We start from the raw sequence: 72,089 nt of genomic DNA, 5'->3' as shown, positions 1-72,089 counted from the left end.
CCAGAAAGCTTCCTTCATTTAGTAAACAATGCTGTTTTGAACAGGGTTAATTACAACCTTACAACTCTACTCAATGAGTTGAGTTTCAATCTTTGCTGAAAAGAAAGGAAAAGAAAGTTGGTGAGGCACATATTGCTTCATCATCTAAAAAGTTCCATAAAGGTTCGACCTCAGAAACTAAGTCTGTATCTTCTACTTCTGGCACCAAAAAGTGGAAGAAGAAGAAGAGTGGTAAGAGGAAGGCGCCTGCTAACCCACAACCTGCTGTTCCATGGGATAGGCAACCAATGAGGGTTGACGAAGGAAAGTGTTTCCATTGCAACCAGGACGGGCACTGGAAGCAAAACTACCCATGTTATTTGGCTGAAAAGAATAAGGCCAAACAAGGTAAATACAATTTACTAGTTTTGGAAACTTGTTTAGTGGAGAATGATGATTCTGTCTGGATTATTGACTCTGAAGCCACTAACCATGTTTGTTCTTCATTTCAGGGAACTAATTCCTGGTAGCAACTTGGTACTGGTGAGATGACAATGCGAGTTGGAACCGGGCACGTCGTCTCAGCTCTAGTAGTGGGAGGCCTCTAGTTGACTTTATAGAATAGGTTTATCATTCTGAATGATATTTATGTAGTTCCCGAGTTAAAGAGGAACTTAATTTATGTAAAATCTTTACTCGAATGTAACTATACACTTAATTTTTCAGTAAATAAAGTGTATTTTGAAACATGGTGTTGATATATGTTCAGCTTAGCTGGAAAATAATTTGTATGTATTAAGGCCATTAGCAACAAATTCCCTCCAGAGATGTTTAAAATTGTCGTAACTCAAAACAAACGACTTAAAATTTCTCCTAAAGAAAATGCCCAACTTTGGCACCTACGTTTAGGGCACATTAATCTCAATAGGATTGAGAGATTGGTGAAGAATGAACTTCTAAGTAAATTAGAAGAAAATTCTTTACCTGTGGGAAAGTCATACCTTGAAGACAAAAATGACTAAAAGGCCTTTTACTGGAAAAAGTTATAGGGCCAAAAAGCCTCTAGAGTTAGTCCATACAGACCTTTGTGGTTCGATGAATGTGCGAGCCAGGGGAGGCTATGAATATTTCACTTTTACTAATGATTATTCGAGGTATGAGTACGTCTATTTAATGCAACATAAGTCTGAGTCTTTTGAAAAGTTCAAATAATTCAAGGTTGAAGTTGAAAACACATTAAGTAAAACGATTAAAACGCTTTGATCTGGTCGAGGTCGAGAGTTTTTAGATTCTGAGTTCCAGAACTATTTGATAGAACATGGAATAGTTTCCCAACTCTCAGTACCTGATACACCACATCAAAATGGTGTATTAGAGAGGAGAAATCAAACCCTATTGGACATGGTTTGGATGATGAGTTACACTTCCTTACCTGACTCGTTTTGGGGTTTTTGCAGTAGAGGCTACAGCTTATATCCTGAACTGTGTTCCCTCCAAGAGTGTTGCCAGAACACCTTTGGAGTTGTGGAATGGTCGTAAAGCTAGTTTACATCATTTCCGCATCTGGAGTTGCCCAACATATGTGCTTGAGGCTAATCCTAAGAAACTAGAACCACGTTTAAGGTTATGCTTATTTGTAGGCTACCTCAAAGGGACCCGAGGGGGTTATTTTTATGATCCTAAAGAAGTGTTTGTATCGAAAAATGTTACTTTTCTTGAGGAGGATCATATAAGGGAGCATAGACCTAGAAGCAAAATCGTGTTGAATAAGCTTTCCAAAGGAACTATTAAATCTTCAACAAGGGTTGTTGAAGAGCCTACTACCTTAATAAGAGTTGTTGACGTAGGTTCATCTAGTAAGTCAAATCCACCTAAAGTGTTGAGGGAGCCTCGACGTAGTGGGAGGGTTGTGAACTCACATATTCGCTATATGGGTTTAACTGAAATCCTATCTATGGTAGCTGATGGTGAGGTTTAGGATTCATTGTCTTATAAGAAGGTAATGGAGGATGTTGAGAGAGATGAAAGGGTCAAAGTCATGGATCTCGAAATGGAATCTATGTACTGCAATTCAGTTAGAGATCTTTTCAATCAACCTGATGGGGTTAAACCTATAGATTGTAAATGGATCTACAAGAGGAAACAGGGTGTTGATGGGAAGGTGCAAACTTTAAAGGCTAGACTGATGACAAAGGGTTATACCTAAGTAGATAAAGTCCACTATCAGAAGACTTTCTTACCTGTTTCCATGCTAAAGTCAATCCGCATCCTCCTATCCATTACCTTATATTATGACTATGAGATATAGAAAATGGATGTCAAGACTACTTTTCTGAATGGCAATCTTGAGGAGACCATTTATACGGTGCAAGCCGAGGGATTCATAGTCCATGGTCAAGAGCAAAAGGTTTGTAAGCTGAATCGGTCCATTTATGGACTGAAACAGACATCTCTATCTTAGAACATAAGGTTTGATATTGTGACCAAATCTTATGGCTTTGACTAAAACATTGATGAGCCTTGTTTCTATAAGAGAATCATCAACAGTTCAGTAGTTTTCCTAGTGTTATATATAGACGATATCCTACTCATTGGGAATGATGTAGGCTTACTGACTTCAGTTAAGACCTGGCTAGCGACCCAATTCGAAATGAAAGATTTGGGAGAGACTCAATTTGTTCTTGGGATTTAGATCTTTCGAGATCGAAAGAACAAAATGTTTACACTATCTCAGGCATCGTACATTGACAAGATGTTGATCAAGTACTCGATGTGGAACTCTAGGAGGGGCCTATTTCCTTTCAGGCACGGAGTTACATTGTCTAAGGAACAGTGTCCTAAGACACCTCAAGAGGTTGAGGAAATGGGACGGGTCCCTATGCATCTGTCGTTGGCAGTTTGATGTATGCGATGTTATGTACTAGACCTGACATCTGCTATGTCGTGGAGATAGTCAATAGATATCAGTCTTGTTGGGTTTTATGTCCTAAAACTCATAGTTTGTAAAATTAAACATATTCTTTTATCAATAAAGATATTGAATCTATTAATTGCATTCAGAAAATCTAAATTCTATAAACTAAGATCCACGGCTATTACATGAATACTTGAACTTTATGTAGAGACATAAAAATGGATCAAAATTCAAGCAAATAGCCAAAATAGTCTATAGTACATAATTAAGGTTGAGTACCTTATTCTGGTAACACTATTAGATGCAACCTACTCTGTAGCTGTTACAAGTTATTGTAAAGATACTACAAACGAATTGATCCAGATTCGTTCATGTATTGACATGAGGAGCAGGGGCATCCTATGCAATAAGTTTGCATAAGATCGGATCAAGAAATAAGTCACTCTTAATATATAATGCTATTTACTATTTAAGACTGACTATTTCACTTAGGTGACCTAGGTAACTCGATCTTAATCCTGAGCTAACTATGAACTCCTGTCTATTCGGGATTATTCTTAGATTTGCATGGGGTGAGGGTTGGCTCACCAGCGCTGGCTCAATAATCCTCCCATTTCAGGGATAAGACCAGGTAGATAGCTGGGGACATAGGGTGCAAGACGGAATTCACGCCTACCCGATTTAGGGATAGAAGAAAGGTTGTTCTCTTAAGTACTGAATCTAGGCATTGAACAAGGGGCCCCACCCTCTCACTGGCTCAAAAGGGATCCGATTTATTGATTAGATCATAAACCAATTGTTTATTAGAGAATCAGTAGGAACTTAAGGAACAAGATGTAATATCGGGGGTAAAACAGCATATTGATCCAACCGTTATTATAAACAACCTGTGAAGGGTCAACTTACTTGTTATGGTTAAATCATGTAAACACAAATATATCTATAGTGAGAAGAATGTAACAATCGAGCTATAGTAGTGTGACTTGATAGTTAACGAATACTGATTAATTTGGTCTAAAGAGTTTTAGCCAATTAATCTTAATCATCAGAGCTCATGATTTGTAGGTCCATAAGGTCCTTTTACTATCTCGTAAAACATGAACACCTTGAATTATTAAATTGAGTGAATTTGGAATGATATCAGTTTGAAGTGTTCAAATTGAATTTCAAATTGAAATATTCAAATTGAAATTAGGGTTTGAATTTGGATAGGTTCAAATTCAAATTAGGGTTTGTACAATTATATTTGATATAATTATTTAACGTTTATTTATTGAAATTAAACGAAATTGGAGAGTTTATAATATTTAAATATTAATTACATGAATAAGATTCATGTTTAATATTAGGTGTGTGATTAATTTAATATTTGATATTAATTAATTAATTAATTAATTATGTTTAATTAATTAAAAATCAAATTTATTTCTCAGTTTAAATTTCAATTTGAGAAATTGAATATTAAAATATTAGATTTGGTTAATTGTGAATTAATAAAATTGAATTTGATTAATTTTGGAAATTAAAAGATTATTTTAAATTGAAAGATGAACTAAGTGGATTTTTCCCATTTTTCCTCCAAGTAGGAGGTGTTCTTCCTATAAACACATCCCACATTGATATAGAAGTAGCTGCTGGCTATGAAGTGCATGCATGCTACAAAAGAATAAAAGCTCTCTTAATTGAAGAATCATTATGAAATTTTGCTGAAGAAAATGGTTTTATGAAGTTCATCTTCATCTCCCTCTAAAACCCAGAATTTCACTTCACAAATTCACTTAAATTTGAGTTCCACTACTCAAACTCAAGGCTGAGAATAGTAGAGAAGATCTTTTGGTGGTTCACTATCGATTTGGAGCTGATTTGAAGTGAAGAATAGCTTGGATAAGGGAGATTTCATCAAAGGTAAGTTCAACTTGAAACCCACTTATGTTTTTTTGCAAAAGCATGCTTTTAGAACTCAAATTAAAACAAATTAGAGTGTTTATTGATTTTGTTTGCTTTCGTTACGTGCTTGTATATTCCATCAAGTCTAATCCAGAATATGGTCACTGGACAACCGTCAAGAATATCCTCAAGTATCTTCGGAGAACGAGGGACTACATGCTTGTGTATGGTTCTAAGGATTTGATCTTTACAGAATACACGGACTCTGATTTTCAGACTGATAGGGATTCTGGAAAATCTACTTCAGGATCAGTGTTCACGCATAATGGAAGAGCTATAGTTTGGCAAACACCAAGCAAGGGTGCATCGCGGACTCCACTATGGAGGCCGGGTATGTAGTGGCTTGTGAAGCTGCTAAGGAGACCGTTTGACTTAGGAAATTCCTGACTGATTTGGAAGTTGTTCCAGACATGTCTAGGCCCATCACCCTTTATTGTGATATTAGTGGTGCTGTAGCGATTCTCGTGAGCCTCGAAGTCATAAGCATGAAAAGCACATTGAGCAGAAATACCATCTCATCCGAGAGATTGTGTATCAAGGGGACATTGCTGATTCGTTTATGAAGGCTCTAATAATTATAGTGTTTGAGGGTCACCTATAGAGTATGGGTTTATGGGACAGACCATGGCTGGACTAGGGCAAGTGGAAGATCTTGTACTGGCCATTTGTGCCCTAGTTTATTGTTTTGTGTACTTGTAATTTGATTATATTGTACACCCCACTAGCTTTACGACAAGTGGGAGATTGTTAGGTCGATGCCCTAAATCTCGTAGGGTCCTGTAGTTTGTAAATACTTGTATGAACAAACATTCTGTGATTTATAATATATGATATTTTATTCACATTGTCTATGAAATATTTGATATTTTAGTTACATTAACCACAAATCAATAAACTAAGATCCATAGTTATTGTTGTAACTTAAACATGTATGTGGAGACATACAAGTGGATCATGTTTTAAGTGATAACCTAAATGGTTTGTAGTATATGAATAAAGCTAGATATCTTATCCTTGTGACACTACGAGTATGACCCGCTTTGCAGGTGTTACAAATGTTAGAAAGTGCTACAGATGATCTGATCCTGGTCATTCACGTATTACACATGCAAGTAGAGATATTCTATACAAAGGAGTTTTTATAAGACTAGACTACGAAATGTTTAGTCTCGTTATCTAATGTCGTTCATAATTGAGACTTTCATTTCACTAGGATGATCATAGGTAACATGACCTTAATCCTGAGTGAGTTGTGAACTCTTGCCTATGAGGGCGATCTTTTGATTTGCTAGGTGAGAATGGCCAGATCGCCGACTCAACAAGCCTATGGTTTTGGGGATTCGTCTGATTGGGGAGCTGAGAACTCAACTACACAAGATGGAATTCACTCCTTCCCCAAAGTAGGGGTAAGTAGATAAATTGTTCCCTTAAGGGCTGATTCCGAGTCTTGAACAATGTGGCGCCACACCCTCTCTTGGTCCGAGAGGGGTTTAGTCATAGTGGGACTATGATCTATTGTTCATTAGAGGGATCAGTGGTACTTAAGGAGTTAAATGTAACTATGGGGGCAAAAATGGTAATTTGGCCCAACTGTACTTACGAGTGATTTGTGAAGGGTCATCGTACTATTGATTGGTTATATCCAATGGATATATAAATATATTTGTAGTGCGAAGAGTGCAGTTTTCGGTCTTTAGTGGAGTGCCCAACAGTTAACAGATAGTGGATAATGTGATTAAAGAGTTTAGTCAGTTATTCATGTACCGTTGGAGCTTCAAGCTACAGGTCCTAAGGTCCCCTTGGTAGCTCAATACATTTAAGTTGAGAATCAGTTTTTGGATTAATTTGAAATGTTCAAATTAATGAGAGGGAATTTGATTATATATGATATAATTAAATTAATTCAATTATATATGATATAATTGATGTAATGTATTTGATATATTATTGTTAGATTGGAGGAATTAATATTTGAATATGATTCAAATATAATTTTCATGAATTAGATTCATAGTTATTAAATTTAATATAAATATGATTTATATTAAATGTCATATAATAAAGAAAAAGAACTATGGTTTATATATTGTATATGATGCAATATTAAAACTATAGGTTATAAATATAATATGATAAGTTAGTTATCATATTTATTTATATGATAATTAATTTCTTTTTCTACATAACCACCCTTAGTGGGTAGTTATACGGTTTTATGGCAAATTGAAAATAAAGATTGACAATATTCGTAATCGAGTAAGAAAGTCTTACTATACGATCACTTGAGAGCCTATACGATTGAGTGCATTGTCAATGTGATAGACTTCATCTTCTACACGATCGTGTTTTCATTTACTCGATCGTCCTTCTTCTCCACTCTTAACCTTCCCTCAAACCAAAATAAGCCAGAGCCCACCACTCATGGATTCTCACACTGAGAATACCAAGATAATCTAGTGGTAGTATCTGATTGTTTCTTTCTGTTTGTTAGAGGGAGATCATGTTGTTCGATGCGTTCGTGAATGATTGAGAGGAATTGAGCATGTGAATAAGCTAAAAAACTTCAAAGGTTGAAGATAGGTTTTCAGCTGGAAAAACTAGAACCTCTTCTCCTTGTTCCATCAATTCAAACTTATTTTGAGTCCCACAACTCAATCCAAGGCACCTAGAGGATAGTAAGGAAGCCCTTGTAGTGGGTCACAAGTTGATTTGGAGAAGATTTGTAGCTGGAATCGTGATTCAAGTATATCTTCAAAGGTATTTCATGAAACTCTCTTGTTAGTTTATGAGCATGCTTAATTCAAAGCCAAAATTAATGAATTAGAATGCTTAATGATTCGTTTTTCTTCCGCTATTTCAAACTCTAACATCAACTTCTTTCCTTTCATTTCTGCATCTCGTTCTTTATCAATTTTCTGCCAATTTTCATGTAATTAATAGTCGTTGTACGAATTATCAAATACTTCGAAAAACCCACAAATCTTTCAAATCAATTTAATGAAAAGTGTTATGCAAGAAAAGTCCCATTAAGATAACAAAACTTTTAATAAATCGAGTATCATCCATTCTCATAACACGTTCTCTCTAAAAAAATCCATTACATTTAGCTATAAAAGTTTCCCAAAAATACGAATTTGTAATGTTCTAATCACTATTGAATCAACATATACAAGCAATTTCACACTCCAAGTAAGTATAAACATGCACTGTGTTGTTTCTCATTTACTTAAATCATATGAGCTGTGATAGGGACGCTTTGTTTGTGAGTTCTAGATAGCTCCCTTAAGAGCTGATCCCAGGGCCTGAACGATGTGGCGCCACACATCTTCTCATGGCCCGAGAGGTGTTCACACATAGTGGGATTATGTTGTATTGTTCATTAGAGGGATTGGTGGTACTTAAGGAGTAAGATGTAACTATAGAGACAAACGGTAATTTGACCCAGTTGTACTTACGAACATCTGTGAAGGGTTATCGTACTCATGATTGGTTATATCTGATGGACATAGAAATAGATCTGTGGTAAGAAGAGTTCAGCGTTGGTCTTTAGTAGAATGCTTGACAGTTAACGGATGGTGGATCTCATGGCTAAGAAGTTTAGCCAGCTATTCACGTACTGTTGGAGCTTCGAGCCACAGGTTCATAAGGTCCACTTGGTAGCTTGGATACAAGTGTGGAATGAGTTTTTGGGTCAGTTTGAAATGTTCAAATTGATAAGAAGGAGCTCGATTATATATGATATAATTGAACTGGTTAATTATATATGATATGATTGACTAGATGTATGAGATACATTAAATTGAAGGAAATTGGATATAAATATGATTTATATCAAGTAGAGGAGAAAACACTATGGTTGATATATGATATCAAACTATAGGTTTTGAATATAATATGATTATATTTATTATTTTATTAATTGGACAGTTATGAGATAATTGGTCGGCGTTTTCTCCGTATTCATGTGTTAGTGGGAAGTTCAATTCAGTTTTCGTAACTGAAGAATAGATTGGCATTCTATGGCTTAGTAATTGAGAGCATATACGATAAGCTCACATTTACTAAACGACTGCACATCCACACCCGCGCTTTTATAAACGACCGCTTACCATTCTCTAAACGATCGTTTAGTGCCCAAGCCTTTCTAAACGATCGTATAGACGATCACCTTGCTTTTCCTACACGATCGTGTAATTCGTCTAAACGATCAAGCACCCCGACTGTACGATAGTCGTTCTTTTTTCCACTTGCTTAATCTTTGCACACGATAGCCTTTCCTTCTCATCTCTACCTAATCCGAACAAAGCCCACACTTTGGATTCTCATTCCAAGAATACTGAGGGCTCCGAGTGGTGGTGTCGTCCCATTTTTCCTGCTGTTTGTGCGAAGCCGTTCGTGTAGACAACCGGGGTGTTGCTAGATGATTGTTTGCTGGTCTAGCGAGAGCAAGAGGAGTTTGTTCGCGAAGAGAGCGAGTCTTGTTGAGAAGAAAGTCTTCAATTGGTATGTTTACACGTTCTCTTGTCATTTATCCTTTACGCATGCCAGTAATTAGTGTTGTTAATGCATATTTGTATGTGTGAATGTATATGTAGAAATTATGTCACAATGAATTAGAAAGATCCACTTCTGCTCATAGGTACTCTTGTATAAGAGTTCCTCCAGTAGAAGCATTAATTCTTCTTAAATCGTACGAGTCGTGATAGTGATCATGTCAAATATATAAACGAGAAAAATGAAGATAGTTAACGAGAGGAAGAAACGAGAGTTTAATAGAATCTAAAATTTTAATTTTACTCATTTATGTATTAAAGAATGGATGAGAAGCAGCTGTTTGTTCGATATGGAGGGTCATAGGATGAGACGGAAGAATTCTATGATGGAGGATGTTTGAAGGCCATCCTAGTGCCAATGATATTGAAGTTAGTGAATTAAGAGATCGATTGTTTGATCTTATGGAAATTGATTCTTTATAGTTCAACTTGATAATAAGGGTGAAATATAAATTGAATTGTGAATGTCCTCCTGTATTTTCTATGAACGACCATGATGTTAAGTGTTGATAAAATCCATCAAGTGGCAGAATTCGATGACATTGAGGCGTAATGTGACCCAATACGTGTGGGTGATATTAATAATGAACAAGATACTTTTTCATCGGTGGTGTCAATGGGAGACGACAACATGAATACATGGGACTTGTATACTCATGGCCAGAAAAGGGACCGTAATGAGAATGTTGTGAATGAGAACGTTGTGAATGAGAATGTTGTGAATGAGGATGTTGTGAATGAGAATGTTGTGAATGAGAATGTTGTAAATGATACTCCGGCTACTGAAAGTGTGGGTTCTGTCCTTACTCCGACCCTGATTCTCCATAATGACTTTGGTCATTTTATAGGTAATGTGCATCGGATAACTGAGGCAGTAGAAGAGAGTTTCCCTCCTGAAGTTTGACCATCTGCGAATACTATGAGAACTGAAGAGTTGATCATGCAATTGCAGTCTTCATCTGGATTGGATATTGAGGAAGGCCAAATTTTCTTTTGCAAGAACGATTTCAAAATGAGGTTGTCAATGTTTGCCATAAAGAATAATTTTGAGTTTCAGGTTAGGAAATAAAACAAAAAAACTATATAGTGTACAATGTATCCACGAGATATATAAGTGGGGAGTATGTGCAGTTAGAATGGATGGTTGTGAAATTTTCAAGATCCACAAATATACAATTACCTGCACATGCTCGATTAAGTCCTTAATCATGACCATAGGCAAGCTAGTGCGTTTTTAATTGGCCAGTTAATCAAAGAAAAGTTCAGTGTTGGTCATGCTAAAACCTCGTGCCATATCATTAAGGATATATGGCCTAAATATGGTGTGAACATAAGTAATGACAAGGCATGACATGCAAGAGAAACTGCTTTCGCTCTTGCAAGGGGTACCCCCGAGGAATCTTACGCCTTGTTGCATGCTTATGGTGAAGGTTTAAAGGTTGAAAATTTGGGGACCATTTTTTAGATTGAACTTGAAGAATCTCAATACTTCAAATATATGTTCATGGCATTAGGTTCGTACTTAAGAGGATTTAAGAGTTTTCATCCAATGATCGTTGTTGATGACACTCATTTGAAGGGCAAATACAAAGGCACAATGTTGGTTGGTGTTGCAATGGATGGTAATAACCAGGTGTACGCTTTGGCATATGTTATGTTGATGACACTCATTTGAAGGGTAAGTACAAAGGCACAATGTTGGTTTGTGTTGCAATGGATGGTAATAACCAAATGTATGCTCTAGCATATGCTATCATCGACCATGAGACTGACAGATCATGAAAATGGTTTATGACGAGTTTGAAAGCTACAATTGGAGAATGCCCTAATCTTGTATTTGTTTCAGATCGACACCAAACTATCACCAATGCAGTTGATATTGTATTCCTAACAACATTTCATGAACTTTGTACATTCCACATAAAGAGGAATATCAATAAAAACTTTAAGGATGAGGCGGTGGGCAAATTGTTTGATAGTGCAGCAAGAGCGTATCGGAAATCTGCTTTCAAAATATTTTGGGACCAAATACTGAAGTTCAAGAATGGTAGCCTTTGAAGGTATTTGGAGGACGCGCATGTCGAGTGGTGGGCATGATGTTATCAATATGCAAATCGATATGATAACATTATGAACAATAGTGTTGACTATTTCAATTTGTTGATGAAAGAAGCGAGGAAATTGCCAATAACAATGTTACTAGAATACATAAGGTGTTTGATACAACAATGGTTTTATGATCGTTAGAAAATTTGGTTAGTTAGCACATCGACACATTCAAAATATACGGAGGAAATTATATCATCAGAGTCTGAGAAAGCCAGGCGATACTGAGTCAACTCAATCGATTGTTACAAGTTCTATGTGAAAGATGGTGGGTTAGATAGTATTGTCAGACTTAACACACTTGAGTGTAGTTGCAGACAGTTTCAGTGTTTGAAGATTTCGTGTTCGCATGCTATTGCTGTAGCTAGAGTGCTAAACATTAACTCAATCACCCTATGTAGCAGGTTTTATTCTGTGGAGTCGTTTGTCCTTGCATACGTAGAATTGGTATCTTCACTTGGCCAAGTGACTGAATGGAAGAAACCGCCGAAGTATACCAACGTTAAGATCCTTCCACCAAATAGGGTCATTTGAGTAGGACAAAAGTGAGTACAAAGGATCCCCGTCCACTAGAGAACATCAGCCCCCGAGAAAAGGCAAACAATATGGTGGTGTCGGCCATAATAGACAAACTTGTAATGAGCCACTCGTCAATATAGATGGCCACAATAGACAAACAGACTTGCAGTAAAAGTTTGTTAAGGTTGATAGGAAAAAAAGCTTGTATTGTAATCATACTGTCATATAACACTCAGAAGTTGTACTAATTTTTTACATTCCCAAGTTTTACTGTTTTTTACTTTCACAAGTTGATTGTTTTTTACATTCATAAGTTGTACTGTTTTTTACATCACAATTTGCACAAACAAGCTCACAACTTGAAAAATACAATCTAATAAATGAATGTATCAGCCCATAGCTCACAAACATACTGTAATCTAAAGTCCAACATCTTCTCTTGAACCAACACTCATTTCGTTGGAGATCTAGTAACCATATGCTCAAAAAATTTAGACAGAAGATACCACAATTTAATGTATTGCGACCTTGTATATCTTCTGTTTCTGCATGATAAACTTGCCATGGGTCATGATGTAAGTCTGGTTTCTTCTGATAGAGCTTGCAGAAGTAAGCCAATGACGACAATGTATGTGTCAAAGGTGTCAGCATTAGTGCAATATCATTCATCGAGATGTACGATGGCATGGATTCGTATAACAATATTCGTCCTCTATTCACGTCAATCATGACCAGGATCCAATGTTCACGTACGTTGATTGCACTATACACGTAGTCTACGTTAGCCTATCCTGGTTGGTGATTTGGCTCAAAACTACACAAGGTCAGTTACACTATCTTCTTTCTCCCATACAGTCGTGCCTTCTTCCTCGGTTCTATCGTATATGGCTTTGAACAAGCTTCCGGGTGTGAAAAAGTTCAAATGGCTTAGTTGGCAATGAATGAATTAATTGTTAATGAACTAAGTATACAAAATGAATGAATGAATTAATTAATTAATTGAAAAAGCATATACATACCAATATTTCCGATGGCAATGTCATGAACTTATGGATGCATATTGTAGGTTGAACAAACAACTTTCTCCTAAAAAAGCATGAATATGCTATCAAGCACCTATAAATGAAAGTCGAACACATTACTAACCAAAACATAGTACAAATAACGATATAAAACTTGTATAACAAAATTAGTCCGTACATGTAACGCCGTAGGCCCAGGATTCGGAATCTAGATTCGGCCCCTAATGGCCATTTTCCTTTCTTCCTCCCTTGCCTTGAATGCTTTAGAAGTGAAAGTTGTCCCCATAAAAACCAACGAGTCTTTTTAGCATGCTTTGTCCTCAATCACATGCATCCTAGGAAAATTCCCAGGAGGTCACCCAACATACGATTACTCCAAGCTAAGCACACTTAACTTTGGAGTTCTTATGATTGAGTCACCGAAAAAGAAGGTGAACCTTATTGGTATAGGTAATAACTTTCAATTCTTTTAAGCCTTTCTTAACCATACTTTCACGTCCTCAGGATCCTTCTCGTTCGGATGTGATACTGGTTCATTCATGTACCCCTCCTAAACTCGGGTCGTTACAGTACATCACACTCGATCCATTCATTATCCTTCGTTAACTCACGAAACGGTTCTTTTGTTTTCTGCCCATCCTAAACAAAGCCCCCGTGTCGGGTACGTGAAGCTCCATATCATCATTCGTCAGCTGTTGTAGGAAGGTATTGAACATTTCCTCTGAGACTGGATGGGTTGGATCGTATCTAACCCTATCAACCATATTACAAGGACAAGCACCTAGATTGTAATACTTCCTCTTCAACTTTGGTCATTTCACTTCAACCGGAGGGGTATAAGGCTTAACCTCTTTCCTCTTCCTACTCGTATGTCTTGGAACCTTAGTGACCTTCTTGAGTTGTTTTTCCAACTTGATCTTCAACTTCTTTTTTAGCTGGAAATTCTTGCTCCCATTGACCATTTGTATCTATATGCATTAGAATCCCAATTCATGGATCTTTCAATTCGAGAAATCAAAAAAAGAGGATCGAACCATTTCTTCTTACCCATTTTCAAAGTTGATAAATGTTGGTTACCAGATACCCACGGAGAGGCACATTACAGTTCTTATGCTTCTAGCCGAAATCTTCTTAAAAATGGGAGCATATGGATTGGTTCAGATCATTATGGAATTATTACCCCATTCCCATTCTATCTTGTCATTTCTTCTTTTTTGTCTCATATCATATATAAAATATAGTAAAAAGACTTGTATATGTATGAAATAATAAATATGAAATCCGCCGTAAAGAAAAATAAATATTTGGGGTGGGGCGGAAAGCGACATATTTGTTTTTCGCTATCTTTTTTCGCGAACCGCCTAAAGTTCCAACTAAAAAGGCGAAATGATTTCTCATTATCTCAATTGAAATAATGAGCCTGTTCAATTCCTACTAGATGCACACCAATGGGACCCTCCAATAAGTCTATTGGAATTGGCTCTGTATCGATGGAATCTCATCATCCATACATAACGAATTGGTGTGGTATATTCATATCATAACATATGAATAGTAAGAACTAGCATTCTTATTGAGACGCCTTACCACTTGGCTATACACCATACGGCCTTGTTTTGGACGGTAGAATGAAGAGAGGGGGAAGGGAGAAGCAGGGCTCGACTGATAGGGATAAGAGCCGTGCAAGAACACGGGGATATAGCAAGTAAGTAGCAATATTATCTCTTGTTGACCGACTACAACAAGCTCACGACTCTAATAGAAACAAACGGTAAGCTCTCCTCTGTTCTATTATTGAAAAAGACATATATGGTTGAATCGTAACCATAGAATACGACCCTAATCGAAATGCATACATTTGTCTCATACAGAGATCAAAGCATAGCTAAATATCATCATTGGTAGAGGATGGATCAGGCATCGATGGCTCGATGGCAGTGGCGGTAATGAGTGTGTTATCAATGGTAATCGACTCAACCAGGGTGAGCATCATGGTGGTTACAAGCACAATGGCAGTAGTGGTGAGGACGGTGGGGATAGTGTCGATAGGAGTGCTGTTGGAGAGGGTGGGATTGGTGATAAGGTCGATGGAGTGGTGGTCGAAAGAATGGGATTAGTGATAGTGTCGATAGGATTCCTCTCAATATGTTGTTTGTCCATACTATCATGGTCACGTGGCTCGTCCTCACCATAATGGTCACGTGACTTGTCCTCACTAACATGGTCACGTGATTCGTCTTCCCTATTTTTCTACACAATTACACCATATCATTAGTACATAACACACAAAACACACCTACTCATCCACAAATCAAGAAATATACATACCTGACATAATATTTGCAATATCTTAGTGATTTCCGGTAGTTGTACCTTCACCTCACTCAAATCAGACTTCACCTCCACCAAATCAGATTCACCTCCCTCAATGTAGTCTCCACTCATCGAGACTCACTCGTCTAAGATTTGCAAGTAGTCTCTACTCCGAATGCTCGTCCTGTTTGAGTTGACATTGGGCTCTGATACACGATGTTCTGACTCATGCATCTTGAATTCCTCTTTGTGACAAGACTCGTGCTCGAATTGGAAAGATATATGGTCCCCCTCACGTGGTTCATGTCTGCCAGATATATCTTCCTGGTTAATGTCTGTTGGTCCTTCTTTTGAGCTTTTTGACATTAACATCATTAAATCCTTCTCCTGAAGCACCAAATACACTGGGCGTTCATCAACTCTAGTGTCCCTAAATTTCCTCTCCGCATCAGACATCGTAAACGACCTGATCACCAACTACATGACAAACATATTGTAGACAATGTTAAATAACGTTAAATACTAAAAAATATGAGGTGGTGCTTGTTACTCACTGAAGGGGAGTTGAAGACATCTTTCTGCAATAGCTTGTTAGACAATGAATGAGAGCATGACCATCTTAGAAATCGAGGCACGACATTATCGTTAAGTCAAACTGTAGCTTTCCCAACAATAGTAGATATAATCTCATATGCCCAAACCTATAAGACCATTTTAGTTTGTAAGAAAGTAATGACAATTCATTACATATTTTATGATAAAGAAAATGTAAGAATTGATATCTGGAACGTGTGAGGAAATCTGGGTAGATTGTACTTCAATACGTAACTTTTATTTGTTTTCACCTTCTTCTTGTATGAGGTGACCTTGTCCTTTAACGCTTTCTTCAGACCATTGAAGGTTCGCTCCCATAAGATATGTTCCCAATTTAAGCTGTTGAAGTATTCTAGGTCCACCACATCATCTAGCAATGATTTATCAATGCTACTTTTTGTCTTATCTTTTCCTATCAATCCTAACTCATAATAATATATAAGACTAACTTTCACTGCGTCCAATTCATTTTCGAACTTTAGTGCCTTATAACATTCTTCAAACTTAGTGAGATGCAGTTTCATTGCCATTAAATTCTTGAAATACTTCAATCGTAGTAATTTTGTCACTTCAACACTACAAACCAATTTAATAGGTGACCGCCACAATCCCTCACCAATAGGAAATCCTCCTTAAAAAATTCAACAATCATCCCATCCAGGTCAAAGGTCATGGAATCAAGCCTACTACTTTCCACCTCCCTCAATAATATATGGTGGACTAGCAGGCTATTGAAGACTATGTCTATATCCACGAATTTTCCAAACACAGTCCTCATAAACATTTGAAGTTGCCTTTCTATAAGTTTCTCTTTGATTATCTTATTCGTGATCCCAATGTGAGATGAAAGGCTTGTAGCTTGTCCAGAAAAACTATCCTTTATAGCAATCTTCAGATTAGCCATTACAATTGCAGATAAAAGAAAAAAAGAATTAGAGAAAAAAAAAGGAAAAAATCACATTATCGAGCATTCTAGAAAAATCTCATTTCAAGATTTTGCTTCTTCCTCTCGTTCCTTTCATTTCTTCCTCTTATTCTTTTTCTGGTGCTTTCCTCTCGTTCTTTCTCTTATCATAGAAATTTGTACAGAAATCGAATCGCATGCAAGAAATGGAAAAAATAAACCACAAATTCTACCAGTGTTACCTTAACTTTTGAAGGTGTAGAAAGGAGCAAACGAGATAGTTCACCAGTGGAAGAAGACAGTCGAAAATTTCTTGGCATCGACGGTACATAAATCAAATCGCATGCAAGTTGTGGCGTTCGATTTCGATGGAACTGAGAGAGATAAAAATATTGTACTGAGGAGGAGGAAAGAAGTTTTAACAAGAGGAATGAGGAAGTCTGAAATTTAAATTTAAAACGTTCAATTTCAATTTGATGAAGAACGAGAGGAATGAGTCCGAAACGAGATGAACGAGCGAGAATATGCGATGTATGCGCGACTCAAGTGTTTTCGGGTCTAAACGAATATTTCACACATGATTGACGTTATCAGAAGGCCAAATTTCGAATATTTATGAAAGATGGGCCAAATTTCGAGTGGGCCTCAAAATCTGACCCATCTGTACGAAATTCCCTAGAATACTAGCTAACTTTAGTTAAACCATAGGGATTCAAACTAAATTCATGTATATGTGTATATTATTTAGGTGGGGTTTGACGTTGAGGTTATTTCAAAATAAATACTTTAATCTATTAAAAGTTCAAAATCAACACTATAAAGACTTTAATCTTTAAAAAAAAAATTAAATAGATTTCAAAATAAATTCTATAAATACTTTTTTAAGAAAAATAAAATTTATTAAAGGGAAATTATTTCAAAATAAATTCTATAAATACTTTTTTTTTAACTCTTTTGTTTTTGTTTTTGTTTTTGAAAATTAAGCCTATATCATCCACATTTCTTACTATGATTTGCATATTTCTTAAGTATAATTGTAACATCTCAAGTTCTAGTTAAATTCAATTTAATTTTCTTAAATTATTGGATTTTTATATCCTTTAATTTTGAATTTTTTTTAGGTCAAAAGTTAGATAATTGAGTTATTTTGATTGGTTCAATTTTAATTTTGGATTTTATTTTGGAGAAGATTTGAATTTTGGGATTTAGATTGGATGTTGGAATTTGATTTCAGTGATATTTGTTAGGATTTGGAAATTTGAAATGATTTAAGTTGTTGGGAGATAATTTCAATTTAAAATTTGGAAGATTAATGTTGAGTTGGGTTTAGAAAGAGTTATGAATTATATATGAGTGTATATGTTTCAAAATGGAATCCAAATAGATTTGGATATCAAGGAAAAGAGAGGGGATTCTTTTCATGTATATATTTGGGGGCTTTGGAATTAAATTAGGAATAGTTAAAGTAGTTTATTTATTATTTATTATTATTTTATATTGGAGTTTAGGGTTTGGAGAAGGAAATTAATGTATATATATAGGGTTAACACGGTAAGTGTGAAAGTAAAGAAAAGAAGAATTTTTTCCCTTCTCCTTCTTCAGATGTGCCCCTTTTTTTGTTTCTTTTCCTCTTCGAAAGCCAGGCACCCATCTTCCCTCATCGAAAACCACCCGACATCGTTTCCCTCTGAGCTTCATCCCTCGTCGTCGACCACCCAACTGCACTGGTCTCCATCCATGCCGGCTCCCAGCCGTTCGCCGCTCCAGATAGTCCGCGCGTCGGTCGTTCATCCCATCCGTTCGCTGCTTCGGTTCATTCACGCACAGACCAATAATCCCAACTGCTTCGTCATGTTAGACCCGACGTCCATGTCATCTAGTTGTCGCTAGTCTGTTCTCCATCAGCCCTTTTGCTCGCTGGATTGTTGGATTTGTTGAGTAAGATCTATTTTCTTCATGATTTAATGATTTTCCCTTGAGATCTTGGTTAATTTTGAGGGCCTATCAAGTTTTGGCATGGTATTTGTTGAGGTTGATGCCCTAAAGTCTCGTGTCTTGTAGTTTATAAACAAATTGTACGAACGCTTGTGTTGTATAATATATGATATTTACTTCACATCTTGTATTTTGCTCAGTTGCTTGTTTTATTTGCTTTACCACAAACCAATAAACATAAAATCCCTGGTTATCTGTATGTGGCTCAAGCATGTATGTGGTGACATATAAGTAGATCATGTCTTGAGTGATAACCAAAATGGTCTGTAGTATATGGATATAAGAGGGAAACCTTATCCTGGTAACGCTACGAATGCGGCCCGCTTTGTGGAATGGTCACAAGTGTTGTGAGTTGTCACAGATGATCTGATCCTGATCATTCGTGTTGGGGACATGCGAGCAGGTGCATCCTATACGAAGAGTTTGTATAAGACCTGACTACGAAGTGTTAACGTCTCGTTATATAACACCGTTCATGACAGAGACTTCACTTCACTAGGATGACCATAGATAACATGACCTCAATCCTGAGTGAGTTGAGAACTCCTGCCATTGAGAATGGTCCTTTGATTTGTATGTGTGCGAGTGATCAGGTCGCCGATTCAAACCTACCATTTTGGGGATTCGTCTGATTTGGGAGCTGGGAACTCAGCTACATAAGATGGAATTCACTCATTCCCCGAGGCAGGGGCAAGTAGATAGATAACTTCTTTAAGGGCTGATTCCAGGGCTTAAACGATGTAGCACCACACACTTTTTCTTGGCCCGAGAGGTGTTCACACATAGTTGGACTATGTTGTATTGTTCATTAGAGGAATCAGTGATACTTAAGGAGTGAGATGTAACTACAGGGGAAAAACAGTAATTTGGCCCAACTGTACTTACGAGCATCTGTGAAGGGTCATCGTACTCATGATTGGTTATATCCGATGGACACAGAAATATATCTATGGTAAGAAGAGTTCAACTGTTGGTCTTTAGTGGAATGCCTGACACTTAACGAATGATGGATCTCGTGACTAAAGAGTTTAGTCAGCTATTCACGGACCGTTAGAGCTTCGAGCCACAGGTCCATTAAGTCCCCTGGGTAGCTTGGATAAAGTTGGGAACCAGTGTTTGGGTTAATTTGAAATGTTCAAATTGACAAAAGGAAGTTTGATTATATATGATATAATTAGACTGGTTAATTATATATGATATAATTGGCTAAATGTATGAGATACCTTATTTTGGAGGAAATAAGATATAAATATGATTTATATCAAGTAAAGGAGAAAATACTATAGTAGATATGTGATATCAAACTATAAGTTAAAAATATAATATTATTATATTTATTAATATTTTATTGGTTAATTATATGATAATTAACCCAAAAATCACGTTTGGACGTGGGTTAGTGATGCGTTATTTTATGAGATGAAATAATGGAATGAAATGCGGTGATGGAAATGCGTTGAGCAACAAGTTTTCTCAGTAGAATCCAAGTATAAAGTCCACTAAGTTTCCTGGTAAGTTCAAGGTCGAACTCAGGTACTAGGGAAAACGGTATGCGGTGGTAATTTTTAAGAAGACGTTGCGGTAACAAAATAATTCAAATAGTTGTTTTGGGTTGTTGTTTGCGGTGAAAAATAAATGTATATGGCGAAGTTATGAAAAGAGTTGATAATACGGAAGATGCGATGAGTATGCGGTGAACGGGTTGAGAAGGGGTTCAGCTAACACTTCCTAGGATGCGTTCATGTTATGCGATCATGCAACACACATACAATAGCAAATCATCTCTCGACGCAGATGCTACGGATTCTAGTACTAGAATGCATGCGATATATGCAATCAGTCTATAGAACCTACACATAAGCCTCTATTCTTATTTATGCGATGATAAAATGACACACACACAAATAGGCGACCACATAATATCATAACCTATCTCTAAGGTGCATACGATGCAGGTTGGCAAACATAGCTTATCTCTAAGTCCCTATCTCTTGCTTATGCAGATCTAATCTTGTTGTCTCGAGTTTAGATTCTAACCTAGCTCTCTCAAGTCTTAGGTTCTTTCTTTAGACTCTCTCTCGAGTAGCTCTAAAGGGATGTTGGGCACAGCATAAAACAAGATAATCACATGCGATGAAGATCCTAGGTCATGTTAGCTTAGTTCTTCTCAACCCATTTGATAAATTTAGCTACTCATGCGTGCTTTTAAGAGAGTGAATAGATGTAGATAAAGAAGTTCCATTTTATATATAAAGTTGAAATACAAAATAATAATGCAAGATGAGAATAAAGAGCCTAGTAGCAATATCTTGCTTCCCAAGGCTTTTACACTGTCTTTTCTACTATGTTCAAAAGATAGTTTCGCTCTCACGAGAATCGTCCGCTCTCTGCTTTTCCACACCTCTGGGTTCTCTCTCGAGTTTCCCTAAGCGATCTTCCGGCGTCTCTTCCCTTCTCTCTTTCTGCCTTCTAAATAAAAAATAAAACTATGAACAAGGCTATTCTATCTAAGGAAAATTCTCTAACTGTCCGAACTCTTCTTTTGAAGGTTGCCTTCGGTATTTATAGAGCTTCGGGGTGAAAGGCGTCTTCTCTCTTATGATTACACTAATGGGATGGCTTTAATTTGCTATCTGATGCACTGAATATTTGTCACCGGAAAGCTGAGTGTACTTGCTATCATTAGCGGCTTGTCAACTTAATTCGGACTCGACCGTCATCAACTTTCTGTCCCATTGTGATTAATTATGCTTTTCACCCAAATGCACCCACCAAGTTGCGTTGGCTCTATGCAGCAATCCTTCTTGAGCAGATGTGTACGAGCACAAATCACTGCAAAGCCTTACAGTAATGCTGCGCTCGATCGTTGTTTTCTTGTGATCGTATTTTTCGCCTTGCATCAACGCATATTTTGCACAAAAATACACAAGTTAACTGTTTTCATGCGATGGATGCATGCGACCGCAATGTTATGAATTTAATGCTTTTTGGACGCAATCTTACATATTTTATTAACACGAACTTTCATTGTTTAATAACTTAGCACTATAGTAACGTGCATTTCTGCCCGTTATCAATTAGTGGGGCAACGTTGGTTATTGTAATCGATGAGTTAAAATGAAAATGGTTTTCATTTTGAATCATCGTCCAAAAGAAAGAGTGAGCGCGCATTGGTAGAATCCTAAGAGATCGCTTAAGCATTTCGAGAGCCTATATGATAGCTCCTCTCCGCCTAAATGATCACACACTATTTCCTACACGATCGCATAACTTCTCTAAACAATCGTATAGTGTGCCGATTTTGTTAAACAATCGTATACCTTTTTCTAAATGATCGTTCAGTAAAATCTACACGATCGTGTAGCTTCTTCTAAACGATAAGCATCGTGCTATGCGATAACGCCTTTTTCCCTCCCACTTGCTTATCGCCTACACGATCCATGTTTCCTTCTTTCTCTACCAAATTCACCAAAGACCACGCTTTGGGTTCTCACTCCGAGAATACTTAGGCTCTTTTCTGGTGGTGTCGTCCCGTTGCGGTCGTGAGTTTGCGATTATGCGTGCTGCTACGTTGACGATTGGGTGGAGGTTTCCGCTGCGGTGAGTTCTAAAGTTTTGAAGATTGTCTTCAACTGGTATGACACTCTCTCCCTTGTTAGCATGCCGATAATTACTTTTGTTTGCATAACTGTATGTTTTGAATGTATAATGTGTATATCGGTCACGGTGAGATCAAGTGATCCAAATGTGATCGTGGAACTCTTATTGTCATAATGTGTTATCTATGCTCATGGATTGACATTGGCCACGATGTTTCAGATGTTAGATTGGAATCTCAAGGTGTTTAAAGTTACGACCCAACAAAATTGAAGCGATTTGGTGCTTTCTTGGAGGTTGAAGTTGAGATTTTGAGGCGTTTTTAGCAGGCTATCTAGCACTTATAAGAGTGATTTTCATAGTATTTGGGTACGTTATTTGGAGATCGTTGGAATGATTTTTTATTTGTTTTGTAATTGGCCCCAAAAGTTGAAATTGAATGTTGTGTTTTGTTGGATCAATATGGCAATTAACCTAATTAAACTAATTAATACACTTTTTATAAATAATAAGAAAAATTCAATTTTTGCAACAAATAAGATGATAAAAATATGATAATTTAATTCTATCAAATTTTAGCAAATAAATAAGAACAAACTAAAACATACAATAACTTGCTTAAATTAATTGCAGAAAGAAAAAGGAAAGAGTTAGAAAAGAAGACACTGTAATTTTTATAGTGGTTCGGTCAAACTCGACCTATTCCACTCCCCAAGCGCCTATTGGGAATTTGAATAAAATCTTTTCGACTCTTTCCACGGATTAGAGCCCAATTGTTACACCACCGCTCCTTTTACGGGTTCAAGAGCAAACCCGATCATTTTCACAGTTTAGGATCAAACCGTTACAAATGTTGGAATTTTTGAAGAACACAATACAACTCTCACTAGAGTGGATTTACAAGTTTAAGCACTCAACAAGTTTATACTCACAATACAATAATACTCTCTTAAGAATAAGATTAAAAAAAAATTGGGAACTTAGCGAGAGCAACAATGGAACTTTTGAGTTTTGAAGGATTATGAAATGTAAAATTTGTTGGTTTAAAATTTGAAGATAGAGATGGAAAAAATTTTAGAAACCACAATTAATTTAGACCATTGGATTTTGGAAAAGAAAAATCAATAGTGGAGATTTTAAACTAAACTAGTCGTTAGATACAAACAAAATATAATATTAAATTTCTTTTCTTTTGATATTCATTTTCTTTTTAAAATTAATCCAAAAAAAAAAAAAAATACCATGTGTCAAAAACTAGCCGTCAGACACAAACATAAACTAATACTAAATTCATTTTCCTTTTAATTCATTTCATTTTTAAATTCATTCTCTTTAAAGTCAATTCAAAAATAAAAAATATACCATGTGTAAAAAACTAGCCGTTAGACACAAACATAAAATAATATTAAATTTATTTTCCTTCTAAATTTCTTTTAAATCTCAAGTTTTTTATTTTAAATCAATCCAAAAATCAAAAGTCCATCATATGTTAATCTCTTAATGATCCACTATTCAACCAATATGCTGCCACATGTCTACATGCAAATGGTCTGGTTATGCCACGTCATCCACCACAGTATTTTCTCTATAGACTTGTTTCGGTCATATCGTCTTCGTTTTAGCTCCGATTTGAGTGATTCAAGAGGTGTTGGAATCGTTGTTCCGAGCTCTACGCTATGGATATATTAAAACACTGAGATTTTTAGTAAAAAAAAATGAGTTTGTTATCATCAAAATATTGATTAATTAATTAATTAAAATTAATTAATTTGAGATTAAGGGTCAAAAAGCCAATAATCTCCCCTTTTTGATGATGACAAACCATTAAAAAAAATAGCTTGAAATACATGTAAACCATATGTAGCACATAATAAAATTCAACATATCACCATAAAGATCATTCTTGAAATTCACTCAAAAAAATAAATTCTCCCCCTAATTAATACAATCAAAATCATAACAAATTTATAGCATATTTTTCTTAAACTTCTCCCCCTTTAAAATAATAAAAAAGAAAAATTAAGAAAAATTTAGAACTACATAAATGTTTTCCTTAAAAACATGATTATAAATTTAGTACAACTCCCCCTAAGAATATTAACACATGCTTTCCATATCTCCCCCTATCAAAATGCCTTCTTAAAGATTTAACAAGTAAAATTATAAAAGCAAGAGGCATCACAACAAATAATACCGAGCTCAAGCCTATTTTTGCAAAAGTTTTCTTCATTCAAAGGTTTGGTAAAAATATCCACTAATTGATTATTAGAGCCTACAAATTCAAGAGTAATATTATCATTTTGCACATGCTCTCTAATAAAGTGATGTCTAATATCAATATGCTTAGTCCTAGAATGATGTATAGGATTTTTAGTCAAATTAATAGCACTAGTATTATCACAAAATATAGGCACATTATCAAACTTTAATCCAAAATCACAAAGAGTTTGTTTCATCCAAAGAATTTGAGCACAACAACTAGCAACTGTAATATATTCCACTTCGGTAGTGGATAAGGCAACCGAATTTTGCTTTTTACTAAACCAAGAAACTAAGAAACTACCAAGAAATTGACAAGTCCCACTAGTACTCTTACGGTCAAGTAAACTACCCGCAAAATCCGCATCGGAATATCCTACCAAATTAAATTCAACATTTCTAGGATACCATAAGCCTAAATCAATAGTATCAAGCAAATATTTAAAAATTCTTTTAATGGCATGTAAATGTGATTCCTTAGGACAAGATTGAATCTAGCACAAAGACATACACTAAATATAATATCGGGTCTACTAGCGGTTAAATAAAGTAAAAATCCAATCATACCTCTATAAGTTTTTATATCCATACACTTACCTTTTTCATCCTTGTCAAGCTTAGTGGATGTGCTCATAGGAGTTTTTGCAATTTTACCTTCATTGAATTTGAACCTTTTGAGCAAATCCCTTGTGCATTTTTCTTGACTTATGAAAATACCATCCTTGAGTTGTTTGATTTGGAGTCCAAGGAAGAAGCTAAGTTCTCCCATCATACTCATCTCAAATTCACTATGCATACAATTAGAAAATTCTTCATACAAAGATGGATTAATAGAACAAAAAATAATATTATCCACATATATTTGTACTAAAAGCATATCATTTTCTTTAGTCTTAATAAAAAGAGTAGTATCAATTTTACCCATTTTAAATCTATTCTCAAGCAAGAAATTACTAAGTCTATCATACCAAGCTCTTGGAGCTTGTTTTAAGCCATAAAAAGCCTTTTTCAACTTATAGACATGATTAAGAAAATCAAAACTTTCAAACCCCGGAGCTTGTTCTACATAAACTTCCTCCATGATATAACCATTTAAAAATGCACTTTTCACATCCATTTGATACAAAATGAAATTCTTATAAGAAGCAAAAGCAAGCAACACTCTAATAGTTTCTAATCTAGCAACGGGTGCAAAAGTTTCTTCATAATCTACTCCTTCCTCTTGACAATAACCTTGAGCTACAAGTTTAGCTTTATTTCTAATGATATTTCTATTTTCATCCATTTTATTTCTAAAGACCCATTTAGTTCCAATTATAGAAGCATGAGAAGGCCTAGGGACTAACTCCCAAACTTTATTCCTTTCAAATTGATTTAATTCTTCTTGCATAGCTAAAATCTAAAATTCATCATTTTCGACATCTTTAAAATTTTTTGGTTCAATTTGAGAAACAAAAGCAAGATTATTAAACATATTAAAAGAGGAACGAGTTTTTACACCTTGTTCGGGATCACCAAGAATTAATTCTTTGGGATGGGAAGGAGCATACCTCCACTCTTTAGGCATGGATGAAGAACCAATTTCGTTCTTTTCGATTAAGCTCACCTCTTGATTACTTGAAACAATTTCCTTGCCTTTGTCACTAACAAGTAAATCTCCAAAATTTCCTTCTAAAACATCACTATAAATAGGCTCATTAGAAATAACATTACAAGATTCATCAAATGCTACATGCATAGATTTCTCAATTACTAAAGTTCTTTTATTGAAAACTCTATAAGCTTTACTAGTAGAGGAATAGTCAAGGAAAATACCAACATCCGTCTTAGAATCAAAATTTCCAAGTTTTTCTTTGTTATTCAAAATAAAATATTTGCAACCAAAAACTTTGAAATACCCAATATTTGGAATTTTGTTATGCCAAAGTTCATAAGGAGTTTTATCCAAAGAAGATCTAATTAAAACTCTATTTAAAACATAACAAGCGGTGTTAACGGCTTCCGCCCAAAAGTATGTAGGTAAACCATACTCATGCAACATTGATCTAGCAAATTCTTGCAAAGTACGATTTTTCCTTTCAACTATACCATTTTGTTGAGGAGTTCTTGGAGCGGAGAAATTATGAGAAAAACCATTTTATTCACAAAAAGTTTCAAAAGCATTGCTATCAAATTCTCCTCCATGATCACTCCTAATTTTAGAAATCAAAAAACCTTTTTCATTTTGAACTCTTTTTGCAAAACTGGAAAAGCTTTTCGAAGCATCATTCTTATGTTTTAGCATCAAAACCCAAGTAAATCTTGAAAAATCATCAACTATCACAAAGGCATAATAGTTCCCTCCAAAACTAGCAATTCTAGAAGGGTCAAATAAGTCCATGTGTAATAGTTGAAGGGGTCTATTTGTAGAGATTACATTTTTAGATTTGAAAGAGGACTTAGTTTGCTTACCCATTTAACAAGCATCACAAACTTTGTCTTTTTCAAATTTAAATTTAGGAAGACCTCTAACCAAAGAATTCTTGGAAATATTTGAAATTAAGTGCATGCTAGCATGTCGTAGTCTTCTAGTCCATAACCAAGAATCATTATGCAAAGCCGATAAACATTTATCATTAATAAGACAATCATTCAAATCAATAGTATAAACATTTTCATCTCTATTTCCAACAAATATAACTTTTCTATCACTAGCATTTTCAATGATGCAATTCTTTTTATTAAATACAACTCTAAAGCCTTTATCATACAATTGACTAATATAAGTAAATTATGCTTCAAACCATCAACCAAAAGTACATTTTCAATTAAAATAGAAGATTCATTACCTATACTACCTTTACCAATTATTTTACCTTTCTTGTTGTCACCAAAGGTTACAAGACCTCCATCCTTTTTGGAGAGAGAGACAAACTTGGATGGGTCTCCCGTCATGTGCCTCGAGCAACCATTATCCAAGTACCACTTGTTTTTCTTAGAAGCTTTTAAACAAACCTACAAACAAAAATGTTCAAGTTTGATTCTTTGGTACCCACACTTGTTTGGGTCCTAGATGGTTAGCATTGACAAACTTGGGAATCCATTTCATTTTTGCATAGACATTTAAGACATTGGATTTAGACAAGTAATAAGAATAAATTGTATGTCCAAACTTGCCACATGAGAAACAAACAATATTATGCAAAGATTTATCTCTTACAACAAATTTATGCACTCTACTTTTCTTAGAGAAATTATTCCTTGGAGCATTATGAAACTTTTCCCTTTGAGAAAAATTTCTTCTTGGAGAAGTAGTATGAGCATATTTCAATTTAAAACACTTAGGTCTAATATGGCCTTCAACACCACAATAATGACATATAGGCACAAAGTTAGATTTAACATGCTTAGACACAACCTTAGGCATATTAAGCTTAGGCATATTATGAGATGCTTTAACAAAGATAGTTTTAGAACTTGAAGGAGTAGAACATTCATCAATATAGCCTAAACCTCTTTTATCACCAAAAGGCTTGCCTACTTCAATTATCTTGTCTAATCTTTGAGCACCTATTGTCAACTTTTTAATAGATTCTTTAGCCTTATCAAGTTCTTGCAAAGCACTAAATTCCTTTTCTTTAAGTAATTTAATCAAATTATCTTTTTCACAACTATCATGCTCAAGAAATTTAACTTTGTCAAGCAAGGCATTTTTCTCATCACAATCAAAAGCATGCTTGTCACAAGAGATATTCATTTTATCAATATGCATAGCATCATGCTCATTCTCTTTTAAGCAAGAAATTTCTTCAAGTAAAGACTTATTTTTACTAGATAAAACATTGTATTTCTTTTTAAGCACAACATACTTAGAACTAAGTTTTTCTAAATCATTTTGCATATTTTCAAAAACTTCGAACAATTCATTATAAGAAAGAGGTTCTAGAGTTACCTCATCATTTTGTTCATCCTCTTTGTCACTATGAGCCATGAAGCAAAAATTGGCCACTTCTTCATTACCACTCACACTTTCGCTTTCATCGCTATCATCCCAAGTAGCTTTCATTGCTTTCTTCTTGGATTTTTTGGATGATTTGAGAAAAGGACAATCGGTTCTAATATAACCCGGCTTCTTGCATTCATAGCATATTATCTCATCCTTTTTGCTCTTTTCACCTTTTGACTCTTTTTGGTTGGAGAGATGCTTCTTGAATTGCTTCTTTCTCTTGATGAAATTCTTATACTTACGTGAAAGATAGGCAACATCATCTTCATCAAGGTCATCTTCATCTTGGGAGTCAACTTCTAAAGAGATGGTCTTTAAAGCTATACTCTTTTCTTTCTTTTTCTTCTCATCCTCCATGTTTTTCTTGATCTTTATCTCATGCGTCAACAACGAGCCCATGAGTTCATCAATGGAGAGAGATTTGAGATCCTTTGCCTCTTGAATGACGGTGACTTTAGGCTCCCATTTTTTAGGCAAAGACCACAATAGCTTCTTTATCTTCTTAAGATTTGAGTACTTTTTCTCAAGTCCTTCTAAAGCATTGACAATATTAGTAAATCTAATAAACATATAGGAAATAGCTTCATTTTCATCAATTTTAAACATTTCATATTGATGAACTAACATGTCAATCTTTGTTTCTTTTACTTGACTAGTTCCTTCATGAGTAATTTCTAATTTATCCCATATCTCTTTAGCGATTTTGCAAATAGACACTATATTATACTCAACTTCATTCAAAGCACAAAATAAGCAATTAATAGCTTTGGCATTTAAAGAGCATGCTTTCTTTTCATTTATTGACCATTCTTCCTTAGGTTTTATAGTGCTAATGCCATCAACATCTTTTGTTGGAATTTTAAAACATTCTTTAACAATATCCTATTAAATCATAATCAATAGAAAGTAAGAAAGATCTCATTCTATTTTTCCAATAACTATAATTAGTACCATTAAAGAAAGGAGGCTTTGTAATAGATTGACTATCGGTAAAAGGGATAAAACCTAAAGTTGCCATAGGTAAAAAACAATTAAGTTTATCAAGAAATAAATATTTCAAGAAGAGCAACCCGCTCTGATACCAATTGTTGGATCAATATGGCAACCCTAGAGGGAGGGTGAATAGGGTTTAATTAAACTTTTTTTTTTCTAAATTAACCCAATTAAATTAATTAATACACTTTTTATAAATAATAAGAAAAATTCAATTTTTGCAACAAATAAGATGACAAAAGTGTGATAATTTAATTCTATCAAATTTTAGCAAATAAATAAGAAAAAACTAAAACATACAATAAATTGCTTAAATTAATTGCAAAAATAAAAAGGAAAAAGTTAGAGAAGAAGACACCGTAATTTTTATAGTGGTTCGGTCAAACTCGACCTACTCCACTCCCCAAGTGTCTATTGGGAATTTGAATAAAATCTTTCCGACTCTTTCCACGGATTAGAGCCCAACTGTTACACCACCGCTCCTTTTACGGGTTCAAGAGCAAATCCGATCCTTTCCACAGTTTAGGATCAAACCGTTACAAATGTTGGAATTTTTGAAGAACACAATACAACTCTCACTAGAGTGGATTTACAAGTTTAAGCACTCAACAAGTTTATCCTCACAATACAATAACACTCTCTCAAGAATAAGATGAAAAAAAATTGGGAACTTAGAGAGAGCAACAATGGAACTTTTGAGTTTTGGAGGATTATGAAACGTAAAATTTGTTGGTTTAAAATTTGGAGAGGAAGATGGTTTATATAAAGATGAAAAAAATGTTTAAAAACCACAATTATTTTGGACCATTGAATTTTGGAAAAGAAAAATCAATGGTGGAGATTTTAAACCAAACTAATCGTTAGATACAAACAAAATATAATATTAAATTCATTTTCTTTTGAAATTCATTTTCTTTTTAAAATTAATCCAGATTGTTGGATTTGTTGAATAAGATCTCTTTTCTTCAACATTTGATGATTTTCCCTTGAGATCTTGTTAGTTTTGAGGGCCTATCAAGTTTTGGCATGGGATTGATGTTGCCTGCAATATTTCAAATGTTAGATTGGAAGCCCAAGGTCTTTAAGGTCAAGCCCAACAAAATTGAAGCGTTTTGGTGCGTTCTTGGAGGTTAAAGTTGAGATTTTGAGGCGTTTTTAGCAAACTATCCAACACTTGTAAGGATGATTTTGGTAAGAATTAGGTAAGTTATTTGGAGATCGTTGGAATGAGTTTTTGTTTGTTTTGGAATTGGCCGCAAAAGTTGAAATTGGATGTTTTGTTTTGCATTAGAGACTTTGATCCAAGATTCCTAAGCCAAGAAGGGGATTATTTTATCTATTATTTGAGTTTAAGCCTTGAGGTAAGTGATACTATTATCGGTGCCTTCGTTTCAGGCACCAAATTTAGATTGATCAAGTTATTTAATGGATTATAGAAGCATGGTTTGGAATTCGTGATACTCTTTAGGTTGCATGAATTTTATGAAAAGTTTGAGCATGTTTGAATCTATTTGATATGTAAATTGTGTTGTAGGTTTACTCATGAAATTTATGTATTTGATGTATGATTTGATCAGCAGGTGCGATTTACCGTCTCGCTTCGACACATGTTTTATCTCAGGGGATCGACGGGTCTAGTTTCATGTTTTGACGATGCATCATCAGGCTACTAGACATGCGTGAATTGACAAGTTCACATTCATGTTTGTTTCCCATGTTTGACGGTGTGCCATCAGATTACTAGATATGCGAGTTAAGGCGAGATAGGTTATCACCTTAGTTTGCCATACCGAAATAGTTACAGTTTGCTTGACCCACTAGTTCAAGCATTCACTACATGTGAATGCATAGCCTGATCCCGGTAATGGGATCACTTACTTAGTATTTTATACTCATCTTTTATGTTTACATATTTTGAAGGTAAGGACAAGGATACTCGGGCGATTGACAAGAGAAATCTGTGATAGTGCTAATGGGACTAGGAAAGCTTCCGCATTTGAGTTCATGCATTTCTTTCTTCTTCTTTTTTTTTTTTAATTTATGTTTTACGGTTTTCTTGAACTTGAGTTTGACAGAATTTAGGAGTTAAATTTTTTTTTTCCAGTTAGTTTTTTTATTGGTAAAATCACGTTTTAGGGGTACAAATTAAACAATTGAAGTCTTGAGTTGAAATTTTGTTGAACTCTTATTTAATAAAAATGTCCATTTTTTTTTATTTCAATATAAGTATTTATGCATGCATGTAGTAACGATTCTATGAGGTGTCTTAGGAAGTAGATTCTTTACCGTAATGGTTGAATTCTTAGTTAAATTTTAAAAATAAAAACAACTTTTTGAAAGCTATTTTTTTTTATTATTAAAACTATTGGAGAAAAGTAGATAATAAAGGAAGAAATTTGGATGTACAAGTAATGTCCATAATCTTAATTTTTCAAAAATAAAATGGTTACTAAACATGACCTTAATCTTCAATTATTCTTTAAATGTTGAATTTAAAATGTATTTTGAAATTTCAAAAATTAAATAGACACCAAATTTAAATGTTTTTTTAGTACAACGATATAGGAATCCAACTACATATGTTTTGGTCACTGAATACAGTTAGCTATGCTAAGTTTTGACGCACACAATGTAATATTTGAATGGTTAAAAGTGTAATTTACTGTAATATAATATATTTTTTAACCAAAAAAGGGGGGGAAAAAAGAAAAAGAAAAAAAAAAAAAGAGTGAATAGTCAGAATCAAATATGCGCATAATAAACTTTGATTCTCACATCCGTATGCATTGGCGGTGGGTTAGGATCTAGTTCTCCCTATACTGAGCCCACATGGCCGTACATTCTACGATCAACTCGATATTTATCCTCTCGAAACGACATGTCGACAAATTACCTTCCTTCCTTTCTCAATTTCACTGAAACAACTGTAACTGCATCCCTCCGCTCAATACAATCGTCATCAAAACCAATTCCTCTCGTTCCTACATTCAACCGAATCGGAACGATAATTCTCCGTCTTATTTCAATCGTCTTCTCGTCTCCGCACCGATGGCGAACCCAGAATCCGCCTCTATCCAACCCTCTGAAGCGGAAAACAACGTGTATTCGGTGTGGGCTCTTCCTCCGGAAGATGTGACGGCCAGAATCAAGAACCTCATGAACAGCCTCAGATCCGAGTTCGGCGGGCCCCAATTCGAGCCACATATCACCGTTGTTGGGGCAATCCGTCTCACCCCTGACGATGCCCTCAACAAATTCCGCTCCGCTTGCCAGGGGCTTAAGGCTTATCAAGCCACCGTCGATCATGTATCTACCGGAACCTTCTTCTACCAGTGTGTTTTTCTCCTTATTCATTCTACCACTGAGGTGCTGCTTTCCCCTTCTGATCCTTTTGCTCTTCCTTTGATCTCTTAGGTTTTTCTTCTTTTTGTCTGTTGGATGCTTCTCTGACTCACGCTCTTTTTTCTTTTCAGGTGGTGGAGACTAGTTCACATTGTTGTGGACATTTTGGTTACAAAAACTCTACCCGTAAGTTCTTATTCTCTTGCCTATTTTTTATTTTCCTATACACATGTTATATTCACATTCAATGCAGTATGACAAGGATATAAATTTTGACTTGAAGTTGTTATGTAATTATAGACTAAGATTACAGGATAATTACATAATGATATGTGCTTCGACCAGTCTGAGAGTTTCTCTGGGTCAGCTTATGTAATTATAGACTAAGATTTTTATTAAAAAAAATGTAATTATAGACTAAGGTTACAGGATAAACATTCGGATTTTACATTTGGGTGTTAGAAAAGTCTTAGGATTTGGTAAATTAATGGGTCAAAGTCAGGCTTTAGGAAAGGAGAAACGGTAAATTTGTTGGTATTATCCATCTTGATGGTGATAGTGATACTGATGGCAATCATCTGCAAAATGATGCACATGAGCAGGCTAAGAAATTGAGCTAAATTTCTTCTATACAATCAAATGATAATACAAATGGATTAGTTATATGAAGGTGAATGCAAGCGTGTTGTCTATTCAAGTATTCAGTCGTTCAAGTATAGCATACTTTACCCTTCTTTGTTTTGTATAACTTCTTTTCCTAGAAATTAATACACAATCCTTTGTATGAAATTGACTGCTGTATTGCGACTCACATTGGAGATGTTTGAGTTTAAAAATAGTTCAAGTTCTCTGGAATGTTCTGCTGGAGTAGAATAGAACAAAGAAGTTTGCTTGTTTAAGTACAAGATAATGGGGATGCTTCTCGAATCTCAACTAATAACATGAATGTCATTTCTGTATCAGCTTACATGCCGCATATGAGCCTACTGTATGCCAACATATCAGATGAAAAGAAGAAGCAGGCAAAAGTAATAGCAGACAAGCTCGATGAAGCCGTGAACGGCCTGAAGTTCCCAATCACTCGACTTGCACTGTACAAAACAGACACCGAGGATGAAACTCTAAAGTCCTGGGAGAAAATTGCAGAACACGAACTTCCTTCAAGTTAGCTTCTGTTTTTATCCATGCCCCTTGAAGACTATGTTCTGTTATACACAGTTTACCTCATTTTTTTCAACAATGTCTGTACTCCTCTAGACTTCTTAACTGGGAAAAAAATAAATGTCAGTCAATGGGAAGCTTACCAAGCTTCGTGATTAGTTGATCCTCTTTTGTTATTTAGAAAAAAAAAAAAATTGTGTTTATTATATGAAACCAGAGAATTTCATGTATGGCATGGAATTTAGGGAGGAAAAGCCAAGCTACAACTACTTTACTTAACCCAAGAAAGATTACAGACATTACTGCAAGCTCTTCCATTTGGTGAAAAGATTGCAAATGTTGATATACGCTTTTACATCATCAGAAGCCTACAAAAATAGTCATGGAAGTAATCTTTACCTTTTTCAGTATCATTGTTAAATGAAGTTTTATCAAATTTATATTCCCTTCCACCAATTATCACTCTAATTTCTCTATTTCCTATTTTATTCTTGTAGAGAAGAGAATTGAATATCTTTTTTTTCCCTCTTTTTTTTGTTACATTTTGACCAAAACGTTATAGATTTAATATTTGGACTTGTTACATATGTTCTTTTTTACCATTACAAGCAATTTGGTTTTATGACAAACATTACATATCTAAAAATTAGATCTAAAACATAATTTTTTCCCATATAAGTAAGATTAATACTCAAGGGATTTCTCTGTTTGCCATCTCTTCGAGTTAAATTTTTCTTGATTCTAACTTTCTTGTGAGCAACTAACATGAGATGATTAACATCAAGGTCGTGCTATAATTGCTTGAAATTAAGCATCTTTCAAGTTTAGCACTCGCTGACAATTTTCTGTTTGACCTGTGGAATTCGATTTTTATATATATATATATAAATTATACAAGTGGACTTTATTGTATGGCTAAAATCGAGTAGATGAATTGGAAACATCAGCTTCGATGGCGTTTTGTAAGTCAATTGCCGAAATTTTACACCAATCGACATTTTCAAAGAACGAGTAGACATTCTTTTCTATACTCATCGTCGTCGTCATCATCATCATCCCAGGCCCACCTTCTCAATCCACTGTTCCTAAAAATCTTCTTCCCTTTTCTCATTAATTGTTTTCCTCCTTCTTTCCTTCTCTAAAAGAAATATATTACAGTGAAGCTTCTGTCTTCCAGATCCAACAAACCAACTGGGGTTTTAATACTTTTGAATATAGCAGGGTTTAATCTCCTTCTTCCCTTTCAAAACCAATCTACATTCCTCCGATATCGAGAGATACTTGTTATTTCATTCTTCTGATTTTTGAGGCAATGAAGAGTCCAGTGAGGTTTAAGTTGGGGAAACAGTCGTCCCTGGCGCCGGATGGGCATCTCGAAGATTTGGATGAGCTGGTCAAGCAGGACCAAACTGAGGAGGGGATAGATTCGAGAGTGAGGTTGATGTATTTGGCCAATGAAGGTGATTTGGAAGGGATTAATGAACTCTTGGATTCGGGGGTCGATGTCAACTTCCATGATATCGACAACCGGACGGCTTTGCACATTGCTGCTTGCCAGGGATTCGCCGACGTTGTCGCTTTGTTGCTCGAACGTGGCGCTGAAGTTGACTCCAAAGATCGCTGGGGGAGCACGGTAATGAATGATCACATTGCTCTCTCCTCATTTTCCATTACTCAAAAGATTTCCTCTTCTCTAAATTTAGCTATATATGTCAAAAAAAAAAAAAAAAAAAAAAAAAAAACCCGAAAAGTGAGTAGTTTCAATCTAGCCCATTTCCCATTACGATCCCAAGTTTGGCCCATAATGGACTCTATAATCCGTTGCTGGAAAGTTGGGGAATAAGCGAAGATGATATGAGATTATCTCTGTTACATGATTTTGTTGTATTCTTCCTTTTCTGATACAATGTAACGTGAAAATTTGAAAATGTTTGTGCAACACGTGTATAATGTTATAATTGTCTGGTGTTTCCCCTTAATAGCCTCTTAGGGATGCTGTACATTACAAAAACCACGATGTGATCAAACTTCTGGAGAAGCATGGTGCAAAGCCTCCGGTATGATCATCGCAATTTCTTAACTCTGCATGAACATTTTGGTGAATTCTAATTCATGGGAAAGGTATTGTTTAATACAGGTGGCCCCCATGCTCGTCAAGAATGCCCGTGAAGTTCCAGATTATGAAATTGATCCTAAGGAACTTGATTTTACTAACAGTGTGAACATTACCAAGGTAAAATTACATCTTTTTGTCTAAATGAAAAGGAAAGAAAATAAAATAATGATGAAAATTTGTTTCTTTTCTCTCTTATTTATAGACTTTATATTTTGTCTTTCCACTTGTCAAATTAGCTGCTCCAGTTGTTATCTGGATTTCTACTAATCTATTACAATGCTAATAGCTGCTCCAAATTCTCAATTCATATATATCATCAAATTGAGAAGTGATTCTCAGAGATGGGTTATTGTGTGTTAATGAAATATGACTTTCCATACCTCGTTCAAATTTGTATGAAGTCTATGTTTGTTTGTTCTGAAACAACAGCATTTCAAGTCATGGTGAAGTGTGATTTTACATGTTTGATTTGCATTATTCATTTTTTGTCATTGGTTCGTTAGAGTAGCTTGAAACTTTGAGTTATCTTTGACTGTTGCAATAATTGGTTTCCATTATTTCCATCTTCTGCATCAAATTTTTAGTCGTCTAAGGATATTACATGTTGGAAACACTTCTAGGGAACATTCCGCAAAGCATCTTGGCGTGGAACTGAGGTTGCTGTGAAAGAGCTTGGAGAAGATCTATTCACTGATGAGGATAAAGTGTGGGTCCTTCGATCTACTAATTAGTCTCTACATCTTTTAATAGTGTTTATGCCCCTTAAAGCCTCTTGTTTTTATTCAGGAGGGCTTTCAGAGATGAGCTTGCATTGCTTCAGAAAATACGACACCCCAATGTTGTCCAGTTTCTAGGTGCTGTTACTCAAAGTTGGCCAATGATGATCGTTACAGAGTATTTACCAAAGGTTTTTCCAGTCACTTAATGTGCCAAAGTAGAGAGACATACTTCAATTTAAAGCTTGGTTATATTTCAATTGGAACCTTGATTGAATTTGTATTTGTGCTGTTTCTGATTCAGGGAGATCTAGGAGCATTATTGAGTAGAAAAAAAGCAATAAAAACAATGACTGTTGTGAGACTTGCCCTTGATATTGCAAGGTTTATTTCTCAATTTAACGAGTTGATACATACATTGTTCTTTTAAACCTTAATTTGAGGTGCTAAGACATAATTATTATTATCTAGAATGCAGTTACTGTTATTAGGGGATGTAATAAGGTAGTAGGACGCCATGTGGCAATATGGTGGGTTTTGGTCTTAATTAGGCTTCATATCCTTTTGAAGGAAATCGTAAGTACTTGAAGTGATATGAAGCTGCCTCAGAAATTAAACAATCAGACACTTGATCTTAATAGAATTGGGTGAGCTATTTAGGAAATTTTCTACTCAATAAATCATGAGAAACCAAGCTGTAAATTATGTTAAAGAAAAGAAAGATGTAATAGATAATCTATGAAATTCTCATTAATAGTGATTGGTGAATGGATTCAATATTAATATATTCCACAACTCCCATGTTTAACTTTCTTGCTATTTATTTGAGAACCTGTGTACCCTGCTTAGTCTTCTTTGCTTTAATTTCACTTTTCCACTTGTCTTGGGGAAAAAAAATCAGGGGGATGAATTATTTGCATGAGAACAAGCCAGCACCAATTATACATCATGATCTTGAGCCTTCGTAAGCTTTTCTGTACCATAGCTCATTATTCTTAGCTTTTTTTTTTTTTTTTTTTTTTTTTTTGCTTCTAATTCTCTCAACTGCTGATTACACAGCATTCTTTGTTGAACTTAAGAATATGAATTTTCATCAAATTTCTGAAACCGATGACAGTTTTTAATATTGCTTTGATCAAGATTTCAGAAATATTCTGAGGGATGATTCTGACCACCTGAAAGTAGCAGACTTTGGAGTTAGCAAGTTATTGACAGTTAAAGAAGATAATCCTTCTACTTGTTCAGAGACTTCACGTGAGTCTCTTCTGTCTTGAATTCTGATCTTCAAAAAATTTAATGGTTCATACCTAAGAAAACAACCATTTTAGTACTCTTTCGAAATACAATATATGGTTCATTGATACAATAATTCTTCCTATGCTGCACTGCTGCATCAACTCTTAATTGTCGCTGAGTGAAATGACACTTCATATCTAGTCATCAACTGCTTCAAAACTCAGGGTTTTCCCCTCCTCCATTTATAGGAAGATACAAAGCTCCAGAGGTTTTCAAAAATGAAGAATATGACACAAAGGTGGACGTGTTTTCATTTGCTTTGATTTTACAAGAGGTACACGTTCCTGTCTTTAATTCGTTTTATTTTATGTAGAATCAAGCAAATAACTTTCTAAGATTCTTTATATAGTGATTGCTCCTGTTTGTTAGCCCATTTTCATTTAATTAGAGGATAGTGGCTCTTTGTTGAGGCAGCATTGAATGATTTACAAAGCCGTTGAAATGAGTAAAGGCTTGTTTATAAACCGCATAGTATTCCACACTGACCTCATGAAGGTTGGTTCTGTGGCGCCATTGTGTTCTTATGCAATGACCAATTGGCGCTTCTTTCAAAAACATTTTTTTAATCATTTTATGAAACATAATGACCATGAAAGATTTAAAGGGAAAAATCTATCGATTATTCCCATGTTGGTTTGTTTTGAGGCTCCTTCAGCATGACCAATGCAGTTGATTTCTGAGATTTTATTTCTACAGTTCATGCTATATTTCATTATTGACACAGTTCTCTGGTTCTGAGAGATCCAGATGATTGAAGGTTGTCCTCCATTTCCTGACAAGGCAGATAGTGAAGTTCCTAAATTGTATGCAGCTGGAGAACGTCCCCCTGTTAGAGCACCACTTAAACGTTATGCAAATGGACTAAAAGAGTGAGTTCTATTGACCTAAGCTAATTCGTTTTAATTTATTATGAGCAATGGTGAATTTCTAGTTTGTTTCTTAATTTTGTTTTAAAATTTAAAATTTAGGGTTGAAAGCTCTTGGGTTTTAGTGTATCATTTCTGTAAATGTGTTCTTTCTTATCAGTTATGTTTTTTAGTCTCTCCTTTCTCTTCATTATTTAAAGTCTCATTTGTTAAAAAAAGAAGATAACTATTTTGTACTCTTAGAAGTTACTTCGGTCTGTATTATTCAGGATTTTAACTTCAATTTTGTTGGGTCTAAAGTTTAAAGTTATCTTTTAGAAAGTGGTAATATACACATCTTGAGCTCATGTAGCTGGTTCTCTTAGCTATCTTGCACTCAATTATACCACGATTCTCCTCACTTGCAAGTTGCCATCAGAGCCAACTCAATTATCCAGCAATTCGTATATTCATTTCGTCTTAGTGAAAATAATTTGCTCGCAGGCTAATTGAAGAATGTTGGAATGAGAGGCCAAATAAGAGACCAACTTTTAGGCAGATAATAACCCAGCTGGAATTCATTTACAACAGATTCGGTCATAAGAGGCGCTGGAAGGTAGCCCATGGCCTCTGCTTTTTGTTGTTTCCCTATCCCTATAATTGTTTTAGTGCATAATCTTTTTAAAGATGATGCAGACATCCATAAGGAAGATAAGCCATATACTTGTTCACGTGGCTCTATATTATTGTTGATTTTCTGATTAAAGTTTTATTAGATATCCTATCCTACTTGCACTGAGAGTTGTTTCTTCTATTTTTTTTATTCGATTGATTTTGAATTTGGAAGGAAATTTACTTTTGGCTTCAACATACATACAGGTCAGGCCATTGAAATGCTTCCAGAATATTGAGGCAATGTTGAAGAGAGATCGTTCTCGTCGAAGCAGTTTCAATCTATCATCACATTCTTCTGCCAGTAGTATATGATTCGTCAGATTTTGGTCTAATACTGTGTTTACCATCTCAGTGTGTGATAAAACTTGTTTCACAGAATTAACTTTCCGACAGCTCTAATTCTACAAATGTCATGCCGTTGATTTTAGAATTTCGTGAGTTTCTGGGATGAGAAACACCTGGATCATTGTTTATTAAATACCACCTTTGAATCTGCGACAAATTCAGGATTTGTTTATTAAATACCACCTTTGATTCTGCGACAAATTCAGGATTGTTAGACCCGAATCTTCAATACTACTTTGAAATGCAAGGTCGTGCTCGGTTGAATGAAATACCTTAACTATCTTCTTTCAACATTTGATTTTGTCGTAGTGGAGACCAATTACCCTTTTCTGTTGGACTTTTTTCGTATGCCCTTGTACGTTCTTTCATTTTTATCAATGAAAGCTCAATTTCTTATTTAGAAAAAAGAATAACTATCTTTCGACATTTGTTGATAAAAAGAAGATTGCTTCCATCATTCTAAAATCTATTATTTTCAGGAAACGTGTGGATGTGAAGGAGAATGACAAAGATAGGAATTCCATTTTGTTGACTGTTTGTGGTTGATTTTCCCCCTTGATGTTTTCATCCAGGAGATACCAGCACCAAGTGTAGCAGCTAGTAGCTACCAACTTTTGCCAATGTGAACTATCAAATTGGAAAAGTTTGACGAACAGGCATGCTTTTTATATGTGGCAGGAAAGTAGTAGCAAATTGTAAGTTTCAGTTTCAATTTTGATCCGGTTGGTAAAAAAAACCAACTTGCTGACATAAGAAGCAAATATTTTTTTGGGTTGGTTGTAAAGCTTCCAATAAGAGATATTTGGGGATTGAATTTGAAGTTGGAGAGTTGGTTGTCAATAACTCATTTTGGCAAATTGGAAAGACTCAATTCTATGAGATTGAAAAGACTGGTTGTTGTATCTTAAGAACATCCATTCCTTAATATCTCCATTTTCAGGGAAATCAACAATATCAAATCCACATGAGATATCAGATTTTCTGGCTTGCTTGTTCATCACATGGCCTTCAGAAATTCGAACCATTTAATCCCCACGATTACAAGTGTATTATTATTATTATTTTGATCCCTCTGGTCAAGATTGTGAACGAAATAGCAGCATAATTAATATCAATTTTTTTTAATCACAACTTTTTTTGGCCACCTTCAAAACACCCTTAAAGTGAACTCAAATCTCATAAAACAAAGTGAACACAATGAGAAAACGGAAAATAATGATCGCACTTTTCAGACCTATACCCAATATTAAAACAACCGCTCTTTGTCAAAAAAAAATATCGATATTCTTATAACATGCCTACTTGATTGCAACAGGGTAAGCAACCTCCATCAAAGTCTCTATTTACCACATATTGATCAGCGTTTTCAATGGTTCAACAAGCTTTGGATTCGACAGATAGCCCGACATTTCCCTGCAGTTTGTGAGTTCTTATGATCAAGCCATCGAAAAGGAAAGTATATCTCTTGTTAGTATAGAATAATTAACTACAACCATATTTTCGTATCTCTAGAATCTCTCTCATTCACTTGTGGTCATGATTCATTCATATACCTTTCTATATTCCGGTGTGGCTAATTTCTAGTGAAGCTTTTAGCAAGAAGGTGTGCAGTGTTTATGTGGCTTGAAATGCAACCATTATGAGAGGTTCACCACATGCTTTCTTTGAAACAAATTCTCGTTAAAGTATAAAACACTGCAATTTTATGTTCCTTTTCCAAAGGAGATCTGAAACTTATTCAGGTATAGAGAGCTGAGCATGGTGGAAAGGAAAAGCTTTGCAGAAAAAAAAGTATGTCAGTAAAGCAGAGTTGCCTTCTACCCAAAACTGCTACTGAAGAGCTTTAGCAACTCAGGCCATTGCATCTCTGTCAGCAAGTTGGTTCAATTTTCCTTTACTCTCTTACTCTCTCTAAATTAATGCTTTAGTCTACACTTCCCTATCCTTTCTCCCACTCAATTTCTATTAAAGTAGTTCCCATTGAATCTGCAAATAAAATGAAGAAGAAAAAGAAACCCAAGTTGATAAGTTGAATGTCCATTGCCATTGTTGGTAACTGGTGCACTGAGACGTTGGTTTTCATACTTCATAATTCACAATTCACAAAGCTTGGAAATTAAGGCAGCTCAATTTATTCAAAAAAGCCTTCTTTTTCTTTGAAGATCTATCTTGTGTCTTGATGGACTACGAATATAGACAGAGTCAAATCTAGATTCATTATAAGGTCTATGCCACTACATGTTGAACTATACGACCATTTTAGTAACAAAAGTGGACCCACCTACATCTATAACACAAATACTAGTTTTAGTTAATAATACACAAGAAAACCACTTCAAATAGTGATCTACTCGTAAGTGTAGAGTACGTAGGACCCGTTACGAGTGTCAATTGAGCATGTTGTTATTTATTGATTTGTCCAAATAAACAAAAGAGAAAGTAGCTAAGTTGAGTTAGCTGAAGAAATTAAGATGTTTGATGCAGAGATTAGAAAAACTTTAAGAGGGAAGGTTGAAATACATAGGTATGGCAATATGGCATTTATGGGGTTTAGGTCTTATTGCATTGAAGCCCTTCACACTCAGCTTCTTTTGAGAAATTTAAGTGCACTGCTTTTTGTGGTCCTATTTCAAGAGAATATAAAACTCACAACCCCCCTTTTTCTTTTCCATTGTACTTTACATTACTTGCTAATTTAATCTGTATAAGAACTAGAGAGAGATTATCCCAATTGTTTCAACATAATCAAGGCTGGAATCTAGGATAAAGTATCTGTTTTTGGTAAGCAATGGAAGCTGAGTTTTGATTTGATTTAATAAAAATATCAGTGTCAAACTTCTTTCAATTTCATATAATTGTACCTCAGTTTTGAACCAAGTGTTGCAATTTTAATATGTGTTGTAACCTTTACCTTTTAATAGACTTTTCATTTGAAAATTTGTAAATAAAAATATCCTCATGCGCATATTTAACGAATATAAAACATGTCTAGTGCAAAATTAATAAAGCTTTGAAGAAAATCGACATTAGAGTTGGAATTAGGGTTGAAATTTATGAGTTTTGAAAGATTTATTCAATCATCGATTTTGTGTATTAACCAGATTTATTATTATTTTGCTAAAATTAAATTGAAATCAGTAGAGATTAGACATGGTGTAATGACACTACATATTTAAGTTTAGGGTTGAAAATCGATATAATCGACTAAATTTAATGATAAAAATTAGAATTATTAGGATTGTGTAAGCTACAATTCAGGGGTTGAATTTACACTTAAAACAAATGAAAACATAGGATGTTAGGATAGAGATAGAAGTTGTTGTCTCCTTATCTTTTCCTCTGGATTTGGAAACAAGAAATTTGAGAGGTGATCCTTTCTTTCATAAGGGCAAGTTTTCACTGAAAAGGATTTTTTTTTTTTTTTTTTTTTCCATTACTCTCTCTCTCTCTATCAAATTAAATAAAATAAATTGACACTTAGGTCACTCAGCCTTCCATCTCCTCACAAAATTGTCCTTTGGGTAGACAATGGATATGGAGATCATATTCTTTGTCTTTAAAGGTCTTTCAAGAGTCTCTAAATATTAAAAAATGTTTAATAGATTTTTAAATTTTCAATTTTATGTCCAATAAATTCTTAAACTTTAATAATTATCTAATGAAACTTTAAACTTACCATTTAAAATTTTGTTTTTAGTTTTCTATTTTAAAATTTATACTTATTTTCTCTCCAATTTCATGACATTCACATTGCTTGAAGACTACTAAATTTTTAGTCAAATTCTAAAAGTAAAAATAAGTTTTTGAAGACTATTTTTTTTTAATTTCCAAATTTCAATTTGCTTTTTTAAAATATCAATGGAAAGTTGATAGAAAACAAAGAAGCTTATAAGTAAAAGTAGTTTTTATAAGCTTAATGTTTAAAAATCAAACGAAACCTAAAATCTTTAATTTTTCATTTTATTTTTTGAACAATTAACTAGAGGAGAGTGAGATTAAGAGGTGCAGCAAAATATCTCAACTAGTTTGACATATTCTTCACATCCCCATCATTCTTCGAAGCCTCTAACATTGTATTGGTTCAAAAAGGATAGTCTATAAGGAGCTGTTTGGAGATGATATATCCCTACATCCACATCCTATATCATCTCAGTGTTTGGAGGCCCATTATCCTATTCAACGATTTTAATTGTTTGTGGGTCCAATTTTGGAACGTGTTTCGTATCTCACCGTCATTTTTCTTTCGTGTATCGTATATCATTTCAGTATTTGAACATACTCGATCATACTTGATCGTTCATACTCAATTAAAATGCCTCATACATCAGAATTTCATCGAACTCCCCACATCCTATATCATCTCAGCGCCCCAAATAGTCCCTTAAAGTACAAGGAGAGCTTAAGAGCACACAAATCAAAGAAAAGAGGAAAGAATAGCAAGGCTAAAAATGACAAATAAATTTTCATCCTATTGGTCATTTACCTATTCAACGTGCTTTTTTTTTTTTTTTTAAATTCATATATGTACTAAACATTAAACTACCATTTTAGGGTCCTATTAAATATATAAAATTCAAATTTCCTATCTAATTAATCTTTATTTATATATATATATATATAGAAGAGAAACCTATTAGATACATAATTGGAAGTTTATAAATTTATTAGACACATATTAAAAATTTAATGATTTATTAGACACTTTAGAAATTTAATGATTTAGAGACTAAATCTGTTATTTAACTTTTGTTCTCTGGCACTTTTTTTTTTTTTTTTTTTGGAAATTTTCGTACACGAATTTAGAAGGAAAAAGAACAAATCTATATCCGATCCTATTTTAATTTATTAGATTTAATATGATCTTCCGATTCGATAGCTAGACAAATTCTTTAGTGTTGATATATGCGAAGAGGAATAGGAATATATGCCGATATATATATATATAAACACATAAAGTAATAAGCAAGACCTTTTTGGTGTAGTGATAGGTTAATTATTTTCTGCCTATAATTGAAGTAGAGCCAGTCATGTATTTGTTGATGGCTTGTGGAATTAATTAAAAATGTTTATGTAATTTTATGAGCATGTATAATAGATAGTTACAAATATAGCAATCAAATTCAAAGTATTCGGAGAAATATTAATGCAAAAGAATTTGTAGAGATAACAAAATTTAAATTCTGTTTTCGAAGTCTATCTACCAATGATAGATCATATTGTTAGTAGAGGTCTATCAGTAGAAGTCTATCACCTGTAGATTTTACAATATTTGCAATTCTTTAAAAATGTTGGAATACGCTTAATTATTATTCCTAAATGTGCTACTCAATGTAATTACCCTAGAACAAAAGATGTTACAAGACAGATTGTTAATTAAGACTAATACAAAAAATAGAGTAATCGAAAAGCGAGTAGATTTAAAAGACTAAGTCGTCATGGAAAGACTTGATACTATCCTAAATATATATACTATATAATAATTTGTTGATGTAGTTTAAGATATGATCATCTCATCTTCTGGCCAAATGTGTCATAAAAGATAGAGGAAAATAAACTGATACCAAAAAATACTTGTCTATGGGAAGGAATTCCTTGCATATCCATATTACCCCTTGAGAAATGTTGAATGGATTGATAAAAGAGAGTTTAGTGACCACTGTTTGCAGAAACAAATAAATCGAATTAATAAAGACTTGTTACATCAATTTGGATTCTATTTTATATTTTCGAATTTACTGATTAAATTCAACAAATATATGTGTTTGACAGATATTTGGATTTTGTTTTTTTTTAAGTTATTTTCAGATTATATAATTCAAATCGTGCAAATGCTAAAAACAACATTTTTTTTATATTTTTAATGTATATCACGATTTGAAATTTATGTTAAGAAAAAGATAAAATTGTTTTAAAATATAGTATGTCATATTATTATAAATTCTATTCGTTTATCAAAATGAGCTCAAATCATTTTTTAAAATTAAAATATATATTATGTAATCTATTTTAAATTATATTATATCACAAAAGAAATCTATATACAAACAAATTTAACTAAACATATTTATAAATTAATTAATAATAATTTTTAATCATTCCGTTGTTTTGGTGTAGTGATTATCAGATTAGTCTTACACACTCAAGGTGGTAGTGAGAAACTATAATTAGTCGATCTAGAACCATTTGGTAACTATTTTATATATACTACTTTTACCTTCAAATTATCAAAACAAAAACTAAATTTCAAATGGTTACTAAATGGAGCCTTAGTTTTTTAGTTTATTGTCTTTGAAATTTATGTTTTTTTCTCTCAATTCTTTCTATTATAGTTTCCCCATTCATTAAAGAAACACTTGAATCCTATAAGCCAAATTCTAAAACACAAACAAAAAAAGGAAAAAACAGTTTTGAAAGCTATTTGTTTTTTTTTTAAAAAAAACATACACCCCAGGTTAAGGAAGTTCAAAAAATCTGATGATCCAAAAAACCCAATCAACCAACCTAACCCTAGGTTGAGTTTAAATATATGAAAATCTTATATGTTGGGTTGGTTCATGGGTCGACCTAAAATAACTTGAACCAATCCGAACTTATTATTAATTTTAAAATATATGTTTTTTTAACCTTTGATACAATTATATAAACATAATTTTATTTAATTTTATGAATTTTGGATAATTTATTTTTCAACAACTCCTATAAATAATTTTTAAGCACCCTGAAAAGAAGATTTTCATAATATAAATTGAAATTTAGTGGCTACTCTTAATTTAATATATGAAAATAATTAAATAAATTATTTACATATTAACATTGAGTGGCTAAAGTCCCGATCGTAAACTTTTTTATTTTTGATTTTTTTAAAATTTAGTTTATTTCCTCTTATGAGGTTGTTTTTTGTTTCACCCAAAAGGTCTCATATGTTAAAGATAATTGTCATCTCTTATAAACTCATGATCATCCCTTTATTTAACTAATGTGGGACTTTGATTACATTCCCAACCGTTGTCCTTAACATGAATGAAGTTCAAACTTTTAAAATTAATAAGACGAAAATCTAACCTCCACCAAAGGAACCGAATTTGTAATTTAGCATTTTTAATAATATAAAACTGGATTTAATTATTATTTTGAAGTATTTGATCACTTTTTATTTTTAACAAATTACTAGAAAGATTGGGGTTGGTAGATGCATCAACCATCTCAACTAGGTTGACAATTGACACCATCTTAGCATCCTCATCATAACCCATGTTCAGTGTGATGCATTCATTCAAAAAGATTAAAGAATATATATTTGATCACTTTTTTAAGATAATTTTTTTAAATGAAAAAATTGTTGAAAATATTTTCAAACATAGCAAAATATCATCGTCTATCACGGATAGACAGTGACATTTTGCTATATTTAAATAAGTTAATTTATTATCCTATGTTTGAAAATAATCATTTTTTAAACGCCGACAAAGTTAATCTACAAATGATAAATTACCATAAAATGACTCTAAAGTGATTTTCAACACACATTTCTCTCTATATAACCACCAATACCATATTGTGGATGATGAGAGTATGGTGAGATTGGTAAAAATTAAGAGCATTCAAATTTAAACTACAATTATGCTTCAACTATTGAAGCAAATTTATTTATTTATTTATTTTTTCAAAAACATAATTAAATAAAAGAAGAGGGTTGCCAAGTTTTGCAGAAACACTAATGTTTTATATGAATGTTGAGCCACAAATTGGCCACATGACACATGAAAAACTTTTCGTGTCAGATTGGCCAATTGGGCATTATTATTTTGAGTGTGCAAACCTTTTTATTTAATTTGCTTCCATGAATCCATTTTTCCCCTTCTATTCTTTTGGGCACTTTTGTTTTCCCCTTTCTTTTAGAACAATCTTGGCAATCTCTAACGATATTGAAAGTTGGAAACACTTACCAAAGACTTGCATCAATCAAATGACTTGTCATTTTGCAATATTGGCTCTTCGAAAAAAGTAAGTTTGACATATCGAATCATCATTAATCAGACCATACGATAAATGAAAAATGCACAATGTTTAAGTTGGAGAAATTTGAGCTTATAAAAAAATATTGTATGGCCCTCTTCATTCAATAAAATGGAAATTTTTTATATCTGGGATGGGGCAGTGGTTCCCTTCTATTATTGCCTTTGCCAAGTTAAAATAGATATATGGAAAAGCCTTTGGGTTACTTTGTTACTTTGTCATATCATATCTCACTCTCTTCTTTTTTACCTTTACCAAACCACAAAACTTGATATCACTCTGCTTAAAACTATTTTTAGTGTGATTTATGATCTCAGACGAGGTTTAGAGAGAGTATTAGTTTGGCAGATCATCAAGGAAGATATATTTATAAAGAATGCTTTTCTATGTAACAGCTATATGTCATTATCCTTGATTTTGTTATATAGTTCTTTTTATTCTCTAATTTGTGTAAAGATTTTTAACCTTAAGCTCAATAATGCAACTTATTCCAACATCCCTGTCAACCCATTAATAATCACTTCACAAGTCCTTTTCCTTTCTTTCTCTCTCTCTTTTCATCTCTCTCTACAAAGAGCTCTAGAGAATTGAGATGCTATTGTTATGTCCAAGCCTTATCAGTCACCACTCACAAACATGATTAGGGGAAAAGGAAAGGTATTTGAATATAATGGGATTGTTACATCTTTAACCTTCTCTTTTGTTTCATCACCAATTACATATAATACACCACTTTAATTACTTTATCCTTCAAAAAAATTGAAAAGAAAACAAAAAGAACCTCCCATCAACACCAATAATAAAAAATTTACAGGTGATTAAAAAGCTGAAGTGGGTTAAGTTTACAAGTAGAATGCTTTGGTAAATAAATCTCTCTATAGCTGATAAAGGGTCATTTTCTTTACTTTATAAATACACACACCTCTTTTGCTACCTTACTTCCATTTTCTTCTTCTTCCTCTCCTAATCTTTCTGAATACAAGCTGTGTGTGTGGAGAGATTTCACAAAGACAGCAAACAGCCCTTCTTTTTGTTCTGTCTTAAAAGTTCCTTCTTCAACCAGCTCTTTTCCTCATCAGGTTAGTGATCAAAATACTAGAACAAATAACTCAATATACTTGAACAACATTTCAGTACTATCCCTAAAATCTCTCTCTTAAACCAAAAGAAAAGCAGCTTAGGTTCTCAGCTTCTGATTGTGCTGTGAATCCACAAAAATGAGACTGAAAGAGCATTGTTTTTTACCCCAAAAATTTCATCTCACAATATATCTTCTGTTTTGTCATGGGATCAACAGTTAGTCAGGAGAATGGAAAAAAAAAATGAAGATTTGGGGTTTTTTGATTGATGACTGATCTGTTTGGAATTTGATTTAGGTAAGTTTGCAAATAAAGGGGTTCCAGAATCAAGAAGAGAAGATGTCAGACTCACCTCAGAGGAAGATGGGAAGAGGAAAGATTGAGATTAAGAGGATCGAAAATACAACAAATCGTCAAGTCACTTTCTGTAAGAGGAGAAATGGGTTGCTCAAAAAAGCTTATGAACTTTCTGTTCTATGTGATGCTGAAGTTGCTCTCATAGTTTTCTCAAGCCGTGGCCGCCTCTATGAGTATGCTAACAACAGGTAAACAAAAACACTACTATTACATCTCTTTCATTTTCATTATCTACTGTTTTTTTTTACATTGATTTATTCAAATGTTCCTTTCTCCCCCAAAGTTATTGTAACTGATTTGGGTCTTGGAAGTTTTTTAACTACAGTTTTTAGGAAGAGGCAAGATTTTTGGAATCTGGGTTGTATTGAGAATATAATCAATTTGTTTGGAAGATTTGAGTTGTATGAAATCAAAATTTACCAAATTTCTTTTTTTCCTTTTGGATCTTCACTAAGTGTGTTTTTACTTGTATGAGTTTGTGGGGATTTTTTCCTTCTGAATTTTTTGCTATAATTGTATCAGTTTGCTGGTTCTTGGTTTGGTGGATACATAGATCTGGTGTAACAGATGGAAAAATAGGGCATATTATGGAATGGTTATTGGAAGGTTGAAAGGAGTAAGAGTTTTGGTAAACTTATGGTGGTCTCTGAGATCACACCTCTTTACCTTTACCTTCTTCCATTGTTTAAAGTTTCTGTTTCTTTCCTTTTTACTTCCATTGTTTCTTTCTTTCTCTCTCTCTGTCTATATGTCATCTCATTAGTCCAATCCTCTTCATCTCCTTGACATTTCCTTAATAGAAACATCTGTTGGATATTAAGAAAAAGAAAGTACAGTTTCAAAACTTTGTCAAAAGACCATATAGAAATAAGCTTATTAGGGTTTCAAACCAAAGAAAAGAGAACTTGTAGGTTTCCTTGAAACATGCTAAAACACCCTTTTCCAACCAATCACTTCCAAGTCAAGATTGAACTGCCTAATTGGTTTCCATTCAAACCCTGAAATAAAAAGATCTCATTAGCTCATCTTCGTTTTTTCCAAATATAATATAATCAATCAAGCTTTTTTCTGGATTAATAATGGTTAAACCTCAATGTTTTGAAAAAAATTAAAACCCTAATACGAATTTAGGGGGGAAAAGGGGAATTAAAAAAAAAAAAAGGCGTAGCTTTTCTACCACAAACAAACGAAGCCAATAGCAAGTCAGAAACTTTACACAAGTTTTATGTCTGTCTCCATTGTTTGGGAAAAGGGGTGTCTGGTTTTAGGGTTTTAGTTCTGATTTTTGGTCTAGGGCTTCAAGAATCTTTGGTCACGTCACCCAAGATTTTTCAGTTTTCAGCCACTCTGACAAACAAAAGGGTTTCTGTCACAATTTCTAAAATGGGTTTCATTTTATTTTCCCACTTCAGATTCAATTCAATTTCAAGTCCTCCCACCAATTTTCTTTTCAAACCCTTACACATCTCTCTTATAACCCATTCCCCCAAAATCTCTCTGTCTCTCTGTCTCTCTCATACCCATGCCCCCAAACCTCTCCTTTCCTCCTTTCTTTCAAAGTCCAAACCAGAGAGGATGATTCAATGGAAGAAGAAACTAAATGGGGTTTCTTTAATTTACCAAAAATTTTGAATCTTTGTAAAAAAAAAAAAAAAAGAAAGTATTTTTAGAGAGAGAGAGAGAGAGATTAGGGTACGGAAACTAGTAGAGCCAAGCCAATGGGAGAGCTTGAGCATTTATCTTAATAGGACAGCTATGGCAGCCACTGATTGAAACGGACGGCTACGATGTACACAGAGTTTGAGACAGAAGGCTTTTACCGTCAATTTCTTTTTCTAAGGTTTTAATGTCGTATCGAGGTGGATAAGAGGATGTAATTAAGTTGATTGTCCACTGAACAATTGTATCAAATGACACTTGGCAAATTCTTGACCCTTGATTTGATTAAGCCAATCATAATGCATGATCTCTGCCAGCATGTCTCAGACAGCCAATCACCAGCTCGACGAAATTAAGGTATCAGTGCATCGGTAAAGGAAATTATGGATATATGCTTCAAAAAATGATATTTAAATGTTGGAACTTTTTTCTTTTTTGCTAAACTTTACATTCTGTCACATCCATTGATTGGCAAACTGACCATTTGAAGTGATTTCTATCATTCATTTTGCTTTTTGTGGGGTTTTCGTGAAGGATTCAATTAACTGAGAGAGTTGGGTTAATGTGACAGTTTAGAAAGATGTCCCTTTTTTAGAATCAACTAGATATGTTTTAATGCTTTGATTGTTTTGTTTGTATTTATTATTACTGTTTTCCCTGTGTGGAAGATCATCATAATTTTACTTTAATCAATGTTGCATGATTAAGGAGTCATAATCAACATGTTAATGATGTTAATTTGGATTATACCTTGGTTAATTGCAGTGTGAAGGCAACAATTGATAGATACAAGAAGGCATCCTCAGATACCTCCAACACTGGATCTACTTCTGAAGCTAACACTCAGGTATATTTTAACTTCCCCAAATTTAGAAAGGAATGACTGTTCATCTGAATGTTGGGCATGGAAGTTAACTTAATACATCAAATATTTGAGTCCTAAGAAAAATTAGAAGTGATAATAAGTTCACTAGAGATATATTCTTAAGTTCAAGCATAGAAGTAAGGGATTTCAATTTTTGACCTAAAAGATTAAGAGCTGCTTAGGTCAACAATGGATTAACTAAATATGAAGAATAAAATAACCCTTACCAAAGATTATGTTATTTTCAATAACAATTTAAAGTACATTACAAATAGGTCTAGAGAAATACTCAATTAGTGTATCTTTAAAAACTTATCTTAAAACACCGCAAAAAAGTAATCCAAAACATGCTGAAATTTGTGATGGGAATCCTACAACTTCACAAACTTCTTTTTATGGTCTCAAATGCTTGGAACAGTTTCTTGTTAGAATGTTTTTAAGTTAAACAAATTTTCCATAGATTCCTACTAGATTTTTTAATGGAAAAAAAGCACTAGAACATTCTAAAGAGTAGTTTTAACATGTTTTGAAATGAAGAGTAGTTTTAACATGTTTTGAAATGACTATGAAATTGATAAAAATCACTTCTTTCGTCATGGAAATCAATTTTAGTGGTTTAGAAATTACAATTTTAAATGTAAAACCATTCAATTAATTTTGAAGGATTAAATGTATGTTTGAAATGAAATTATGTTAAACTTATTCTTAAAAGGCACTCACTCTTCTTAAAATCTTGTATTGCCCTTCTGATCAATCAAGTTTTCCATGAAATTGATAATGAATTCTGATGAGCTTAAGTTCCTTCCTCTCACCTATATATCCCAACTATATTTATCCCCAATGATCCCATTTTGTAATACTTGTGATTGAAAATTGAGATCCAGTCCAAAACATTGAAGTAATTGAATTCAACTTCTTAACCCTCAATTAAACTGGGTCTAACATTTTTACCTTGGTAAATACAAAACTCACTATTGAATCACAAACCAGTTTTACCAACAAGAAGCTGCCAAACTCCGACTTCAGATTGGTAGCTTACAGACCTCAAACAGGTATTTTGAAGGAAAGTTAAATCAATGACATTTCTATTCATTCAAGTTTTCAAATTTTAATCTTCTAAAGAATGTTGTTTTTCCAGGAACATGCTGGGCGAGTCTCTAAGTTCTTTGAGTGTAAAAGATCTGAAAAACCTGGAGGGCAAACTTGAGAAAGGGATTAGCAGAATTAGGTCCAAAAAGGTCGGTTTTCATTTCATCCTTGTTTTCTGAAGTATATATCTTTGAGAATCTGATAAGTTAACAACTTTTCTTTTCTTGATCTCTTTCTTCCAGAATGAACTTCTCTTTGCAGAAATTGAGTATATGCGGAAAAGGGTAATATTTTTTTCATTTTTTCCAATTTTTGGCCATACTAATGCTTTTGAGAAGTATAATTTCTTGCTGCATTTGGGTATTTGAATTTGTAGAGAGGAAAGTATACACATATATGTGAATGTATACAAGAAAATGCAGGATAAGAGTATTGAAATTCTGTTCTTGAAAGTAGAGGGTCTGATTTGGAAATTATGTTCAAGAAAGAAAAGTTGGGACTGAAATTTTTTGTGTGGTATTTAAGAATACGAATATGGAGAAAAAGGAACACCAAGAAAAAATGTGTCAACTCAAGGACTTTTTGAATTGGAAATACCTTTTCTTTTTCAACTACTATGTCTGAATCCTAAACTAAACCCAAGTAATTGTTTGGTGAAAATGAAACAACTTTCCAAATGAGTGGTTAGAAAGTTTAGATCTCGTTTGGTAAATTATTTAGGTGCGGTTTGGTAACTATTTTGTTTTTTGTTTTTAGTTTTTGAAAATTAAGCTTATTTTCTCCTCATTTCTTATAATAATTTGTATATTTCTTAAGTACAGAGTTGAATTCTTAGCCAAATTTAAAAATAAAAAACTAGTTTTCAAAGCTACTTTTTTTAGTTTTTAAATTTTAGTTTGGTTTTTTAAACCATAGGTAAAATGAAGATAAGAAATGAAGAAATTTTGAGGCGAAAATAGTGTTTATAAACTAAACAGGATAGGAAAATCAGCCTTGAGGCTAACTGCTCCTAACCAGAAACCAAATTATTACCAAACAGTGCCTTAACTTTTTATTTTGGTTTTAAAAAATTAAGTCTATAAACCGTTCTTTCACCTCTAAATGATTTGTCATCTACTTTTTACTATTGTTTTAAAAAATTAAGTTAATTTTTGAAAACTAATAAAACTTGTTTTAAAAAACTTTTTTTTTTTTTTTTGAAAATTGGCTAATAACTAACTAACTCTTTTTCTTAAGAAAAATGGAAAACATTGTGGAAAATTGAGTGAAAAAAGACATAATTTTCAAAACAAAAAATAAAAAATTGGTTACCAAATGATGCCTAAATTTTCTAATAAGGACTTCATTGATTTGCTTCTTTTTTGTGATTAAAACATCCGGAGCATGCATTACCCTGAATATTCGAAAATATTATTATATTGAAGTCTATTGAAATACCTTGAATATGTTATGAGACATTTCAAAATCTAAATTGCATGCTTATTATATGTTATTTACAATTTTGGTTCTAAGGTTTAGAGAGGTGGTATAAATAAACCCTCTAATCTTATTGTACATCTGTATTACTTGTATTAATTAACACATTGTTAATAAACAATATAAATCTCTGTCTTGATCTCTCGTTATTAATTCTTTACTTGTTGTTTTTGTTCCATCATAACAAAGTGATTGTGTATAAAAAATTTGTTCTAAACAGGAAATTGATTTGCACAACAACAATCAGCTGCTTCGAGCAAAGGTCTCTTCAATTAAATACTTCAATCTCTGTGTTATGAGCAATGAAAATTGAAACTGATAGAGAATAATGGTTGCAGATAGCTGAGAGTGAAAGAAATGTGAACATGATGGGAGGAGAATTTGAGCTGATGCAATCCCATCCGTACGATCCAAGAGACTTCTTCCAAGTGAACGGCTTACAACATAATCATCAATATCCACGCCAAGACAACATGGCTCTTCAATTAGTATAAGGTTTTCTGTCTGCCTGTTTGTTTTTACAGTTAAATGAAAAGCCATTCTCTCTTTATCTAACAAAATACCAACCAAACATTTCGATGCAGTTAATAATAAAATGATTTGAAGCACTCTGATTGGTGGATTGGATTATAAGGAGTGCAGGCCATTTGCCAATTTCAAGGTACTCAAAAAGGAAGTTGGTTGAAGATCATCTCTCATCTATATGCCTTAACAAAAGTCTTAGCTTCTGGACTTTAAAAAAAGACTTATTCTAATATATAAATATAATGTGTAATGTTGTTGTATGGTATGCATCAAAAAACATTAATAACCTATCTTTGTCTTAAATTTATGTCTCTTTGATACGAACCGCTAACATATTTTGTCATACTTTTGTCTTGTTACTGTTTTTCACTGTCTCAACTTTTTCTGGTTCCTTTTTGGATTACACCACTTTTGTTTCTAATTATGGTATAATGGCTGTATTAATTATAGAGATGGAAATGATAAGAAAAAAAAAGATGGAAACTTTTTAATTGATTAGTTAATTAGCTTCATATTGAGTTGGCAAGAGAAAAAAGAGAGAAAATAATGGTTCTGAGCTTTGTAAAGTGAGATAAGAACAGGATGTTGGAAGTTACTATATGAAACTTTGATGATATTTTTCCATTTTAAAGAGAAGAAACTTGTCTTTTTTTACAAATCTTAGGAACATGATCAAAAGAGAAGAAAATGGCTGGTTAAGCTGCTATCTTTTTGTATTGGGATTCTACAAATTGTATTGGGATTCTACAAATTATATTTGCCAAATTATATTTACAAATTATACAAACTATCTTTTTGTATTGTGATTTCTCCACCAACACAATATTTGTTTTTTAAATTTCATTTGCTTGAAAATTTTAAATTACCAGACTACTCATATGTAAAATAACCGAGAATAAAAAGGAATTTTTTTTTTCAAATTTCAATTTTAATTTATATAAGAAAATAAGAGCGAGTATGTGTTTGCCACATCAGCTAGTTAAAAATTTTTTTAATTTATATATTTGAGTTATGCCAAATAACTAAAAGATATTGTCTACTTCTTTCTTCTTCTTCAACTAGACTAAAAATGTTAATGATAAGGAGCAAAATAGAAATTATCAGCTCTAGTCATAAATTATTATAATTTAGTTATAATAACTTACGTTCGTAGTGTAGATTATTTTAGTTTGGATTATAATAATATGTGTTGAGGTGTAAATTATTTATTTTAATTTAAAAAAGAAATAATAAATATTATAGCAAAAAAAAAATGAATGTTAAAAAATAAAAACTATAGCCAAATAGTAAATATTATATTAAATGAGAATTTTGAAATAGTGTTGACTATAACTAATTAAAAATTACAAAATAGTATTTACTGTAGTAAGAGGTGGTTAATATAGTCTTACAATAGTTCTTGTCCCAAACGGTCCCTTAGATATTGTCTAATAAAAACATTGTCATATGACAATTCTTTTTTTAAAAAATGGTTTTTTTTTTTTTTTTTTTTTTTTTACGTAAAATATTTTTTGAAAGAACATGGATTAGATGCACCCTAAAATGGCACTATAATCATTGCCCTGGATATAATTACAAGTTTAAAAATTCATATAATCATCTCTAACAAAAAAAAAAAAAAAAAAATTAAAAGACTCTTGGGAAAACAAGACATGGGGCTCAAAATAAAATAAAATAAAACTCTTTTTTTTTTCATAATTCCTTATTAATTATTTATTCTGATATTCTAACGATTTTTCTTTTATAAAGAAGAGTTTTGGTGGGTAAGTTTTGGAGTTATTAATCTTCATTCAATATTTGTTATAATTAGGTAAAAAAAAAAAATTAAAAGGGTAAAAGTATAGAAAAGCAGAATTGGTTATAGTGGAGCCAAGCCAACCCACACCATAGCTGTCTACTTCACCACAAATTTGACTATTAGCTTCTTCATTTGGCAGTTATATCCTCTCTCAGTCTCACTGTTTATATATACATGTTAGATGGTGTACACTTGTAAGTAGTTCACTCAATTGTTAAGAAAGTCTTCATATATTTTAATATTCATATTGTTCCCAATTGTAATTTAAATACTTCAATAATCAACATCACTACTAACACATCCATATCTGTATGCCACTTGAGCTATACTCGATTAATAGAAATTAGAAGATAGAAGAATTAAGGGTGCACCGAGACATCTCAACTAAGTTGACACCTCCTTAACACCCTCATCATATACCAATGCCAATAGTAAACTATATCATTAATTTGTTTGATACATTCATTTTTAGTCTACTTGTTTCTATTGGTCTTCATGTATTTTTCCTAGTTCCTAGTTCTTTTTTTCTTTTCTTTTTTTTTTTTTTTTTTTTTTTAATTTCGAAATGAATATGGTAAATTATTATTATTATCTGAGTCAACATACATATATCATAAAAATTTAAAATTTTTGGCTCAATCGATTCAGTAATAAATGTTTAGATAGCGGTAAAATATTTTATTTTGAAGGGCACTCAAAAAAGTATATTTAATAATTTGAGCCCGTTTGGAATGATCGAGAAAAAATATATTTTAAAAAAATCATTATTATTTAAAATATCTTGATAAAAACGATTTAAATTACACTTTAAAGTGTTTCAAAATTTATATTGAGGGGTTGTCAAATACTTCAGTTTTTTTTTCAAAAATACTTATTTTCAAAATTAAACACTCAAAAAGTTAAACAAAAAATTACTAATAAATTAAGATGAATTATTTTTTAATTGATGTTTAACCAATATTCTATTTTCTTTTATTCTTTATTGTTCGTTTTCAAAATGGAAGTGGAGGAGTCTGAAAAGTTCGGAGAAAGCCATATGTTGCGATCAACTACTAGCCGGGGAATTCAATGTAATGGGAGGAGGTGGAGATAGAGTTGGAAGGGGAAGTTGATATCAGGCACTGGTGATGAACTTAATTCGTTTTTCTTTTCCGATGTACTCTCACATTATTGGGATTTGGTTTGCTTTATTTGGTACAACGTAAAATAGAGTAATCTATACACTTTTTTTTTTTTTGAAAAGATAAAATCTAAATTGGTCATTGATGGTCTCCAACCATACGTATGTGATATATATATATATTTGGATAAGATTCAGCTCAACTGATCATTCATAACATATTTTCATTCTCATTGATTGACTTTCCTCAGAATATATCATGAAAAGATTTAGTTAAATATCAAACACCTAGTACAAACACAAGCCATAAATTGAGGAGTAAATAAGCCACATGTTCTTGAGAAGAATGGCACATAAGCGATTAAAGGAAAATTAATTAGACCTCTTCCAACAACTTATACATAAATTCCTATAAGTTGGATGGATAGGATTTAAGCTAGAGTTGAAGAAGGCGGCGAATGTCGATCGGGTAGGCGTCGGAGGGACGTTGAGCACTATAAGCTCTTCTACCAATAATGGTGTTTCCAGCCTCAGTTGGATGAAAGGCATCCCAAAATAGATACTCTCTTCTGTTAGGACATGGAGTTTGAAAAGGCAAACATGTTATTTGGCCATTGTTCCTCCCAATCCCACAGCACCCAGCATTTGTAACTCTAAAACCTGCACCAACCCAATATTTTTTTAATCCTCATGTTCTAGAGAAATCATGATAATAATGGGGGAACAAAAAAGAGAGAATTTTAATTAATTTTACCAAAAGATGAAGGGCTATTAATGATATCTTGGAAAATGCCATAAGAGTCGATGTAAATGAATCTTGCATCAGGTTGGTCTCTATTGAGTTGATCCACAAGGCCTTTGAGCCTGTTGTTGAACATTTGATTTGCAAAGTTGTACCTTTGATTACAACTTCTCCCATCTGGACTATTTGCCAATGCATTTGGGCTGCAACCTATTTGCCCCACTCCAAACAGCACAAACTTCCTTGCTCCATTGTTGTACAAAATCTACAACCAAACAAATTTTCTTTTATTTTTTTCTTTAAAAATTAATTATTATAATTAGTCTCAAATTGATTTCGAGTTTTCGTAATTAAACACTGACCGATAATTGTTGCGTATATTGTTGAATGAGAATTTGGGCATATTGATCAGGTGAGTATTGACGACTGGACGAATAGATTTGTGGCATGAAATAGTTGTTAAGGTAATCATTGCTACCCAATCCAACAGAATATATACACTTATTCAAGTAATCAGCAGCTGCATTTTCATCGCCAACTATGTTTACTATTTGTCTAACTATATTTTGATGATTTCTTACTTGCCCACTGAAGCTAATCCGGGCTCCCTGCAACACAGATATATGAGTGAATGACAATATAATATTAAATTTTTTTTAATGAACTTTAAAATTCAAATCGAAGAATATCACACCATTATAAAAATACAAAGCGTCATGCGTTATAAATTAATTACCAATTGTTGGCCAGTTTCCTCTCTGATTCCAGCTGCTGCCGACGCATAGTTCACCCCTTGAAGGATGTCTCGGCCTCTCGTGTTGGAATAAGGAGGGATGTAACCATTAAACCCCAACAACTCCGCTATAAGCCATAAAAAGAACAACAATACACATTAGTATAACTTAGCTGCTAATTGGGTTGCAACCGTTTTGTTAACTTCACAGGGAGGCACAATAAAATGTTTGCAGTCGAGCGAGTGATTATAAGAATATAGAAAGATGAGTGAAATGGTATACGTATTTACCAATGACATCGACAGTGGTTTTGCCATTGGAGAACCGTCCAGTAGGGCCACGAGGGAAGTCGATACCGTAAGGGAGGTAATCGGCACGAGCCAAAGACGAAAGTCGATTGTTGTTGCCATTGTCAACTAAAGAGTCACCAAAAATGAAGTAGCAAGGAACTTGGGGTTGTTGCTGAGCATTGGAAGAGCAGAACACAGTGATAAGAAGTAGAGGAAGAAGCAGAGTACCCCATAGATGTTGATTATTTTGAACCCCACCAGCCATACCCATAATTCTAACACAAAGTTAGAAGAGTACGTACTCTACTAATAAAGTGGATAGTTTGTTTGTGAATGTTTTCAAGTCGAAAATAGAGTTTAAGTTTAAATAGAAGGGATTCTTGAACTATCTATCTAAAGATTGTCTTTTATTTACAGTTGAGGAAACAAAGACAAAGTCTTTGGCATTTAATTTAACGCGTAGATATATATATATGTATGTATGAGATTGCACAGTATGAATGAACGATGAAGGTGGCGGTTTGAAATGGAGAAGTCAAAAATATGTGTTTTGAGAGTATAATAATATGAGGTTTTGAAATGAAGTGAGTGAGATGAGAGTGGTATGTCGGTGGTTGCTTCTTGGGTGATCAATTAATGCTTTTAACTCTTCTATATGAATTATGAACCAAGACAACTGGAGAAACTAAATAAGTCATAGACTAATGACCTATTTATTTATAAATGATTCTAAAATAATTAAAATTATTTTTCATTTTCAAAATCACTATAAAACACGTTTTTAATTTTAAAATCAATTTTAGTATTATGAATTATAAAAAATGTGGGTGAAAATATAAAAATTAATATTAAAATTGATTTTGAAGAGTTAAATTTATGTTTTAAAATGATTTTAATCATGTTAAAATCATTCTTAATCATGTATTTATTTACATTCATAAAACCTATTACGAATTTAATTTTCTTTTATCATTAAATACTACCATTTTAAGATTATTAAAAATTTCCACCAATTTTATTTTATTTATACATATAAAAAATCGAGCTAGTTGAGGAGTGATAATAAATTTAAGGTTACACCCCATTAATTTTCATAAAAATAGTGCATGTTTTATGATCCTATATGGATATGATGAGGTGTGAATTGACATTTTTATTATTTTATAAAAAAATCACGAAACATACCAAATAAATAGTAAAATATATTAATGTAAATATAATATAAATAATTAATATTTTAATTAATATAAAGAGCATCAAATATTTATTCATTAATTTAGACATTATTGTTTTAATTCTTTTTTATAATTTTTTTAGAAATATCTTACAACAACAACATTGTATCGATGTTGAGAATTTTGATAGGCATGAATATTTTAAATATTTCTACAAATATATAAAATTAATTAATCAAAATTCCAAATCATGTTGCTTATTATCTGTATAAAGGAGTAAAATATTGGATAAATGTCAAGTCATCCAACAGAATAATAAATGTAGAAAAAGGTAAAGTTGGTGACAAAATTTAATGTTTGGGGGTTGAAGTCCATGCCCAGTAACATGGGTAATCAATTGCCAACCTTTGACAATCTACATCTTTCTAATTTGACCGACATGTCGATTCCCACATATCGCCATACCGGTATCCATATAATTCTCTTTTTTTTTTTTTTAAAAAAAAAAAAAAAAAACAATTTTATATTTTACTATTTAATTTTTATTTTCATTCTTAAACTCCCCTTCGCTCCATTTTATCTAAACACATCTTTTCTTTTCGATCAATCTCCGTTATAAACATGTCGTAAATTTAATAGAAATATCAATTAAATTTAAATTTATAGGTGTATTCATTTAAATTTTTAATTATATTTTGTTTGGATAAATATTAAATTATATTTAGACTCTCAATTAAAATTTATTTGAAATTATCTATTCAAATCATAATCGTCAATTTGGTTAAATCGATATTTGTAGAAGTCTATATCCGTATAAGAATTTATGCACCGACGATTTTCAAATATAATTCTAATAAAGGTTCTAAATCGATTCATTTATAATAACTTATAAGTTTAATTGAAAACAAATTAAATGTTCTGCATAATATTTTTCAAATTAAATTTGAAAAACGTGTAAATTGATACACTTATGAAAGTTCGGGATTTAAATTGATACAACTTCCAAAGTTTAGGATTTAGATTAATACAATTATTAGTTTAGGGTTGAAATTGATACAACCCCAAAGTTCAAGGTATAAATTGATATTTGCTCTAAATTTAATATCAAGTAGCTAAATGTTCTATTTTTTTTTAACTTAAGCATATTTTCTCTCCATATCTTATTGTGATTTGCATATTTTTTAAGTAAAAAGAAAAAGTTGAATTCTTAGCCAAATTTCAAAAATAAAATAACTACTTTAAAAACTTTTTTTTTTTTAAAGTTTTTACGTTTTGCCTTGATTTTTGAAAACATAAATAGATAATAAAATAAAAAATAAAAAATAAAATAAATATTTATAAGTTTAATTTTCGAAAATTTAAAACTAGATAGTTATCAAAAACGATCTAATAACATATTATTGTTTCTTTTATTAGTCATAATTCAAAATTCAACTTCACTGCTTTAATTTGTACCGTCTTTTCTTTAGGAAAAAATCGAGGTTAAATTAAGTTTTGATCTAAATTTTAAGGGTGATTTTTGGGGGGAAAAAATATTATAATTAAAGTAAATCAATCGATTACTTCAAACTTCTTGAGAGAGAAAAAAATAATTCTTATAAATAGAAAAGAATCAAAGTATTTACAATCTCCAGAAAAAAAAAATTGTCAAAGGGAAGTCAAGTTTACTTTTTTTTTTTTTCTTTTTAATTTCCTAAATATCCTTGCGATTTAAACTCCATGCGACTTCTTCCTCATCTTTTTCCTTGGCGTTGTTCCTTATCGACAACAGATTCTTCCTCAGCATTCTCTTCCTCATCGACGATGTCTTCTTCCTCGGTTTTCTTTCTCGTGAACGACGTTCTTCCTCGATCACGGTAAGACTTCTTCTTCGATTTTCTGCTCATGTAGGTCTACGGTTCTTCGTTGATATGCTTATAATTAGAGTTCTGCTGGGTAAGGTACATTCTCAAATGTGTAATTTCGTTGGGGATTCCCACATGCAATTAAGATTCTTCCATCGTTAAGAACAATCATGAATGAGTGGTACATTCTTGGTATTTTGGTGGATTTCAAGACTGAGAATCTTCTGTTTGGTTTCTATCATCACATTACGTTGTTATTTTTCTTCTTCTCTTCTTCTGCTTCTCCTTTTCTTCTTCTTCTTCATCTCTTCTCCTTCTCTTTTGGTTTTCAGATCATCGGTATGATGTAGGCTTTCTTCTTCTTCTTCTTCTTCTTATTTTTTTCTAGGTTTTCAGGATCTTAGAATTCAATCAATTTTGTTGTTGTATTTGTGTTCTTTTCAACCTTTTCCTAATTTTTATTATTCTTTGTTTTTGATTTGTTGTTGTGCAGATAGATAGTTTTTGGTGTGAATATGTATGGACGTGAACATTTCTCTACCACTGACAGACAGTGATAGATATCTATCACTGTCTATTAGTGATACACAGTAGAGGTCTATCACCAGTGATAGACTGTGATTGAGTTCTATCACTGTCTATTACTTATATAAAGTTATAGAGCTATATACATATTAGTATTTTCTTATACAATCTTCTTTTCTTTTCTTTTTTTTTTTTTCTTTTTTTCTTTTTTTTTTTCTTTTTTTTTTTTTTTTTTTTGTAGTAACTTGATACAATGGTTAATGTTCCTATAGTTGAATCTTAGAATTCTATCAATTTTGTTGTTGTATTTGTGTTCTTTCCAATATTTTCTTAATGTTTATTATTCTTTATTTTTGATTTTTTGTTGTGTAGACAGATAGTTTTTTGTGTGAATATAGTTTTTTGTATGAATATGTATTGATATGAACATTTCTCTATCATTGATAGACAATGATAGAGCTCTATCACTGTCTACTATCACTGTCTATCAGTTATACAAAGTGATTGAGCTCTACACTGATAGACAATGATAGAGCTCTTTCACTGTCTTATCAGTGATACAAAGTGATAGAGCTCTATCACTCTCTATAACAGTGATTGAGCTATATAACCAGTGATAGATTGTGATTGAGCTCTATCATTGTGTATCAGATAAAGGTCTATCACTGTTTATCATTTATACAAAGTGACAGAACTCTACATTGATAGACAAGGATAGAGCTCTATCACTATCTACCAGTGATATAAAGTGATAGAACTTTATCACTGATAGAGACACTTATACACACACACTAACATACACTGATAGACACCGATAGATATTAGTGTCTACCATTCATACACACTAATATAGCATTGTGTTGATATACACTGATATCTTTCAATTAGTGTATATCACTAGTAAAGAGTAATTTTTTTTCTTCCTTTTGGCTATTATGAAAATGAAAGTACAATCGACATATGGATATTGAACTTGCCTAATGGTAAATTTGATAGTCAATCTTTTTTCTTTACCATATGATGCAGTATATCGATTTTAGTTATTAAAATTTATATATCGATTTCATGTTTTATGTAAAAGTTGTTGCAATATTAGGATTATGCATGATTGATTCAGTTTTGGAATCAGACACTGGAACTAGAAGTATTATAGCATTATAGTAATTGAGTTGAGAGTTGATAGACACTGATAGAAGTATATCAATATCTATAAATTAATTATGGAATTTCTTTCATCAATAACTATCACTAATAGACATTGATTGTCAATGATAGAATTCATGATGTACCTAATGGAATTACATTCAACATATATTTCATAGTGGTTTGTTCATCATGTACCTGATAGAATTTTATCCAACATATATACAAAAGTTTATAAAACTGATAAAATCATAGCAAATAACATCATTAATATAAACTATAATTCTTATAGATGTAGTTCTAACATCAATGTTCGCTCTCACTGGTATTGTAACATTCCACAAAATAACATAGTTTGTTGTCAGTAGTATTGTAGTCTTTTTCAATAACATTTTAAAATCAAGTTCTAACATTAAGTCTGAGAAGGTTGAGATTCAGATTGAGAAGGTTGAGATTGATTTTGAGAGTTTAGTTGAGAGATGTTTAAGTTGAAGCTTGGAGCACTGTCCATCAATCAATTTGTTTCCTTCTTTTGCTTCTTTTTAGGAGGTGCTTTGTTCATTGTCCTTGCCCTTGCCCTTGCCTTTGCTGTTTGTTTCCTTTCCCTCTTGGGCCTCTCATTCACAATTTTCCTGTCATCATCTAATATTTTGGTCTAAACTTTGTACGTTTCCTTTTCCTTCATCTTCAATGACCTAAAATAATTGTAACAAGAAAGAAAGTTAAATGTTAGAAGGAAAAACTACTTATCATGATATCATCAACTATTTATATTTATGTATCAAGAAATATATGAACATAGTATTAATATACAAATTGATTTATCATAAAATCTCTCACTATCTACTGTTGATAGACAATGATAATGGTCTATCACTCTCTATAAATGATAGACAGTTATAGACAACTATCACTTTATCCGTCATTATATCAACTAATATGTGAAAATATCTAGTGATATAACTGGCAACAACAACTATTTAGGTCTATATAGCAAGAAATATATGAACATAATATTAATATACAAATTGATTTATAAAAAAAAATCAGTATCAACCATTGATAGAAAGTGATAGTCGTCTATCACTCTCTATCATCAATGATAGACAGTGATAAATCACTATCACTCTATTTATCATGATATCAAGTATTTAGTGATAGAACATGCAACTATTTACCTTCTTTTCCCTTAGTTGATTTCTTTTATTTTCAAGTCTTTTTTTCTTTTCATTCTCATTTTCTTCTTCAGTTTCTTCCTCAACAACTTTTTCTTCAACATGCTCTTCTTGTTCAACAACATTTTTTCCTTCGTCAACAGGCTGTTATAAATAAAGTAATAGTATAGTATTAGACATTGATATTATTTTATAAATATCATTTAATTATATTTAGTTTTTTCTCATTTTTTAGTTTTCATCTTCTGGTTGGCTTTTTGGCCCTTAATCCCAAATTAATTGATTTTAATTAATTAATCAATATTTTATGATGACAAACCTGATTCTGTTTATTAATAATTTTATTATTTTGAATGATCCATAGTGTAGAGCTCGAAACAACAATTCCAATGCATCTTGAATCACCCAAATCGGAGTTCAGATGAAGAAGATATAACAAAAAGAAGTGTAACGGAAACATACCCGATGGTGACGTGGCAAATTAATCATCAAATTGGACCGATTAAAGAAAGCCGCTTGAAGTTAATAGGGAGAGTGACATATGAGACTTTAAATTTGCAATTGGTGGATTTTAGTTTTTATTGAAAGAAAAGAGAATGAAAAGAAATTGATTTTGTAAAAAAAATCGATTTTGTTAAATTAAAAAAGAAAGAAGGAAAAATGAATTTTTTTTTTAAAAAAAATTAATATTATTTTATGTTGATGTCTAACGGCTAGTTTTTGACAAATGGTGGGCTCTTGTTTTTTTGTTGGGTTTTAAAAGATATATATTATTATATTATATTTTGTTTGTGTCTAACGTCTAGTTGAGTTTAAATCTCAACCATTCAATTTAACTTTTTGAACAATCCAATGGCTCAAATTAAGACCCTCTTTTTACCCCCACTTCCCTCTCTTTTTATACTTCATCTTTTCCAAAATTATTTTTAACTTTTCACATTTTACAATTCTCAAAATTAACAAAAAAAAAGTCATTATTATTACTCTCTTTACATTCCAATTTCTTTCTTTTCAGCGTATTCTTGAGAGAAATTTCTATATTATTGTGGGGATTAAAGTGTGTGAACTCAATCTTGTATACCCACTCTTTTTAGAGAGTTTCATTGTGTGATTTAAAGTTTCAAAACCTTGTAACGGTTGAATCCTAACCTGTGGAAAGGATCGAGTTTACCCTTGAACCTGTAAAAGGAGCAAGGTAGTAGTTCGGCTCTCATCTGTGGAAAGAGTCGAAAGATTTTTTAATCGAAGTTCCAAAAGGTGCTTGAGAAAGTGGATGTAGGTCGTGTTTGACCGAACCACTATAAAAACCACGGTGTCTTCTTCTCTATCTCTTTCCTAATTATTCTTGCATTTAATTTTAATTGCTTGATTTTGTTGGTTAAGATTGATTGAGTATATTATTACATAATTTTTATTAATCTTGTTATTTAGCATAAATTAGAGTTTTTATTAATTTAATTTAAAAATATTTAATTAGATCAAATTGAGCATACTTTAAGAAAAAGTTTAATTAAACCCTGTTCACCCCCCTCTAGGGTTGCCATATCGATCCAACACTTCTCTCCGTTTTTTTTTTCTTTGTGAGATAGATCAAATTCTTCTTCTTCTTCCGGCTCAACTTCCTGTAATAGATCCAAAATCCTAAAATACTTAAGAAAACAACTTATCGCTTTCTTTCATAGTATCTAGCTATTTACCTCATCCTTTTGCTAAACATGATCAGTTTTTTCCATATGTTCCTCGACTTCAAATTCTTTTTGAAGCAATAATACAATGTAACGTGTCATTGTTACATAAGAATTAAGTAAGTTATAGAAGTATATCATTATCTATCAATGATAGTATTGATAGAATTCTAATGGGTAGTGACCTTATTGACTTTTGTCAGGACTGTCCATCATTGATAAACAATGATAGAATTCTATCAGCATCTATCAATGATAGACACTTCTTGATAAAAGTCTATCATTTTGATTTTGACTTAGATATTTACCTTATCCTTTTACTGAACATGATTAGTTTTTTCCATATGTTCCTCTACTTCAAATTCTTTTTGTTGCAATAATACAATGTAATGTGTCATTGTTACATAAGAATTAAGGAAGTTAGTACAATATATCATTGTCTATCACTTATGGGCAGTGATTAACCTTATTGACTTCTATCAGGAATGTTTATCACTGACAGGCACTGATAGAATTCTATCAACATTTATCAGTGATAGACACATTTTGATAAAAATCAATCATTAAGATTTCAACTTAGATATTTACCTTCTACGAACATGATCATTTTTTTTCTAGATGTTCTACAACTTCATATTCCTTTTGCTGCAATAGTACAATGTAATGTGTAATTGTTACATAAGAATCAAGGAAGTGATAGAATTTTCTATTAGGGACAGACATTGATAGAATTCTATCAGTGTTTATCACTGATAGGTAGTGATAGAACTAATTGACTTTCAAGATAGAGTAGCTTAAGAGAGGAAGTAAACATTTTCCTTTTCATCCTCTTCCTCAAACTATATTGTTAATTCTTGTGTCTTTGGAGTTTCCATAGGTAGAATTTGAATATGATCTAAATCATCTAATATTTTAATCTCTTGTGTTTGTATATCAGATTCCTAAAACAAAAAACATAAATCAAACACAAAATTAATGAAAAGAATGAGATTCTTATAACAAAAGACAAAAATCAAAAAGAAGAAAAAGACATTGATAAACAATAATATACTTCTATCACTGTATATCAGTACAAAAACTTCTATGCAAACCTTTCCTTTATTCCCAATTTCAATCTACAAGAAAAAACAATTTTAGTTTAGTTAGTAAATGTATGTTTATATTTAAAAAATAAACTACCACATAGCAAAAGGCTTACATGAGCTATGTAATTCGCAACATAATTCACCATTTTATCAATTTCATTATTTCTTTCAAGAATTTGTAAGCTACAAGAAGGAGCTTTATTTTTTTCTATTGTCTCTTCAAGCTCTTTTTCTTGTTCTTCTTGCGGAAGCTTTTCAATTGAAAATATGTTATTTAATCTTTCCATGATTGTTTTTAACATTTTGATGATCTCTTCTTGGCATTGTTTCAAACTTTTCTGTTTTTTTTCTACTCTCTGTTGGCCATTTTTTAGTTTTTCCATTTCCTCCATTATATTTTTCCCATGCTTCTTTTTTCTTCCAATTAATTCTCTTCCTATTTTTCTTTCTCTTTCTATTTGTTCCTTCTCATTTTCTTCCAAATCTATCAAATATTTGATGGTGGTTGATTGTGATTTTTGTTCTGTTGGAACTAGCGTAGTTACATAAAACTACAAGTTTAAACACATGTTAAATCATTAGATCAAAAACAAGAAAATACTAACAAGCTTTGTTATGATATATGTCTATCACTGTTTTTCGCTAATTGATAGTGATAGACTTCTATAACTATGTTCAATCAGTTGATATTGTTGATAGAAGTGATATATTTCTATATTTTATCATTGACTATCACTCACTGTTATCATTCAATGAACATTGATAAAGACTATCTCTATCTATCACTGATAAACAGTGATAAACTTTTATTTTATTTTTTGTTTGAAACCATTGCAAGTAATAAAAATGAAGGTAAGAAATTTTAGGAAATACTTACATCATTTCTTATAAAGATATTCTCTTCAAGATTTCTCCAATGATCAGGTTCCAAGCACTCTCATGATATTATTCTTGGATTTTGATTACAAAATTTTCTTCCAAATCCAAGATCTATTGCTAAAAGTTTTGGCATTGTTTCAAATGCCCAATAAACTAGTGTCAAAGGGAAACCTTGAAGGCATATAGAATCCTTTTAGTAGAAGAAGCCTTTTTGAAAAATTGATATGTCAAAGTTATATGACAATCGTTCCCAAGGATAGGTTTTAAATGCTTGTTCATTGTCCAGTATGTCACATGTTTCAAATTAACAACATTGTATCCTTGCCTAGGGATTAAAAAGGACTCCATTTGCCAACTTAACCTTGACACTATCTCTTTAAGAAGCATGTATGAACTTAAAGCTTCTCTTGATGTCTTTTCTATTGATTGAATCATCATTCTTAAAGACTCTTTCTTTAAGTTCAAAAATTTGATCTTTTTCTTCTAAATCTATTGGTGGTAGTTGAGTACCATTTAAACCTGTGATTAAGCAAAATTCTTTTAATTCAAACTCTGCTATATGCCCATTAAAGTTAAAAGCCAAGACATTTGGCTTCTTTATGACGCATTGTTTTCTTAGAAGGTAGTTTATAAATTTTGTGGGCATTTTCTCAATTTGTAGATTTAGAAAGTGGCCGAAAGGATCATTTCTAAAAGTATTTAAATTTCTATCATCTAATTGCTTATTTATAGTTTGTATTACATCTAATGAGATGTATATTGTTATCCTCATGGGCTTGTTTTGGTCTTGCATTATTATTGATGTTCATGTTCCTGTTCCACCTGTTTAAACATACAACTATCAGTAATAAGCAAGTGATATATGTCTATATTCTATCATTGACTATCACTCACTATTATCATTCAATGAACATTGATAGACTTCTATCACTGTCTATTGATATACAATAATTGAAACCATGAAATGTGATAGATAGTGACAGTGTCTATCACTGTCTATCAAGTACTTCTTTATATATTAAAGCACGACATCAATCCTACAAGCAAAAGAAATATCAAAATATCAACTGTAAGTAGCCCCCAACTAAACATATCTAAGAAAATATATGTATGCATTGGTAGTGGTATGAATGATAGACAACATACAACACTTAATATCATATATAGACACTGATAGTAGTTTATTAGTGTTTATTTGTGATAAACATTGATATACTTCTAACACTTTATATGTACTTCTTTTCTTTACATCACAACATGACTAAACCATGAAGTGGATCCTATAAGCAAAATAAACTGAAAACAAAACAAATATCAAAACATATACAATCCAATCAGTAGCCCCTAGCCAAACAATAAAATATAAAAACATACATAGTCGGGCCAAACATATATGAGAAAATGTTTCATCACTTTATATCACTAATAGACAGCAATACACCACTATCAATGTCTATCACATGTTTGTTTATACCTTCAATTTTCGTTTCCCTTGTTCTCCCTCGAGTTTTTATCCTGTTTTGTTTTTTTGATGATTCTTCTTTAACTGTCTTCCTCTTGATGTTGCTTACCATATGTACACAAAATTTAGGGTTAATATATATTACCACTAAACAAGAAACAAGAATTAGGCTTAATAACTATATTCACTCATAATTTGATAAGAAGAAAAGAGAAGAGGTATACCTTTTAAAGTCGAGTAGTTACTAATGTAGTGATAGAAGAAAGATGCAACAAGAAGAAGGACTTAGATTTATTGGATTTGTTGCTAAAATATCGGTACTAAATTCAAAACTCTCGGCGGATGGTTAGTAATGGAATAATCATGCTCGAACTGATGACTTCTGCCACGTCAAGGCGACACTCTACCGCTGAGTTATATCTCTTCCCTTGCCTCCATCGAGAAATAGAACTGACTAATCCTAAGGCAAAAGATCGAGGAGAAGAAGAAGAAGAAGAAGAAGGACTGCTAACTGTAGAAGGAGAAGAAGGGCTGCTAACTGTATCTTAGTTTTTTTTTGCTTTAAATTGTAAATACTTTAGTCCACGTTTATATATATAAAAATCTCTCAAAAAAAGTCAAAATTTCAATTTTTTTTTGCTTTAAATTATAAATACTTTAGTCCACGTTTCTATATATAAAAATCTCCCAAAAAAAAAAGTCAAATTTTCAAGTGTATTTTTTAATATATATATATATATATATATATATATATATATATATATATATATCAATTCGATTTTTTAAAAAGTATTTCTTTAAAGAAATAATTATATTATAACACCATGCAAATAGAGAGAGAAACATCAAATTACAGCCAAACGGGTTATATAATCGGAAAATGATCCAAACCAAACACCGACATTAAGAGTGTCTAGCCTTTCTAGCAACTACATCAGCGAAAAATTTACGATTTATGGGAACAAAATTGAAAGAAATATTCACAAAATCTTTGGATAAACACCAGATTTCTTCGATCCAACAAAGATACTCACTTAATGACGACGATAATTTATATATAATTTACAACTACAAATAAAAGTGATTTTGATTTCTTATTAAATATTGACAATAAAAATACGAATAATGAAAATAGCTCCTGTTGGTCATAATTAAAGAAATCACATTGAAAATTATGCCCAAAAAGTGTG

The 72,089-nt window shown here is 32.7% G+C and overlaps 4 protein-coding genes across 4 annotated transcripts; 3 read left to right on the top strand and 1 right to left on the bottom strand.

Annotated features, from left to right (window-relative positions):
• Positions 1-32,453: 32,453 nt before the first annotated feature.
• LOC120073794 (RNA ligase/cyclic nucleotide phosphodiesterase family protein) lies at positions 32,454-34,543 on the top strand. The gene is made up of 3 exons (XM_039026639.2): positions 32,454-33,046; positions 33,154-33,208; positions 33,986-34,543. The coding sequence occupies exons 1-3, from the start codon at positions 32,729-32,731 to the stop codon at positions 34,189-34,191; spliced, it is 579 nt and encodes a 192-aa protein (XP_038882567.1). The 5' UTR covers positions 32,454-32,728; the 3' UTR covers positions 34,192-34,543.
• Positions 34,544-35,172: 629 nt separating this feature from the next.
• Positions 35,173-40,445, top strand: LOC120073793 (serine/threonine-protein kinase 12-like). Its single transcript, XM_039026638.2, has 12 exons — positions 35,173-35,816; positions 36,166-36,240; positions 36,321-36,416; positions 36,920-37,005; positions 37,086-37,206; positions 37,320-37,399; positions 37,917-37,979; positions 38,163-38,269; positions 38,500-38,585; positions 39,059-39,180; positions 39,661-39,772; positions 40,036-40,445. The coding sequence occupies exons 1-12, from the start codon at positions 35,496-35,498 to the stop codon at positions 40,141-40,143; spliced, it is 1,377 nt and encodes a 458-aa protein (XP_038882566.1). The 5' UTR covers positions 35,173-35,495; the 3' UTR covers positions 40,144-40,445.
• Positions 40,446-49,114: 8,669 nt separating this feature from the next.
• On the top strand, positions 49,115-55,606 carry AG (K-box region and MADS-box transcription factor family protein). Its single transcript, XM_039025013.2, has 9 exons — positions 49,115-49,271; positions 49,569-49,816; positions 52,053-52,134; positions 53,143-53,204; positions 53,291-53,390; positions 53,484-53,525; positions 54,938-54,979; positions 55,056-55,212; positions 55,302-55,606. Exons 2-8 carry the CDS (start codon positions 49,611-49,613, stop codon positions 55,209-55,211), a joined length of 690 nt encoding a protein of 229 aa, XP_038880941.1. The 5' UTR covers positions 49,115-49,271; positions 49,569-49,610; the 3' UTR covers position 55,212; positions 55,302-55,606.
• Positions 55,607-58,364: 2,758 nt separating this feature from the next.
• On the bottom strand, positions 58,365-60,532 carry LOC120072767 (GDSL esterase/lipase At1g29670-like). The gene is made up of 5 exons (XM_039025245.2): positions 59,927-60,532; positions 59,639-59,763; positions 59,265-59,510; positions 58,915-59,167; positions 58,365-58,820 (listed from the first exon to the last, which is right to left on the bottom strand). The coding sequence occupies exons 1-5, from the start codon at positions 60,195-60,197 to the stop codon at positions 58,597-58,599; spliced, it is 1,119 nt and encodes a 372-aa protein (XP_038881173.1). The 5' UTR covers positions 60,198-60,532; the 3' UTR covers positions 58,365-58,596.
• Between the last annotated feature and the right edge of the window lie 11,557 nt (positions 60,533-72,089).

Source organism: Benincasa hispida, chromosome 3 (genome assembly GCF_027475165.1).
Source record: "Benincasa hispida cultivar pf3 chromosome 3, pf3_genome.v1.1, whole genome shotgun sequence".
NCBI lineage: Eukaryota > Viridiplantae > Streptophyta > Magnoliopsida > Cucurbitales > Cucurbitaceae > Benincasa > Benincasa hispida.
The sequence above is the reverse complement of the archived record's forward strand: the minus strand, read 5'-3'. Positions and strand labels throughout refer to the sequence as shown.

Bases quoted from the DNA above. Each gene is read 5' to 3' on its own strand.
- LOC120073794 (XM_039026639.2), top strand. From the start codon at position 32,729: ATGGCGAACCCAGAATCCGCCTCTATCCAACCCTCTGAAGCGGAAAAC. The intron at 33,047-33,153 runs GTGCTGCTTTCC...TTTTCTTTTCAG, and splicing joins TTATTCATTCTACCACTGAG to GTGGTGGAGACTAGTTCACA. The intron at 33,209-33,985 runs GTAAGTTCTTAT...TTTCTGTATCAG, and splicing joins TGGTTACAAAAACTCTACCC to CTTACATGCCGCATATGAGC.
- LOC120073793 (XM_039026638.2), top strand. From the start codon at position 35,496: ATGAAGAGTCCAGTGAGGTTTAAGTTGGGGAAACAGTCGTCCCTGGCG. The intron at 37,400-37,916 runs GTTTATTTCTCA...AAAAAAAATCAG, and splicing joins CTTGCCCTTGATATTGCAAG to GGGGATGAATTATTTGCATG. The intron at 37,980-38,162 runs GTAAGCTTTTCT...TCAAGATTTCAG, and splicing joins CATCATGATCTTGAGCCTTC to AAATATTCTGAGGGATGATT.
- AG (XM_039025013.2), top strand. From the start codon at position 49,611: ATGTCAGACTCACCTCAGAGGAAGATGGGAAGAGGAAAGATTGAGATT. The intron at 53,205-53,290 runs GTATTTTGAAGG...TTGTTTTTCCAG, and splicing joins AGCTTACAGACCTCAAACAG to GAACATGCTGGGCGAGTCTC. The intron at 54,980-55,055 runs GTCTCTTCAATT...TAATGGTTGCAG, and splicing joins ATCAGCTGCTTCGAGCAAAG to ATAGCTGAGAGTGAAAGAAA.
- LOC120072767 (XM_039025245.2), bottom strand. From the start codon at position 60,197: ATGGGTATGGCTGGTGGGGTTCAAAATAATCAACATCTATGGGGTACT. The intron at 59,511-59,638 runs GTAATTAATTTA...TCTGTGTTGCAG, and splicing joins AGGAAACTGGCCAACAATTG to GGAGCCCGGATTAGCTTCAG. The intron at 58,821-58,914 runs GTAAAATTAATT...GGGTTGGTGCAG, and splicing joins TAATAGCCCTTCATCTTTTG to GTTTTAGAGTTACAAATGCT.